Here is a 72,089-nt window from a genome sequence, read left to right on the forward strand (position 1 = left end):
AGTCACCTTTGACTGGACTTAACCATCCAGAGGTCCTTTACCTTTTACCTTACCTGCACACCAAGTAATAGGAACACCAATGGTCCATCTAGCACAGTACTGTCCACACTGGTTGGCAGTAGTTCTCCAGGGTTTGAGACAGGAGTCTCTCCCAGCCGTAACTGGGATCTTCTCCATGCATCCTTCCCCAATCCTTCTGTGGCTTTTCTCTTCTTCTGAGTAGACCCTCTGCTAGTGAATAAGGCCTTTAGAGCTGATGAACAGACTTGAAAATGATCTGCTGTTGTGTTGCTGATCATCTTCCGTTTAAGTTTTTTGGATTGTGATTTTGTTATTAATAGCTTGGATGTTTCCTTGTGGCTTCGTTCAACTTTGCTCTTGTTTTATTGCTGTTTTTAATGTTTTATTTTAAGTTGTCTTGAGAGCCACATGGCTGGAATTAATGGAATTAAAACAAAATGGAAATAACGGAAATAGCAGAATTAAAATAAACAGTATAAAGCATTAATTTATTACAACTTTAACAAAGGGGGAGTTTGTTTTTTTATATGAAACAATGAACTATTGCAATTAATTACTTATATCTAAGAAAGTTCTACATATATAAATCATGTAATGTTCAATATTGAAGAGAATGGACCGTTCTTGCTTTTGCCCTGGGACCCCAGGACAGAGCAAACAATGAAGTAGCCAAACTATTTTTAAAATAAAATTAAGCCAATAAAACATATTGATGATTAATGCTCAGAAGAAGCTGCAGCTGCTGTCACTGTGTGTCAGCTCGTGTGTGTCTGCATGCCAGTGGTATTTAGGGAAGCTAGATTAGATTTTAACACTTGCTGGATCCAGGGATTAGTTAGAGGGGTCTGGCACCAACAAACACATAACAATATGTAATGTACAAGTCAGGGCCTGGCAGGACACTGACAAGTGTGTATTGGGGAAGCGGAGCTGGAGTCTGACTCGGGAGAGGGAGCCAGTGATTTGTGGAGAACTGTACCACCCAGTCAATGACAAACCTAGACAGCAACTCAAAAAGCAGAGACATCACCTTGCCAACAAAGGTCCGTATAGTTAAAGCTATGGTTTCCCCAGTAGTGATGTATGGAAGTGAGAGCTGGAGCATAAAGAAGGCTGATCGCCGAAGAATTGATGCTTTTGAATTATGGTGCTGGAGGAGACTCTTGAGAGTCCCATGGACTGCAAGAAGATCAAACCGATCCGTTCTTAAGGAAATCAGCCCGGAGTGCACACTGGAAGGACAGATCCTGAAGATGAGGCTCCAATACTTTGGCCACCTCATGAGAAGAGAAGACTCCCTGGAAAAGACCCTGATGTTGGGAAAGATGGCACAAGGAGAAGGGGACGACAGAGGATGAGATGGTTGGACAATGTTCTTGAAGCTACCAGCATGAGTTTGACCAAACTGCGGGAGGCAGTGGAAGACAGGAGTGCCTGGAGTGCTCTGGTCCATGGGGTCACGAAGAGTCGGACATGACTAAATGACTAAACAACAACAACAACAGTACCAGCCAGGAGGCAAGAATCAGAAGCAGGAGAAACTTCAGAGCTGGGGGGGGGGGGAGCACAGAACAGACTGGAAGGAGAGGAAGAAGTAGGTCAGGCAAGCGAAGGGCCAGGTGCTTCCTCACCCTCTTCTGCACAACTGTCTCCCAGGACCAAGAGGGGATTGAAATGGGATGAGTAGCTCTGAGTAGATTTATAAGACTGAATCAACTAAGTGCTGGAGATACAAAGAGGCTGAGGGTACGTTCTATCACATGTGGTGGACTTGTAAAAGGGTAAAAGAGCATTGGGAAATAATTTATAATGAATTGTAAAAAATGTTTAAAAGTACTTTCCCAAAAAAATCCAGACTCCTTTTTGTTGGGGATAATTCAGATGGAAATTCCCAGGTGCCAAAAAAGGCTATTTATGTATGACATTACTGCGACCCGTGTTTCGTTAGCCCCAAAATAGAAAATGAGTAAGGTCCCAACTAAAGAAGAATGACAATTTAAACCGATGGAATATGTGCAGCTTGCAGACTTAACTTATAGAATAAGAGAACAAGAAGAGTGTACATTTAAAGAAGTTTGAAAAATGTTTACTGAATATATGGATGAAAATTGTGTACATTTGAAAACATTGGCAGCTTTAAGATAAATTCAATCATGGAATGGATGTAAAAATGGAATACTGAATGGTTTAGTTTATGTAAAATTTGCAGGGATCTATGGCATGCAAACTGAACCATGGAAAGAGAAGAAGGGAAGTCATTGATATTTTAAGGCTGTTTAAATGAATATTCTAAAATGTAAAATAAAAATTATACAAGAAACGGGATGAGCAGATAAAACTTCCATGCAGGTGTAGTCTAGTCTTTGGTTGCATGCATGCAGCCCATTGGGAAAACGTACATAAATTTGTGGAGGGGGAATAGCCCTCTGTTGCTGCAAGTGCTCCATAGAGCACAGACCTGGAAATAGCTGCGTAGAAGCTAGACTGGTGTGCCTTGGGAGCTGTAGAAAAGACAGTAAGTGTTAGCTTTGACAATGAAGAGTTAACCATCTGCTGTGTGCATTCCTTTGGCTGTGGAGTGCCCTTGACAGCATATGTGCATTATATCTAAAATGACAACAACAGAGGTAAGAGGGTCATTGGTCATCAATTCCCCTTCAACCCAACCCTGAACTGAATTCTACTGAACAGCCTGTCTGAAGGAAGAACTTAAATTATGGTGGGTGTTCCCTGACTGTTGTGTGGCCTGCATATACTTAATTTCTCACAATGCTTTTTAAAGCAAAGGTCCCCATCTCGCAAGAGCAAAGTCAGTCTGAAATCAGTGACTGGAGAAACACAAACCTTGCTGTGATCTGAAAATTTCACTGACATGCTTAACAAAGCCTATTGGAACAACACATCACAGATCCTTGTTCTTGAGCAAACAGTTTTCTCTTCAGCATTAATGGTTAGGTTCTCATATTAGGAAGCTTGATTAAAGTTTTTAAAAATATTTTTCAGAGCATGAATTCAATTTTATTGCATTTTTTGTTGGGCCAAGGACTCCTGTTCTCACAGTGGGACTCTAGTTTTTCGGTACATGTCCTTGACAAATAGCCCTCTCTTATTACACCACGTAGATGAGATTTCATTCTGGTTTTTTGATAACTTGCCACAGTCTGTAAGTTTGTGCTGGATTCGAAAGGCCTGTCCCTGAGCAGCAAATCAAGAGTGAGGGGGGAATATTGAGTGTTGGTTTCCATATTTTTATGACCTGCCAAGCTCAAGTGTTTAGGTTGTAGAAGAGACATGACTGGTAGCAACGCTTCATCTTTTTTTCTTTTTCTTTTTTTGTATCAACAAACACAGCTGCCTTGCACGATGCTGTGGGAACATTGATTCAAGGATAGTTGTGCACATTCCATGAAGTTGGACAGGGAAAGAAGCCAAGAAGCTGCATCACAGTGCAAAGCATGGAGATATACAGTAAAGGGTGTAGCCTGCAAAGGTATACATTAAATTGCCTTATAGTGAGCTCAGTCTTTGTTCTAGTACAGTGGTACCTCAGGTTACATACGCTTCAGGTTACAGATGCTTCAGGTTACAGACTCCGCTAACCCAGAAATAATGCTTCAGGTTAAGAACTTTGCTTCAGGATGAGAACAGAAATCGTGCGCCGGCAGCGGGAGGCCCCATTAGCTAAAGTGGTGCTTCAGGTTAAGAACAGTTTCAGGTTAAGAACGGACCTCCGGAATGAATTAAGTACTTAACCCGAGGTACCACTGTATTCTCTACTCCAGGAATGGGGCACCTGGTGTCCTCCAAAAGTTGCTGGATGCCAGGGGCCATTCTAGCTGGGGCTGATGGGAGTTGGTATGCAACAATAGCTGGAGGGTCACAGGTTTCCCATCCCCAAACTGCTTTGACTTGGATAGACTTTCCAGGAACCTTTCAGCAGTGCCAGGTAAGCCAGTAGAGGAATTAGTACAGGAGTGATGGCAGAGAATGGGGAGAGCTTTCATGGGATATTGCAACATTAGGACAAAGTGTTAGGAAATGGGCCAACAAAGAGAATGTTGGGAACGACCTATTTGGATGGATGGATGGATAGATAGATGGACAGATAGATGGATAGATAGATGGACAGATACATGGATAGATAGATGGACAGATACATGGATAGATAGATAGATGATGATGATAGATAGATAGATAGATAGATAGATAGATAGATAGATAGATAGATAGATAGATAGATATAGATAGATAGATAGATAGATATAGTAAAGTCTTCTCTATGTCACAACTAGAAAGTCAGTGCTCTATTTCCTTCTGCCAGACAGTGTCACTGAATCTGAAAACTATCAGGGAACTTGGGCTCTTCTGCACATGAATTGTGCATGTTACCGCCAAACTCTGGGACCTACCAGAAAAAGCAATTTCAGGACCCACATCCATTTCATATCATATGACACAGAACACCTTGGAAGGAAGGTACATATCCGTATCATCTATATCTGTATCATACACAAACAGATATAACCAGCCACTGTACCTGGGATCTTCGGCTGCTGTGATCTTTGTACTGTTTTTATTTATTTACAAATTTATAATTCACACTTTTTCAATTTTAATTTTTAATATTCTGGCCTTTGATCTTTGGATTTTCTAACAAACTGTTTTACAAACATGGTAACTTCTTTGGTATTAATATTTTGTTGAAAAGGTTTCAATTATAATGAAATAAAGTGATTCAAAGAAAAAAAAAAAAAATAGATATAGATATAGTAGGGGGGACACAACACGTAAGAATAACAGCAACAAAAGTATCCATAAAAACAGCAATAAAACATAGTGGTGATGGTATTATATTTTCTATTATACTTTTGATATTTTATATGAGGAGATGGTGTTAAAATTTTAATTTTTGGAATACGGCAACTAGCCATATTTCAAAAAGAAAAGTTCCTGACGGCCGCAAAATTGTTGAGCTTATTTAGAAGCCCACCAAAATTGCTGAGCTTTTTTGGGGGAACAAACCCAAATTGTTGAGCTTTTGGAGCTGTTTCCACTGCTTTTTCTATCGCATTGCCACATATCCGGGTTTCCCCTGACATTTTCCTGCTTTGGCAAAATTCCCTCATGGCGCCATTTTTACACTCGAAAAACAGGATATGTCAGGAATTTTTCCGACCTATGGCAAGCCTCGTTCTGACCCTCTGACGGTTTAGCTTAGCGCAACATTTAAATTCAAAATTGCAAAATGAAATGGCAAAACAGAAAATTCTGCTGGACAGACTTCAATGCCTCCCCCCAAATAAAATCTTAAGTTATACTATGCGTGTAATATTATAAGAAAATAAGAAGAGCCTGCTCATAGCTGCCAACTTTCCCCTTTTCTTGTGAGGAATCCTATTCGGAATAAGGGAATTTCCCTTATAAAAAAGGAAACGTTGACAGCTATGAGCCTGTTGTATCAGGCCAATGGCCCACCTAGGCTAGCATCCTGCTTTCACAGTGGCCAACCAGATGTCTGTGGGAAACCCACAAGTATGATGTGAGCACAACAGCACTTCCTCTGCCGCCCCCTGCCCAGCCGTGTTTTCCAGAAACTGGCATTATACCAAGCTATTTAGCTTCGCAGTACGGAGAACACTTTGAAATCCCAGAATCCAAGCTTCTCACATAAATCACAGCATCCAGATTTCCTACTTACAACGTTCTCAGTATCCAACAGAGGACACCTGTCTGTTATCACATTTCTGCTTGGCATTCCAGTACTGCGCAGTGCTGGTGCTGAGTCCAAGGTGAGAATATGGCGCTGCGTTTTCTGGAAAAAAAGGACTGAAAGCACATAGGTAGCCCATGCAAAAGAAGACTCGGGTTTTCAACCAGCTTTCATTTTGGGGAGGGTTGGGTGGCAGCCAGCCCTCTCCATCCTGTCAGTATGCATCTGTAATTAGCACTGCTTCCGCAGCCGTCCACATTCTTTGCATATATCCGTCATAAGGGACTTGTGTTGGTTTTTACCTTTGGCTGAATGCATAAGAAAAGTAATCTGCAAGAGATCAAAAGGAAAGTTCAAAGCCAAATACTTTCTGGGCAATGCTTTCAAGGGAGACTCCCTTGGGAAGATACAAATATGCCAGGGAAGACCCCACAGAAAGAAATCTGGAGAGGTCAGTGCTGTCTATTGCTATTCAGGAATTCCATTCAAAGGTTTCATTTTAACAAACTTTCTGACCACCCCCCCCCCATTCTGAGCAAATGTCTTTCCTTATCCATGAAAGCCATTATTTTATTTTATAAACTTCGAAAAATTGTACTCCCCTGCAAATGCTTCAATGGGCAGTAGGCCTCTGTATGCCCAAAACACAGTCTGAAGGACTTGTAATTCCTCAAACCTATCACAACTCATCAGCCATAGATGGAGGGCTTGATAAAAACTCTGGGTGTTATCCAGCATTTTTGCTCCATGAGGGAGCTTCCATTCATGGAAGAAGAGTTGAGCTTATGAAGGGACTCATTATAGATGCAGCTCTCATGACACAAATAGAGGCTCCTTCTGTTAACAGAGAAAAAATGTTGGATACCACCCCCTATTTTTGCTACCTGCCTGGGACTGCAAAATGTTTGTGAGAGTGCACTCACTCCTGATGGGCTGATATAATTCTTGCCTCTGATTGTTACGTTTGGCTTGGTGGTGCAGGTATGGGTTGCAATAGATCGAAATCTATCCTATTTGTTGCGTTTCAGAGCATACTTCAAGCTGCCATGGAAGTGATTCCTTGACATTTGGAATACCCCTTCCTTAAGGTGTAACCTCCGTATTCACTTTCTTGTGAGATATGAGTCAAAAGTAGAAGAAACAGCTCCTCGCATGGTGACTTTTACATCCAGATGAGCAAGTCTATCATTGGTTCATGCAACAATTGCATGTTTTGTACCCAAAACTCCATTTAAATCTGTTTCTGCATGAATCTGCAATTTTCAAAATCCCCACAAGTTACATATGTAAATGTGAACTTTAATGAATATTTTATATGCACGCTCTCTCAAATGCATTCAAATGTGCATTTTGTTACAGTGGAACCTTGGTTGTTGAACGCTTTGGAAGGCGAACAATTCGGAACCCAAACGCCGACAACCCAGAAGTGAATGCTTCCGTTTTTGAATAATTTTTGGAAGCTGAATGGCTTCCTAGGTGTGTTTTTCATCCCCCCCCCATTGACTTTGCAACTAGCCTATTGATCTGCGGTTTTTGAACTTTTTGGAAGCCGAATGGTCTTCCGGAATGAATTAAGTTCAAAAACCGAGGTTCTACTGTATGTTTAAACTTCTGACAACTGTGTTGCAACATTTGGAGAAGTGCAGGATCAGATGGATGGCGAATTCACACCTGCATATTAGCCCAACAGCTTCTGATCGCATAAATTCAGAAAGGATCACATTCTTGAAGCATCACTACTTTGACCATCTTTGGCAAAGAGAAAAGCATCCTCATGTGGAAAGATCACAAGCTACCCTGCCCTGGGAAACACTGGCTTGCTGCTATTTTTAGGGTGCCCTTAGACAAGGTAAGCGTATCATGCAAACGCTGCAGGGATAAACTCACTCAGGGTGGCTTCCGTGCTAAGGACCCTGTGCATTGATTCTGCCTGTAGTTGCTTTCTACAAATTGAAGTTGTAACATTAGAACACCCACTAGACTTTTAAAAGTGATAACATCAGAAGCGTTCTGCAGGTAGCCCTTATCAAAGTAGGGTTGCCAAGTCAGAAACATCTCAGACCCTTAGATTTAAGGGTCCAAATCTGAGAAGTTGGGGTGATGTAATGCCCTGGTGATATGGAAGACCCTGATGAGTCTTCTGAGCTCCCTCCCACCACTGTGTCCTGGAAACGGAGGTTAACTGGAAGAGAGGAAGTGGGAGCAGATTAGGGCACCCCATGTCAATAAACTATACAGTAATTTGCAGCCACTTCCTGCCAGACTGAAGCTGCCAAGCTGCCTACATGGTCTTCTTAATAATTTTAACTTTTGCCCACCTCGCGAGCCCTCTCCCTGCTACCTGGAGGGGGCCAGGCAAACCTAATAATAATAATAAGAAGATTTTTTAAAAATTTACACCCTGCCCTCCCCAGCCAAGACCGGGCTCAGGGTGGCTAACAACTAATAATAAAAACAAGTTGATTAAAATACAACTTAAGAACAAGATTAAAATACAACATTACAACATTAAGATGCAGCCTCTTCACAGGAGGAGAAAGGAAAAAAGAAAGAGGGGGAGGGAATCAAATTGATTCTAAGCCAAAGGCCAGGTGGAACAACTCTGTCTTACAGGCCCTGCGGAAAGAAATCAGATCCCGCAGGGCCCTGGTCTCATGAGACAGAGCGTTCCACCAGGCCAGTGTTGAAAAGGCCTTGGCTCTGGTTGAGGCTAATCTAATTTCCTTAGGGCCTGGGACCTCTAGGGTGTTGCTTTTTATGGACCTTAAGGAGAGGTGGTCCCGTAGGTACGAGGGTCCTAGAAACTCCAGGTTAGTCCCGGAGGTCTGGCAACCCTAGGACCCTCATACCGATGGGACCGCCTCTCCTGGTATGTCCCACTGAGGACCTTACGATCTTCAAATAAAAACATCTTGGAGATCCTGGGCCACAGGGAGGTTGGGCTGGCCTCAACCAGAGCCAGGGCTTTTTTGGCCGTGGCCCCGATCTGGTGGTATGCTCTGTCATGAGAGACTAGGGCCCTGCGGGACTTGACATCTTTCTTCAGGGCCTGCAAGACAGAGCTGTTCCACCAGGCCTTTGGCCAAGGCACAGTCTGACCCCCTCTCTCCTTCTATAATCCTCATAGAACTCTAACCCAATGGTTGCCATTAATTTGATTCTGAATTGATTTTAGAATTAATTGGCTGAGATTTTATGTAAACTGTGATATTTTTACTGTTGTTAGCCGCTCTGAGCCTGGCTTTGGCTGGGGAGGGTGGGATATAAATACAAATTTATTATTATTATTATTATTATTATTATTATTATTATTATTATTTGTCATCATCATCATCAAAGTTGTCAATTAACGGTGCTGAACAAGTAGCAATTGGTTACTTATTGCTGTAAATCTGAAAAGCATTACATCTGACATGTAATGGGACGCGGCAAGTAAGTTATGCTAACAAACTAATAGTGTGTTCAGCCTTTGTGCTTCCTTAAAATCATGTGTCTTGTTTTTAAATGCCAACACTTACACTCAAAGCATTGGCTTGGAACATGAACTAGTGGGAGCTGTCTGGGAGTTTCTGGATGAAGACTGAAATGTCTGAGCATGAGTAATCCCGTGACTGAAATATTGCAGTATGGACTATGTTTATAAGAAGTGCGATGGCAGAGAGTCTCTGATTCAAAGTCCACTTAAATCAAATTCTTTCGATTCTGAGAAGAAGAGGCTATAAATGTTTGTAACAGCCCTGATTCTCCAGGGAGCTGTAATGGTGGCGGGGAAGAGAAAGACACCCACCCACCAATGTGAGGTAATAAAGATAATTCAGAAACTGAGAGAAATTCCTCAGAAGGACAACTTCATATCTCTGAGAGGAACATTAATTAGAGCGGCAGGACGATAATGAATCAAGTGAGAAAATGGTTCGTGTCCAGCAAAAACAAAACAAAAATGTCCTGGATTATTTTAGAGCTGAAAATGGAGTCAAATACCAATGAGATATCAGACTGAATGAGATTAATTTGGATGAGGTGGCTGAACTAAGTACCTAATCACTTGAGAGTGAGGGGGGGGGGGGGAATGTGCCAGGTGAGGCCTGTCAGTAATGGAGACTGTCTCAGACTGAAATGCTGGACACATTCAGTTGCAGTTAATGCAGTTATTCCTTCTCATACCGCAAACTAAATGGTTCTGCTTTTCAGTCTAACTTGGACAGTAATACGACATCGAGGCCATTTCTTCTCTGAGATTGCTCAGAGGTGTGTATTTTCCTAAATGTCTGTTCGGCCAAATGTTAACTCCGATCATTCTGATGCCCTGAAATGGATTCTTGCTTCTGGGAATGGTAGAGTAAGAACAGTGAGTTTAGAATAATATCTCTAATTTTACATATTCCGGAGAGTGGCTGAGGGAAAGTATGTCCCCTCAAAGCACCTAGTAGCTCTGTGGTTGAAGCAATATTAAAAATATTAGGGCTGCCTTGTGGAGTAAGGCCAAAGAACTATTTAGCCCACTTTTTTATTTCCAACAGATGGAGAAGGCACGATTAACTGATTGAAGATTTTGATACTTGGAGGCATTCCCCAGCAACCTAGGACTAAAGTCTTCAGCTGATGCCAAGAAGAATACAGATATCAGGAGAGCCTCTTTGGTATGGGCATTCCATTATCAGAATGCTATTCTTGAGAGATTCCTCAACTTGCTTGTCAGGGGCACTGAAAGAAGGACTTCTGAAGACAACCTTAAGGTCCGAGTGGATATACATTTTCTGAACATGGGAGCTTTCTCTTTTTTAATAGACCTAATCTCTCATGAAGAAGATCATCATCAGCAGCAGCAACAACAAAATTAAACCACCAATGCTAGTGGCTATCTTCACTTCCTGAGGTAATAAAATATCATAATTTAATTGTGTTCTACTTGAAGGACTTCCTTTCTGCTGTCCTGAACCTACTGCCAATCAACTTCACTGGGTGACACCAAATTCTAGTATTGTGGGAAAGGCAGAATATTCTTTCTCGAGCCACTCAACTTTTGGTTTAAATCAGGGGCCTTCTGAGCTCGCAACTCATGCTGCACTCTCCCTTCCATAGAACGTGAGGAATCTCCATGCAAAGACCACAACAATCAAGTTATAAGCCTCTCTCCAATGTTTGTGATTCTGTGATTCTAAGTTATAAAATGGCTTACGATGACCGGAGAAAGGGTCATTGCAGAGTCACCAGAGTATATCATGCCTCGCGACTATCTTCTAAGGCTGCGCGTGGGGAAAAAATCCATTTATTTCTTCCTGAGCCAATACCGTGGGAGCGTATGTTATTCATGGGACTTAACTTCAGACACCAGACAGCTGTAGCGTGGACAGAGAGTGCTCTGTCTCTGTGTACTCCACATTGGATGGCCAAGCTGACAGAGCCGGACTTGAAACCTGGAATGTGTTTATTCTGGGGACTGCTCTTCGCATGTCTTCCTCCCCCCCCCACTGGTCCTCCCTACTGTGTGTATGAACATGCACTTTGTTCTTGCCAGACACCCAACTGTAAATTATAGCCTCCCAAAGCCAAGATTGTAACAAATTTATATGGCAACGGTTTCTACGAAGAATGCCCGTGATTAACAGTTGACGTTTTCCCTTTTGAATGGCTGAATAACTTCAAATGTTGGGTAGACTTCATGTGTGTCCAACAGATAATGGTGTCCCGAGACAAAAGTGGAAGATAACGTGGCATCGCAAGCAATTTCTTCACTTCTAAACTATGCATGAGAGACATTGCCTCAAGAAATGGACTCAATACAACATGCAATATGGATGGCCTCACTTCAGCACCATGTTTAGTCGCACACTTCCTTGAAGTGTCTTTGTGCTTTTTAAAACTAACTTGCTTACACTGCAACCCTAGGCAGGTCTACTCAGAAGTAAGACATGTTGTTTCACACTCACGTAAGTGTCTATAGGACTGTGGCCTTAATCATGAGATAGGTGTTACAATTTTAACAGAAAGGTTAAAAGAGTCGTGGAATGAACTCTTGCTTTGATTGCTTTTCACCTTAGTTCTCTACACCGAAGGTTTCTATTAGCATTTGCACATTCTACATAACTAGACAGGAAACTTGCTTTGAAATATGTATTGTCAGGGATGGGGCTTAAGGTATACACATATAGAAAATCTCCTGCCTCTCTTTCTGGCCCCTGGAGTGTGGGAATGCTGGACTTTGTTTCCTGGGCAATGCCTGCTTTTGTAAGCAGCTGTTCCAGTAACGCTTGCTTGTTCCTCCCAGCATGCTCTTCACTTTTGACAGCCTCTTCCTGAAGAGGCTGCACCCTGATAAGCTAATTCTAATTAAGTTCAAAACCAGAAGGGAGGAAAGATACGCAAACAACCTAGTAGCTGGCTTTTTAATATGTCCCGCTGATATAGTTCAAACTCAGCAACACAGTGTTCCTTCAAGAAGCCAGATTGTTATTAAATGCTACTCTGTTTATTGGCCAATGCTGGCAGTGTTTTGGTGAATGTTTGAATCTAGGAATCTAGTGTAAATGCAGTAACTGTCAAGGATATGAGCTGTAGAGCAACAAAAGCCACCTGCTGTTGGGCTCATGATGGCCTGAACCAAAGTACCGGAAAAAGGAGGTTGGATGCCAAGAAGAGAGAGAGGGAGGGGGAATTGAGTGTGTGTGTGTGTGTGTGTGTGTGTGTGTGTGTGTGTGTGTGTGTTGTACATATGGACCAAGCCACAAGGCCTTGGGGGATGAAAAGCTGTTGCTAATTTTAGTGGGATGTTCTTTGACTAATGGGGCATGTCAGTTATAGGTTCTCTGGATGTGTCCCAGTGCCTGCTTGGAACAAGACAAGAAAATTTTGTCTCCGCAGATGGACACGTTGCAAAACTCTGTCACGCCAGTCAACAGCTGTTCTGCTTTGTAGATAACGCCACGGGAGCAGAGATGAAAATGCACGCTGCTTTCCGAGCCCCTCAAAAAGACGGTAATTGCAGGGCCATCATGTTTGCCAGAGCTGACTTCACTGGCACCTTGGCAGGTCTGCAGCCAAACTCGAAATCCAGGTATTATTAGCTGCAGTCAAAATTCCATTAGCTGACATCTCTTGCTACTTTTCAAGCAGCCCCTTGGGGCAGCTGGCGCTCGAGGGCTGTGCCATAGTTGCGGGAGCTGAGCCACCAATAATAATATTCAGGCATGTGCCTACAAGATGTCTTAGTCTGTACGGGGGTTATAAAACACAAGGTGGATGTGTGGTTCGCTTTGCTACCACTCCCCCCTCCTCTCCCCCTCCCTCTAAGTTGCAAACAGCAGGCTGCCAAAAACCAGAAACCGTTTGCTGATTCCTTCAGAGCTGGGAGCCTGAAACTGGTTTTTCTGTTCTTAATTTATGTCACGGAGCCTCAACAGCAATTTAATTTGAAGCTTTGGAGTATAGGAAAGCCAGCTACTGATGCCTGCTGACTGGTCTGAATGGGGGCTTCTGGCACAGGCCTAAGGTAAGAAGCTGCAATTCAAATGGCTTCAAAGACGTGACCTGTCATTACAAAGGCAGCCTGATTGTTTTCTTCCAACAGGTGACATGAGAGCTGGACCAGAAATGAGTAAAAGGGAACATGTGGCTGGTGCAGCCGAGAACGAAATAGTGATGGGCGTCGATTCTGTTCTCTTTCACTTCCATCATGACCAAAGTGTGTGTTTGTGTGTGTTTGTGTGTGTGTGTGTGTGTGTGTGTGTGTGTAGAAAAGGGATCTAAAGCTCCAGCCAGCCAGACTATAAAATATTACCTCAACACCTTAAAGATAAAAGCACCGGTTAAGTTATTTATCCGGTTTCCAATATAAAAAGAAAATACCAAAGTGATTATTGTTAATAACAACCTTTCTCATATGCTGTAGGATAGCTAAAAGACACAGCCATACCTAAGGTAAAGAGGTTTTTTGGGTTTTTTAAGGGGACAATGGATACAAAGAAATCAGAAGATTCAAAAATTAAACCAGAAAACAGAGGAGAGAGAATGTATGCCTTCCCTTTGGGTTCTAAAAAGGGCCCCTAAAGCAGCTTCCAAATTAAAAGAGCAAACCTAAATCTGTCCTCTCCTGGCAAATAGAAGGGGAAGAAATGGAGGCAGTGAGAGATTTTACTTTCTTGGGCTCCATGATCACTGCAGATGGTGACACCAGTCACAAAATTAAAAGGCACATGCTTCTTGGAAGAAAAGCAATGACAAACCTAGATAGCATCTTAAAAAGCAGAGACATCACCTTGCCGACAAAGGTCCGTATAGTTAAAGCTATGGTTTTCCCAGTAGTGATGTATGGAAGTGAGAGCTGAACCATAAAGAAGGCGGATCGCTGAAGAATTAATGCTTTGAATTATGGTGCTGGAGGAGACTCTTGAGAGTCCCATGGACTGCAAGAAGATCAAACCTCTCCACTCTTAAAGAAATCAGCCCTGAGTGCTCACTGGAAGGACAGATTTTGAAGCTGAGGCTCCAATACTTTGGCCACCTCATGAGAAGAGAAGACTCCCTGGAAAAGACCCTGATGTTGGGAAAGATGGAGGGCACAAGGAGAAGGGAACAACAGAGGACGAGATGATTGGATAGTGTTCTCGAAGCTACCAGCATGAGCTTGACCAAACTGCTGGAGGCAGTGGAAGACAGGAGTGCCTGGCATGCTCTGGTCCATGGGGTCACGAAGAGTCGGACACGACTAAACGACTAAACAACAACAAATGTGTCCTCTTAGATGTAAGTCGCATTGTGTTCAGTAGTGCTTACTCCTAGGTAAATGGGCGCATGTTACAGGTTGATAAGTTCCTAGGTCTTTTTTAACTAGGACTTACAGGCAGGGTGCGCGTTTTGGTGGGTAATAAGTAGCATGTTTGTGGTGCAGCCAAAGAAACAACACTAAAAATGAGATACAGGAGGACAATGAGATGCTCTTTCTGTTTTTATAAAGGTGCCCATGGAATGAAAATGGCTGTTGCCCATACCAAGCATCAAGGGGGGCAGGGATAGTCCCATAAGTTCTTATAGGTCCAAAGGGTGCACATCACATCTTACTGCTTGAGGTGAAATCCTGCACTGCCTGCATTGGTCGCTTTATGTATTTGAAACCCATAGCTCCACATATCTGAACAGTACTTAACAGTGCATAAGATTGTACTCTGAAATTGGGAAAAGTAATGGATTTCCTTCTTTCCTGGATATACCCGCAAGCCATCGTATTACTTTTGTTTCTGGCTAAAATAATTTACTTTCGTTTCTGGCTAAGAATTCATCCAGGATGGCTAGAGGTCTTCTAATTGTGGCACGGTCAGGGGTCGCCAGCCTTTTGTGGACCAGTGGGCACATTTGGAATTTTGAGGAAGTGCCGTGGGTTCCAGTCACAAAATGGCTGCCATGAGGGGAGCATGCCATAAAAAAATGGCTGCCATGAGGGGAGCATGCCATAAAAAAATGGCTGCCATGGATGGCTGCCATGGGAATGTGGCATAATGCAAACTAACTTGTGGGAATGTGCATAGTGTTACAGTTGTTCCCTATGTTGCAGGGTCCCAACTGGCCTCAATTAGAAGTCAGACATTTAGTGTCACCAGCTCCATAGTGTGGAACACTCTTCTGGCAGAGATTTGGAGTCACCCTAAATTCTGACTTTCAAGTGGCTCTTGAGTACCTTTTTGAGATATTCTCTCTCTCTATTTTTGTAAAAATCTTTTATTCGTATTTACATTTAACATTTACATTCAAACATCAAATATAATCATAAAAATATAGGATTTTCTGAATCTTTAGACTTCCCTCCACCCTTCCATTTGTTCCATTATTAATCTTTTCCCACCTGCATCCTATAAAGTTCTCTATTTATCTTTAATATTCAATTTATACCATAGTTCTTGTTACATCACAAGTGTTGTTAAAATCCTGCCAATGTTTTTAATCGTTTACAGTGTTCTGCACCTTTTTGAGGTAATCAGTACCTATGGAGATGTTTAAAACTTTGATTAGCGAGTCATTTTAATTATTATTTTCTACTTTTTAAAAATGGTGCTTTATGTTGTATTGTGCACACATATTGCTGTGAACCACTCTAATTTTTATGAGTTAAAGGTAAAGCTAAAAGTACCCCTGACCGTTAGGTCCAGTTGCGGACGACTCTGGGGTTGCGCGCTCATCTCACTCTATAGGCCAAGGGAATTGACATTTGTCCACAGACAGTTTTTCCGGGTCATGTGGCCAGCATGACTAAGCCACTTCTGGCGAACCAGAGCAGCACAAGAAAATTCCTTTTACATTCCTGCCAGAGCGGTACCTATTTATCTACTTGCATGTGACATGCTTTTGAACTGCTAGGTGGGCAGGAGCAGGGACTGAACAACGGGCGTTCACCCCGTCGTGGGGATTCAAACTGCAGACCTTCCGATCGGCAAGCCCTAGGCTCAGTGGTTTAGACCACAGCGCCTAAAGTTAACAGTACCTAAATGTTATATATATATATATATATATATATATATATATATAATGGTCACTGCATTGAAAAGAGCAGGTGAAAAACAACAGAACCACAAAATAGTGCAGGCATTGCTGACTAACACCAACCATATCATCAATGGGGGTGCGGGGAGGCAACTACATTATCCACCACCATGTTTGCTTGCAGAGAGAAGCTCTGCCCATCTCTCCGTTGTTCAGAATGTAGGAGGCGATGAGCATCAAATCCTGACTATGGGTAGAGATATGGGTATCTCATACAACAAAAGAAGGAAATAACTTTTGGCGAGGACTGCTTCAGACACTTTGTGTTCTGATTTTGTGTTGTAAAATGGTTGGGTTTCCCCCCTTTCTTTTGTATTAGGGGATGTTGTGTCCAACCTACAAATATAATGCTTAAGGGGGAGGGGAAAGGAAGAAACTGAGGACTCATGAAGCAAAAACAAACGGTAGTAAGGGTAGCTTGGATGTCAGGAATCTTTCTTAGGCATTGCAGGAGAAATTCTGGATAATTTCAAACTTTGTTTTGAAAGGCAGGTAGGAGGCGCCATTTGACCACACGTGAAGTAAACAAGAGCACACTTGGGAGAAGAATTGGTGAGCGGCACCCCCCTCTCAAAAAACTCCCCCAACCACCTTGCTTAGCTACCAAATTCTGCAGCATTGGTGAGTTAAAATCTAGATCCCTGAGCTACAAAATAAAAAATGGTCAGGCAGAATGTGTTTCTGTGTTTCAGCAGTCCATCTGCTGAAGTTTTAAAGGCACACAGGCAGCAATGCTAAACATATGAGAGCTCAGCTGCAAGCTATCCATATACCAGTGACAGAAATGTAAAGATGTTGCTGAATTGCATGTTTCTGCTGGACTTTTCTTCTAACCAACTTGTTAATTATTTTTTTTAATAGAAAAAGCGATATTCCTGTCATTATTTCTGTCTTTGGTTATTTGTAATATTAACAGATCACTTCTCTGCCCCCTGAGATCACTCACAATATTAAACAACCACCACATTCCAATATGATGATGATGACGACGACGACAACAACAACAACAACAACAACAACATGCCACCCATCTGACTAGGATGTCCCAGCCACTCCAGACGGCTCCCAACAAAATATTAAAAACACAATACAACATCAACCATTAAAAACTTCCCTGATGTGCTACTTCATATTTACGGAAGCAGACAGTTAAATATTTTAACATTAGAGCTAAGACTGCAATCCTAAGCATACTTCCTAGAGCAGGGGCCCTCAAACTTTTTAAACAGGGGGCCGGTTCACTGTTCCTCAGACACTGTTGGGGGCCAGACTGTTGGTGGGGTCTGCGAGTTGTGCTGGAAAGCACCCAAAGGACCCCCAGAAGGGGAGCCCAGGGGGAGGTTTTATTCCCCCTGCTTTGAATAGCTGCCCTCCATGCCAAACCACTCCCCCTTAAGACCCTACCTGCCCACAAACTGCCTTACCAGAGTGGTGCAAGCTCTAGTTATCTCCCGCTTGGACTACTGCAATGCGCTCTATGTGGGGCTACCTTTGAAGGTGACCCGGAAACTGCAATTAATCCAGAATGCGGCAGCTAGACTGGTGACTGTGAGTGGCTGCCGGGACCACATAACACCGGTCCTGAGAGATCTGCATTGGCTCCCAGTAAGTTTCTGAGCACAATTCAAAGTGTTGGTGCTGACCTTTAAAGCCCTAAATGGCCTCAGTCCTGTATACCTGAAAGAGCATCTCCACCCCCATCGTTCAGCCCGGACACTGAGATCCAGCTCTGAGGGCCTTCTGGCAGTTCCCTCATTGTGAGAAGTGAGGTTACAGGGAACCAGACAGAGGGCCTTCTCAGTAGTGGTGCCCGCCATGTGGAACGCCCTCCCTTCAGATGTGAAGGAAATAAGCAGCTATCTTATCTTTAAAAGACATCAGAAAGCAGCCCTGTTTAGGGAAGTTTTTAATATTTAATGCTTTATTGTTTTTAACACTCAATTGGAAGCCACCCAGAGTGGCTAGGGAAACTCAGCCAGATGGGCGGGGTATAAATAATAAATTATTATTATAATATTATTATATACCCAAAGCACTTGTGCCTTGGCATGGCTTGGAGATGACCGCCCAATGCTCTGGGACCCCTGGGGTGACTTTCTTGGCTGTTGGTATCCTGCACTATAGACTTCAGGCCCTGTTACCCTCAGCCCAGAAGATTATCAGTCAACAGAAAGAAGATGTTGTTTTGGCCCGCGGAGCTTAGTTTGAGGACCCCTGTCCTAGAGTAAGACCCATGGAGCTTACAGGAACTTGTTTCCCAACAAACCAGCATAGGATTGTTCTGTTCATCAATAAGCAAAACATTAAGGTAGTGCTTACCAACTGTCTCACATCCAAGGCACACTTTAAAACAACATGCACACGCACACCTGCCGTCTGGCCAAAAGATTTAGGCTAGGAAGCAGGGAAATAGGATGGCAAAATGAGGGGAAGGGAGCTGGTTTGAGAAACTTCCAAACAAGCTTTGCCTGAGCAAGAGAGGTGGGATTTTTATTTAAATGGTGCCTTGGCAACTGCTTCAGGGTTCACTGCATTAAGGGAATATGTTAATTAAGGTTTTGTGATCCAGAGAATACATTCTAATATTCCCAATGTTTTTGGGATTTTCTTAGGAACAACCGATAACCAATTCAACAACTGGAAAAAAACACACACCAGTCCTCCAGTTCTTTAAAGAAGAAAAAGGTAGTTATAGGAATTTGTAAATGGGCAAAACTGTTGGTTAAGATTAAGATTGTATGATACAGATGATCCACAAGTGCCATTTTTTTTATCGGTTGTGACTGGCATGATTTGATTTCTGCAGTTTAGAGAACTGCTAAATCTTACAGAAGCTCGACCTGGAATTTCACAACATGGTAATTTCTTTTAGTTTGCAAACCTGTTTTAGCTGTCACATGCCTGGTATATTTAGTGCTATGATGAGGAAAATAACATATAACATTTAGGGAAAATTGCTGCATATGTATATATTCAATGCACTTTGGTTGGTTTTCTGTAATTGATGTACAAGGTTTTGTGAGGTTTAGTGCCCATAGCATTAGTTTCAGACTTCAGAATTTTAAGATATTGTTAAATACAATATCCCCCCCCCAAAAAATGGAAATGAACTAAAGGGGGAGCTCCAAGCCATTGCAATATTTCAATATATCTCATAATTTAATAGTCAAACATGGACGGAAATGGTAAATTGAATTGTCAGAGTTTTTATTTTTAACTGAGAAGACATTTCTTGAAATAAATGATAGGTAGCAAAGATAGCGGACTTCTTCCCTCCTTAACAGAGCAATTCTGTGAACGTTTAACTTTGAGATTCACACTTCATATATACTCCATAGGAAATAATCAGATTGGAAATGTCAAATTAATTTTGCATGACTCACCCATGGTCTGGAAAACAGGATTTCAGCTCATAGTATAACTTGGTTCGCATGTCATGCTGAGCCAAACCATGGCTTTAGTACAAAGGTAAGTGTCACTTCAGGGTATCGCAACACTGTTTTCAAAAGCTGTCTCAAGTAAAACATTGTGCTATGAAGAGTAACAGCTTTCACTAATGTTCAGGTCAATTTTTAGACAGATTAAAGGATGTGTGCTTGGTATTATTACAGTTATATCCTGTACTAACCCATTTGTAGAGAAATTCTAAAACTTGAAATAAATCTCATTTTCAGAGAGTTCTCCACTTCTGGTTCCTGTGAATTGATGTATCAAGTCATGAGACAACATGAACCACCAGAGCTTGTTTGCTGTTTTGTCTCCCTACCTATGGTTAATCTATGTATTACAACACAACCCTGTACACCTATACCTGCTATGCATCCCTTCCATATACACACTTAACACTGAAGTCAATTTAACTCGGAAAGAAGTCCAACTAAGTGGAATGATAAATGTGTATAGGTAAGTATAGAATGCAAAGGAAACTATCACTTTGAAGTCTTAATTGCCTTAGTATAATATCCCTTATTTCTTATGCAACAAAATTGCTGGATTTTATTTTACTTACTGTTTCTGATATCCCACTTGGGGGAAAAAGCCCTTCCTAGTAATTTGTTTCATGCTGGATGGACAAGGACAAAACATGTTTCATAATCTGTGGGTAGGGTTGGGGGACTAGTTTACGTACTGAAAGAAGATATTACATTTTTGACCACTGCTTAATCATCATTAATATGTTTTTTATTAGCTAGAAGCCTATAAGAAATGCTGAGCAAAATCTCCTTGGCAAAGCCTTAAAAATGACCTGATGAGCTGGAACTTCAAACGCCTGGATGGAATAAATACTTGACTTTTAACATTTTATTCTTGGAGATAACTTTCTGTTCTGAGAAGAATACACAGAATGTTACAGAGAGGAAAAAAATGTTACTGTCAAAATAATACAGAAAGCCTAAAAGGAAATCTTATAAAATGTGAGATTGCAGTTCAGAAACCAAAGGAGAGGTGAAATTAAACATTTTATTGGGCCAACTAGTCATTTAGAATATTTAATGCTCCCATTTTTAGATACAGATAGGAGAGGGGGAAAAACAATATTCAAAGCCTACTATCATTGGAGAGTACCTGGAGGTGTTTTGGAAAATGCAACACTTTTTAAAGATCTGGGTTGACCTTTTTGTGTGGGAGCAATTAAATAGCAAATATTCTAAACTTGTTTTGGTCTATAATTGAAAACATTTTCTAAAACAAAGCAAACATGAATTATTCATGTGAGGCGTAACATATTAAAATGATGGCAGAATATTTTGCAAATGTTGGGGTAGAAATGTGTGTTCTTTTAGGAATTGTATGAGAAGGCTTAACAGCCCAATCCCAATAATGTTTACTTGGATGAAAGTCCCACTGACTTCAGTGGGATTTACTCTGCAGTAAGTGTGTTTCCAAAAGCAGCCTGAAAATTTGACTCTTTCTTTTTTGCGTTTTATTTTCACCAGTGCTTTGAAGCGGAATGGCTAAGAACGCCATTCGACTTGACTAAATGTTAGTTCTCTGCACTTACTTATATGAAACACAATATCCAAAAGATGGGGGTGGGGACAACTAAACTGTGAAGCGTTAAGCAGTGCCTGAAATAATACGGCAAAACGAGTGCTAACCCTAAACCTTTTAAACGTTAAAGAAAAAGTGAAGGTAAACTGCTGTTTAACAGCTTCCCACTGTTATATAAACTTTCAAACAACCATGAAATGTAGGTCTCTGGACATCACTTAAAAGAACCACAAATAAATAAAAGGACGGACCACACTTCTGTTCCCTGATGTTTAACTAAGATTTTGCAGAGACAGAAAGTGAGCCCGACTTCCCTTTGTTTATGTGCCGCCCTGTGTACTGTAAACACAAACAAACAAAGCTGGACCAGAGCTCCGACGCAGAAGCACTTCCTGATGGAACAAATGTGCCGAAAGACAGCCGTGAGGTAAATGGAATCAGCTTAATGGGCCTCCAGGGTCCCCTTGCCTTTGTGTGTCTAGTATCCTGGGACACTGAGGTAACAAAGAGTTGCCTACTTAAATGAAATGTGCAGCAGTTAATGGTGCTTTGCCAATAAAATCCCCAGGGGCCTTGCATAAATCTGATGAAAATCAGCTTGGGCAACAACAACTGGACTTCGCGTAAGAGTGTCCACTTGAAATTCAAAAGACAAGCACGACTCCTTCAGCTGGAAGGAATCTGAGCAAAGCTAGCCACTCCTGCAGCTGAAATAAGGCTGTGATCCTGCTCATCAGACCTTTCTCAATGTCTCCAAATGTCCCTATTTTCCAGGAACAGTCCCAGATATACAGAAGCTGTCTTGATTTCTGGTTTGATCCCAGAATGCCCTGATTTTCCTTAGGACACCCCTATTTTTCATCAGAGAAATGTTGGAGAGTATGGAGTTATTTGACCCCCAAACCGTCTGAAGGCAGCCCAGTATAGGGAAAGTATTTTTTTTAAAAAAAAAGTTTAATGTTTTATTACATTTTTATATATGTTGGCAGCTGCCCAGAGTGGCTGGGGCAACCTAGTCAGATTAGTAGGGTATAAATGATAACAACAACAACAACAACAACAACAGAACAGGACATCCCTATTTACATTGGAGAAATGTATGCACTCCAATATCCAGTAGGATAAAAGGTAAAGGGACCTCTGACCATTAGGTCCAGTCGTGACTGACTCTTGGGTTGCGGTGCTCATCTCGCTTTATTGGCCAAGGGAGCTGGCATACGGCTTCCGGGTCATGTGGCCGGCATGACTAAGCCGCTTCTGGCAAACCAGAGCAGTGCACGGAAATGCTGCTTACCTTCCCGCCGGAGCGGTACCTATTTATCTACGTCCACTTTGACGTGCTTTCAAACTGCTAGGTTGGCAGTAGCAGGGACCGAGCAACAGGAGCTCACCCCATCGTGGGGATTCAAACCACCGACCTTCTGATCGGCAAGTCCTAGGCTCTGTGGTTAATCCCACAGCGCCACCAGCGTCCCTTATCCAGTAGGATAACAAGGTGGAAAATAGCACAAGGCTCCTGCTCCTTTAATAAGTGCATAGAATAAAGAATTTCAGCTTGCATGACAATTACACTTGTTGAAATTCCTTCTTTTGCATGACTATTAAAGGTGCAGGAACCATTTCCTCTTTTGCTTCTGGCTGCCCTAATATCCAGGTATAATACATACTCGGGAGCTGGTTTTCCTTATGAAGCAAGAGCAGGCAAGTCCTGGGAGTGATTCTATAGCAGAAGTAGCTAACCTGGTGCTATTCAGATGTTGTTGGACTACAACTCTTTTTGGACCTGATGGCTGGAGTCACAATGGGACTCCATGCCTCCCACCTCCCTAGATTGCTCTGTAGTGTTGGGGGAAGCAACTGAAAAGGTTTAGAAACACCAGAAAAAGTTTCGAAGTCAGCTTCCTCGCTACTAGACAGGCTAGGGACTCAGCTCTACAGGGGCAAACATAATATTTTAAGTGCGTTTTAAATGCATGATACAAATGTGTCACCAGATGGCGATGATGAGCTTATGGCAAATTCCATGTATTTTTCAATTTTTTTTAAAGGCATTTTCACAGTGGTGTGTGAGTGTGTGTGTGTCTGTGTCTGGATTCCACCTAGGTCTGTTATTTCAAATTCCACAAAGGCTGGTGGAAGAGCATGGCTAACGCTGCAATCCTATGCATGCTTTCCTAAGAATAAACCCCACTGAACCCAATGCTAGGGTTGCACTGAAGGACTTTTTAACCCCTTGCTCTTCAAACACATCATGAAAATGTTTATTATATAACAGAATAACTACTAGGCATGCACAGACATTCATTTCTGCATGTCGCTCTCGGCTTGCAGTTTCTTTCAACTCCAAATCCCCCATTTTTTTTAAAGTTACGCTTCTGTTGCACATTACTTTTAAAACACCACACACACAGCCATTTAAATAGAAACCATGGGCCTCCTGCCCTCAGCAACCATTTGTAACGATTTGCAACAGCCTAAAATGTGCATGTAAACCATCCAAAGATCAGAACAGCAGTGCCGGAGAGGTGCTTTGCACACATTTCAAATAGTTTCACATGGCAATGTGGGCATGATGTCAAGGATATTCTAATTTAGAACATTTTCTTTAAAGCACTAAAAAGGCCACCAAGGGTGTCAACTGTAACAAACCTATCACCTCCAGCACCAGGCATTTTGTTGGCCATAGTTATCTTGGCGGCATCAGTCAACAGATTTCCAATTTTGACAGTTTGGAGAAACAGTGGTAAGATTTTAATAAGAGCAGACACTTACCACCCCCAAGTAGCTAAATAGACTTAAAACATATTCCTTGTTTTAATATTTCTAAGTTCCCTGGTTACTGATATGTTTAAATTGCTGTCTGTTTGAATACAGGAACTCCCTTGACAGCTTTTTGACAGTGGAGAGTTTTGTTAACAGAAAGGTTCAAATCGAGTAACAGATCCAATCTGCACTCTTATTTTAGCTGTCCTTAAAAAGATGCTGCCCTCTGTATTCTCTCGTAATCACAGAAATGTGGAGTTTAAAGGCTGATTTGATCTGACAGGTTATCTAACTCGGTGCATTTCCAAAAACAGATTTACTTTTCATCTTTCCTTGGTTTGGAGCCTGTCTGTTTCTAAAAAGACTCACACCATGTGCCTTTTCCTCCGTGGTTGATATGACTGATATTATTATTATTATTATTATTATTATTATTATTATTATTTCCTATTTTTGGAAAATATTTCCTGGCTGTCTAAATATATTCTTTTGCTGGTTTTATGTCTATTTTAAGGCGCATTGTGTATGCATTATGAGAGGTTGTTAAGCAGAACGAACCTTCATAAACTCAAAGCACTCACTGTACTGTTGTTCCAATGCCACCTGCGAGATTACACCCAAGTAATGTCAGGCTTATTTTTTAGACAAGGTCAACTCCAGTTCAAGTTAACATAGTTACTAAAACAGGGAGCTTTCTGATAACCAGAAGTGTCTGCTATTGGCTCAGCAATAGTTTTGGAGCTTGCGATATGTGTATGACACTTGAAATTCAATAAGCCATCAGTCGGTGTTAATTTATTAGCAAGAGCTCTATGATGCTGAAAGAAGAAATGGATCACATTCCTCTGATGATATGATACATTTACTGAGCAATCCTGTGCATGTCCAGCTCTGACACTGAGGTCCAGCTCTGAGGGCCTTCTGGCAGTTCCCTTGCTGCAAAAAGTGAGGTTACAGGGAATCAGACAGAGGGCCTTCTTGGTAGTGACAGAGGAATATGATCCCTGTGGAGTGCCCTCCCATCAGATGTCAAGGAGATAAACAACTATCTGACTTTTAGAAGACATCTGAAGGCAGCCCTGTTTAGGGAAGTTTTTAATGTTTGATGTTTGATTGTGTTTTTAATATTCTGTTGGGAGCCACCCAGATTGGCTGGGGAAACCAGATGGGTGGGGTATAAATAATATATGATGATGATGATGGTGTCTGAGTTCAGTGTGATTTGCTCCCAGTTTCACCCTTACCTGGAATCCCTGTTCAAATCCATGGGATGGGACTTACTTTTTGAGTAAATATATGCATGGCATCAGGCTATAATGTGTTCCTATTGCTCCTGGTGCAGAGAAGTGTATACTCAGCTTTAACCTAATGTGTTGGGTTAATAGGGAACCTCTAGCCATTCATTATATCAGGGATGGAGAACATCTGATCCAGGGTTCTAATGCAACTTGCCATGCCCCTTAAATCACTGCAAAACACTCTCCTTTGGCTACAGCTTTCTCTAGTCCACACACTCTTCATCCAAATTGCTCCCAAATACAACCCCACTTCACCCTACACTCCTACCACAACACCCTCCACAAGATCTGAAGCAGAGTAGGAGCCACAGTCTCCTTGCTCTTGTCATGCTGATTCCCCACATGCAGTGGGGTCCGCACAGGACTGCCACCATGCTGAGAGTGTAGGGAAGAGGCAGAGAAGGTGCTAGGGCTCCACAGAATTTCAGAATTGGGAACTGGCTGGCAAGTGAAGACACTGATGGCTTGCTCACCAATCTCGTTCTTGCTGAGCCCCTTTCTCAGCATGCAACAGGAAATTGCAGCAATACAGGAAGAGGCATGGGCAGTTCCCTGTTGTAAACCTAAGAGCAGGAACTGCCCTATCAGCGGTCTTTGTAAACTGCTCTGGCAGCCTTTCCAGCTAAAGAGTGGGGTAGAACTCCTACAAGTAAAAAACAAAAAACCAGTTCTGATCCACTGATTGCATTGCGATATCTCCACCCCCCATCTCAAAGACTGTCGTCTTGGTGAAATACAGGGAACTGTTATCTGCGGAGATAGTATTCATCAAATCATATTGTATACTTCTGTTATGTTTGTTTTTTGCTGCTTCCAGGAGGGAAGCAGTAGAAAAGTTATTGCTTGTGGTACCACAAGAATTCAGCGGACGATGAGAAGGAAAAGAGGATCCGCTTTCCATCACATTTTCTTGCAAGTCACCTATGAGCTTCTTGATACAGTTTTCTTTTTGAGCCCATTACTGATGGATGAAACCAACCATTTTGCTTTCCTTCAGTTTCTCGTTTTTTTCAATCTTAAGTTCTGACCTCCACATTTCTATACCAGTTTGTTTTCTTAAAGGCCCTTGTGAAAATTCACCAGCGTTAATTTCTGCTAATAGACACCTTTTTTTGGAAAGCAAATTCCTTTCATATAAAGCATTTATAAATGTGTATTTTCACTAATATGTACATATCTGTGTACACTTTGTGCTAGCTTATGTGTTTTCGTATATATTACTTGTCTGGGGAACTGCATTACAATATTCGAGCAAGTGCAAACTTCAGTTCATAGATTGTTTCAGAAAGTGCAAAGCTGGTTGGTTCAACTTTCAATGCTAACTGAATAGAATGCATTTTCTAGCTCTAGAGCCATGATTTAGCCATCAGTGTTCACCTTGAGAGCTGGAAGCCCAGTTGACGGTCAGTCCTCAATGAAGTGTTGACAAGAAGATTCATTAAGGTATCTCTTCTTTCATTCTCTGCATTTTATTGTCTGCGGAAATCTGATTGTAACATCTTTGCCCGACATTCAGAACATACCGCATGCAGGACTATGTTGGGGATTCGCTTTTCATTTATTCTTTTTAGTTCAGGTCACCTTAAGAAAACAAACACATCATTTGCATTCCCAAAACAAGAGAAGAAAGCAAAGGCATACAGCCTTGTGCAAATTAATTGATACAAACCATGTAATTTATTGTACAATACTCACATATACATGTACATATACATGTATTTTACTCTCAGCTGGATACTGTCCTATCAGAGACGCCCAAGGAAGATAAAATTATCATCCTGGGTGATTTTAATGCAAGAGTTGGGCAACATTTCAATCTGTGACCTGGGATTATTGGGAAAGAAGGAGTTGGCAACAGCAACCAAAACAGAATCTTACTTTTGACAATATGTGCAGCACACAACCTTGTTATTACCAACACCCTCTTTCAACAGAAAAATAAATTTAAAACTTCATGGAGGCATCCTCGGTCAAACCACTGGCACCTCTTAGACTATGTTATTGTCCGTGCTAAAGATTGCTGTGATGTGCTCCTTACCAGAGCTACGATGAGTGCTGACAACTGCTGGACAGATCACTGACTAATACGCTCCACAATGGCTATCAAGATTATACCTCAATGCAGGCTTCAAGGAAGGAAACCAAGGCGCAAAATGAACACTCAAGCCCTTCAAGATCCCATTAAGGGGGATTGCTTAAGGACTCTTAAGGACCATCTGCTTCCAGAATTCCCTGATAACATCAAGGAACACTGGACCAAGCTAAAAACATCCATTATTGCAGCGTGTGAACAAACTATTGGATACCAAACCAAGAAACACCAGGGCTGCTTTGATGAGAATGACAGTGAGATTGAATGCATGATTGACAAGAAAAGGAAGGCCTTTCAGATCTGGCAAAGAGATAGAAACTGGGCCACTAAGAAAATAACCTATGCCAATGCTAAGGCTGAGGTTCAAAGAAGAACCAGAGAACTAAAAACACCTGGTGGATAAAAAAAACTCAAGAGATCCAGCACTTAGCCAACACTCTTGTTGCACAGAGTTTCTTTAAAGCCACAAAGACCATATATGGGCCAATAAATAATCGCATATGCCCCCAACGCTCAGCAGATGGTACCACACTTCTAAAACCTCCTTAACCGCAACTCCCCTATAGCTGCTGAGGTCCTCTCACAAATTCCGCAAAAACATGTTAGAGATGAGCTTGCAGTATCTCCAAATCTGGGAGAGTTGTGTACAGCTATTAACCAAATGAAAAACAACAAAGCCAGTGGACCTGATGGGATACCTGTCGAAATCTTCAAAGTGGGCAGAATTGAACTTACACAACAACTTCACAAGCTCATTGAAAAAATCTGGGAAAGAGAAGAAATCCCAGCAGACTTTAGGGATGCCAAAATTATCAATCTCTTTAAAAAAGGTGACAAAACTGATTGTGGAAACTATCGAGGCATCTCTCTATTAGCTGCGGCCGGCAAAATTCTTGCAAGGATCTTAGCAAACAAACTGTCTTGTAACAACAACTGAGGTGACCATTCCTGAATCCCAAAATGGTTTTCGGCCTTCTAGGGGGACAGTGGACATGATTTTCACTGCTTGACAGCTTCAAGAAAAATGCAGAGAGCAAAACCAACCCCTGTATATTGCGTTTATTGACCTGACTAAGGCTTTCGACACTGTAAATCGTAATGCCCTGTGGACTGTCCTTCTGAAAATTGGCTGCCCAGATAAATTTGTAAACATCATTCGGCTCCTCCATGAGGCTCCTCCATCAGGTGTTAAACAGGGTTGTGTTATTGCCCTAACTCTATTCATTATTTTCATTGCCATGATTCTACACTTTGTTGAAGGGAAACTCCCCACTGGAGTAGAAATCATATATCAAACAGATGGAAAGCTCTTCAATCTGAGCAGGCTGAAAGCAAAGAGTAAGGTTACCGTAACTTCCGTCATAGAGCTTCAGTATGCTGATGACAACGTAGTGTGCGCATGCTCAGAGGATGAACCATCCTAAATATCTTTGCAGAAGCTTACAAAGAGCTTGGCCTATCACTCAACATCCAAAAAAACCAAAGTGCTGCACCAACAAGTACAAAATAACCCCTCTGCAGTGCCACAAACCAAACTCATATGGTTTAACGTTGGAAACTGTCGATAACCTCTCCTACCTAGGCAGTTATCTTTCCATAAGGGCCAACATTGATGCCGAAATCCAGCATCGCCTGAGCTCTGCGAGTGTGGCTTTCTCCCGATTGAAGTGCAGAGTGTTTGAGGACTGGGACATTCACAGGGAAAGCAAAATGCTTGTTTACCAAGCTATTGTACTACCAACCTTACTATATGCTCGTGAAACATGGACCACTTATAAATGCCATCTCCACCTCCTTGAAATATTCCATCAACGGTGTCTCCGAAAAATCTTACAAATCATTTGGGAAGACAGGCGAACTAATATCAGTGTACTGGAAGAAGCAAAGATCAGCAGTGTTGAAGCAATGATTCTTCAACGTCAACTTTGTTGGATTGGTCATGTTGTGCAGATGCCTTCCAAAGCAACTACTTTATTCCAAACTTAAAAATGGAAAGCGTAATGCTGGTAGTCAGCAAAAGAAGTTTAAAGACTGTCTCAAGGCAAATCTAAAAAAATGTAGTATAAACACTGACAACTGGGAAACACTGGCCTGCGAGTGCTCCAGTTGGAGAACAACCTTTACCAAAGGTGTCATGGGCCCTGAAGACACTCGAACTCAGGATCAAGGGAGAAACGTGCTAAGAGGAAGGCACACTTGGCAAATCCACACCGTGATCAACTCCCGCCCAGAAACTAATGTCCCCACTATGGAAGGATGTGTGGATCCAGAATTGGCTTCCACAGTCACTTACGGACTCATTGTTAAAACTGTGTTTATGGAAGGCAATCTTACTCAGCTATGAGTGATCCCCGAAGAAGAAGAAATGTACAAAACTCACGTTACAAACATTAGTAACGGATATGACCTTCGCTATGTTTAAGCAGCATTTGAACATGGTATGCCATGGAGTCTACTAGTTTCGAACAGTCACTGTTGATTTTTGGATCCCTGTACTCCACTTGAAAGGGACGCAGGTGGCGCTGTGGGTTAAAGCCTCAGCGCCTAGGACTTGCCGATCGAAAGGTCGGCGGTTCGAATCCCTGCGGCGGGGTGCGCTCCCGCTGCTCGGTCCCAGCGCCTGCCAACCTAGCAGTTCGAAAGCACCTCCGGGTGCAAGTAGATAAATAGGGACCGCTTACCAGCGGGAAGGTAAACGGCGTTTCCGTGTGCGGCTCTGGCTCGCCAGAGCAGCGATGTCACGCTGGCCACGTGACCCGGAAGTGTCTCCGGACAGCGCTGGCCCCTGGCCTCTTGAGTGAGATGGGCGCACAACCCCAGAGTCTGTCAAGACTGGCCCGTACGGGCAGGGGTACCTTTACCTTTTACCTTTACTCCACTTGAATCAGTGCCTGAATGAGCTTCTCCATAGTCGTACAGTCTACAGCACGGAGGCGACTTTTGCATATAGCCTACAAATTCTCAATGGGATTTACTTTTGGGGAATTCCCTGGCCAATCAAGTACCTGTATTTGCTGCTCTGTCATGAATTTCTTCACCACTTTCGATGTGTGACAGGGGGCTAGGTCCTGCTGCAATATCCCAGTACAGTCAGGATACCTCTTTTCCAGCTCTGGAATAACTCTCTTTCGTAGAACCTCAGTATATTGTGGCGAGCGCATCGTTCCTTCTATTGGCTGCAGGCTTCCAACAGCATAATGATCAACTGACTTTTCGTGTTTGTTTTGAGTAATGGATTACGAGTAGGATAGAAAACATACTTTGTTTCAATTAATTTGCACAAAGGTGTAGCTGCTTTTGTATGGCTTATTTCAGGCGAAAGCTGGAGATGCAGGTGCAAAACCACCATTAAAAAACCCCCTTCAAATCCATTCCCCTCCTCTGTCCTGGATTCTGCCATGGAATCATGCAGCTTGGGGTGCAAAACCCTTAATTGTTTATCCTCCCAGTACAGGATTTATGGCTGAAGGCATGGTAGGGTGCCAGAGCTTTGTCCAAATTGGTTTTGACTGAACAAACAGCCTGCATGGCAATACTCAGATTAAGTTTTCCATTTTTTAATTTCCTCTCTTTACTCTTTTAATATCCCAACAGGCTGAACTAGTAAGGTCTCGCCATTCTTGGTATTAACACTTCAAACATTTATAAAGGAGTTTTTTAACCACACACCCTCCCCTCTGACTCTCTTTCTGCAGTTGGTCTTTTAATGGGGATAGATTTCTTTTAGCTTCAGAATGCTGCTTGAGCCAGGAAACGGGCACTTCGCTCCACAAACCAAGCAGATCTGATCCTTACGTAACCTTTTAAAAATTATTTGTAAAAATATCTGTACATCAAGAAAATATCAAAGCGGTTCACAAGAGTTGCACATAAAGCCACTCAAAAAAGTTAAAATAAGAAATCAGACATCAGACATCTATTGCGGGAAAAATGTATATTTTTTGCCAATTATTTTAAATTAATTTTCAATTCTTAAAAACAAATTAACAACAAATTTATTCAAATTTAACACAAATTTAAAAGTTGATACTCTGCCCCCTTACAAGATGCTTCTTTTCTCTTGCTTCTTTGCTGCTAACAGTAAAATACAGAGGTACCTCGGGTTAAGTACTTAATTCATTCTGGAGGTCCATTCTTAACCTGAAACTGTTCTTAGCCTGAAGCACCACTTTAGCTAATGGGGCCTCCCGCTGCCACCACACGATTTCTATTCTCATCCTGAAGCAAAGTTCTTAACCCAAGGTACTATTTCTGGGTTGGCAGAGTCTGTAACCTGAAGCGTATGTAACCTAAAGCGTATGTAACCCGAGGTACCACTGTACTTTTTCTTAATTTCTAATATTTTTCTATCAATTCCTATTTCTACCTACTGTGCATGTTCAGTTCCTGCTTAGACTTTTATCTAGTTCCCCAGTTAATCAAATAGAGTTGATCTTCCTTTATCAATCCATATAAATCACAATTTTAATTCATATTTCCTCCAATACAACAATCATCCTGTCTTTATGCATTCACAGCCTGATGGAATAGACTTTGCAGTGTGGGCAACACCAAATGGTTCTCATCTAGGGTATCAGATACTGGCTGGATGAAAAGGAGTAGAAGTCACTGTCGGAATCTCTGTTCGACCAAGCTAATAAAGCTCATCTTCCAGAATCACCCACCAACGTGATTAATGATCTGAGCCTTTGATGAGGCTCAGGCACATTCCCATTCAGCATAGAATCAAAGCAGCACGCGGAAGTGATGAGATTTATGGCTACATCACTATGCTTTATTTCTTACTACACAGACAGAAAAGAAATACGCATCCTCTCTCTGTGAGAGCAGAGAGCAACTGAAAAAACAAAGGAACAGGAAACCAGTAACATCACATCTGTCTCTTGTCTTCCGTGAGACTTCCAATAATCTGGAATCCCTGGAATGTAAACAGAGTCTTGTGACTACAAAGCACTGCACAGTGGCAAACAGAAACTAACAGTCACCTGACCAAGAGCCTCCCAGGGAAAGCACAGAGAGAGATGATTTGGATCCTGGATCCTGCTGGTGGGAACCTGGTCACAACCCAGAGGAGGGGGAGAGCTGGGAAGTGCTGGAGGCTGGGAGCTTGGAGGAGGATGAAGAGGATGAAACAGGCAAGTGCCCCAGCCCACAGGAATCAGACTTGACAGCTCCACCACAGAGCCACCCGGACAGCTTCTCTGCTGACAGCCTGAAAGCCGCCCCCAACTCCCAAAATAGGGCATCTACTGCATGTCACCGAGCAGAGAGCCAGGCAGAAACAGAGAGGGTCTCTTGGGGCTCTCCATAGACAGAGGGAGGGGCCTGACACAGAGGGTTAGAGAATGAAGGGGGGAAGTCCAGGCAAGTGCTTCATCGAGACAGGAGCAACCCTTAGAAGTATCCATAGGTCCTCTGATCTTCTTCCTTAAAAAAGAAACTAACTGTAAGTCAGATGGCTTGTCACTGTCTTTCTCTGCTCTGTGAATGACCTGTTCTGCCTGTTGGCTCCCTGACATAAGGTGACATTGTAAACAGGAAGCATTTAATCCGTACTGATTGTATTTGTATCTCACTCTTTCCCAAGAATTTATTCTCATAACAACTCTGCAAGTCAAGACAGGTCTGAGCACGAGTGACATGTCCAAAGCCACTCTGTGACTTTTGTGGCAAAGCAACTCCAGGCTGTTACCGTATTTTTCACTCTATAGGACGCACCTTTTTGTTCGCCTGTTCTGCTTTTTGACTAGCTTCCACAGCAAGTTTATAATTTTCAGTCGTTGCCCCTTGTAATGAGAAACTGAGTGTGATGAGAAACTTGCTCGGATAATTTAGTAATAGAGGATGTAGCTTGGTCAATTTTTGATGATTGATTGTCCACTTTTTGGTTTAAAATTGCCAGTTGTTCCAAAATTTGTTTCAGGACTATTTCAGATCCTCCAGTTGCCATATCTTCTGCAGCAGGCTCTACAGCCGGCTCTTCAATTTCCACCTCCTGTGCTGTCAGCACAGTTGGGACGGATGATCTTCGTTGATGAGATAGGGTTGTTTGAACAAGTTGCCCTGGTTTCTTTTCTTTTTCTTTAGCTTTAGCTGCTCTTGTTCTCCCTGTGCCACTCATTCCACACCTGCCTCTGTTCAAGGTCAAATTTTCTTTTGTTTCATAAGTTAGACAAGACCAGAGTGTAAACAATTTAACCACAGAGAATCACAATAAAGTACAGTTCCCAGGCCTCTATATCTCCACAATCCTCTAGGTGGGGGTATTTCAAAGTTTCAAGGAAGGAGAGAGCTCTTGTCCGCCATTGAAGTTCTTATATTCCCTATGTTAAATCTTTAATAGTTCCAGAGCACAAAAGGAAGTTTCCCCAGGCTTTCTTTCTCCTGAAGAAAGGTCACAAGGTGTCAAGAAAGGTCCCAGCAACAATGTTTAAACTCTAGTGTCTCAGTCAATGTATCAGTTTAAGCTCCAATAACAGTATCAGCAGTTTGACAGTTCTCTTTTGCACACTGACAGCCCGATAGCTGGGTTGTCCTTTTTAACTCCACATAGCTCAAAATTAGGAAGAAGGTCCCAAAAATAAGGTCCACAACTTTTGCAAAGATTTCCAGCTTATCTTTTCACTTCTGTCAAATGCACCCTCGTTTTACTTTTACAGTCCCTTTTAAGCGCTTCAGCGCTCTTCTGCGCAATTGCTTTAATCTGGTTAGCAGGATCGGGAGGCGGACTTCCTGTTACTCGCCTCCCGTTTTCAGCCGAATTTCAACCAAATTCCCAAATTTTTCTGATGTTTAACTCCCCTTACTCACGGGTATGTAGCAGCCAATTTTGATGTTTTCAAGAAGAAAGGTCGGCGCTCATCAGCAGCAGCAGCGCGGCTTTGCGTCCACGAAAAGAGCGATGAACTCACAGCGCCGCTCCCCCTTTCGCGTTCCGGAGCCCCTTACGGAGCTCCTTCTTCGTTTCCGGGGGGGCTTTGGGCGCCCGCCGAGTCCCACGGCCGCAGGCTCGCTCTGCCTGCGGTTTTTCTTGATGGGTCTCCGCTTTGCCTTAGCGGACGACCCTTTTTCGCGGAGCCCCTCTTCACTGAGTAAAGAGGACCGCCATTGCTGTTTTGCGCCGCCTCCGGAAGTCCCGCCTTAAGATGTCTTCTGAATGTCAGGTAATTCTTTATCTCTTTGACATCTGATGGGAGGGCGTTCCACAGGGCGGGTGCTGGCTCCTTGGCTTCAGCAATAGCAACGCGAAGCCTCTGAAGTGCAGAGGGAGCGCTCCCTCCATGCTACAGAGGCTTTGCGTTGCTTTCACTGAAGCCAGGAGAGCGAGAGGGGTTGGTGCGCACCGACCCTTCTCGCTCTCCAGGCTTCAGGGATAGCCACCTGAAGCCTGCAGAGCGCAGCGCAAGTTCCCACTGCGCTCTGAAGGCTTCGGGTTCCTTTTGCTGAAGCCAGGAGAGCAAGACTCTCATGGCTTCATCAGAGAGGGAGAGCTGCGCAGTGCCCCTTCAGCCAAGCGGGAGGAGAAATGGAAGGGGCTCTGTTTCTCCTGCTGCTTCACTGAAGGGGTGCTGAGCAGAGAGGGGGAGATTCCCCCCCTTGATCTGCCCCTCTAAAGGTGCGTCCTATGGTCCGCTGAGTCATATAGAGTGAAAAATACGGTAACTGCATCACACACATAAACAGGCAGATCATGTGGTAGTTTACATTGCCACTGCAGCCAGCCCCAGGAAGTCGTGGTTGTGGCCTGCAAAATGACCATGTATCCCTACATCCCATGATTCTTTGTTTCAAACATTAGAAGCGTAACTTAGCTATGACCATATGGAAATGGCAACCACGCTGTAAAGATAATATAGCAATCGGTCATTTCATTGACAGCGGCTTTGATCTGAAGCAAGTTCCATCTGGTTGAATAGTCCTCAAAAAGAATGATGATATATGGTTTTTGAGAATAACCCAGAAATGTTTTTGGCAAGATACTTAAGGTATGCTAAGCATCCTTCTATTGCAGTTCTGAACTTTTCCCTACTCACCTCTTTAAGGTACTTTTTTTTTTTTTGCACTTAAGTACCAGGAAGTGACCCAAGACCGTAGCAAATACTTGTGTAGCATTTCTACGTCAACTCAACTAAAAATGGGCATTCAGTATAGTATTGAAAATCTTGCTTCACATCAGGGTTGGTGAACCTTTGGTCTTCCAGATGTTTTTGGATTTCAGCTTCCGTCATCCCTGACCATTGGCCATGTTGGTTTAGGGCTGAAGGGAGTTGGAAGCCAACATCTAGATTATAGAGGGTCACCTTTTATTGAGAGAGAAAACTTAAATTCTTCCTAAATTTTCATCAGATTTGGAGTCCCAAGTTCTTGGAGAGGAATGGTTGTTTTTTAAAAAAGTATTCTCATGGATACCACTAGTTTTCAAAAGGACAAATTTATGTATTTCTATTGATATAAATAGGGACGCGGGTGGCGCTGTGGGTTAAACCACAGAGACTAGGGCTTGCTGATCAGAAGGTTGGTGGTTCGAATCCCCACGACGGGGTGAGCTCCCATTGCTTGGTCCCAGCTCCTGCCCACATAGCAGTTCGAAAGCACATCAAAGTGCAAGTAGATAAATAGGTAAACGGCGGGAAGGTAAACGGCGTTTCCATGCGCTGCTCTGGTTCTCCAGAAGTGGCTTAGTTATGCTGGCCACATGACCCAGAAGCTGTACGCCAGCTCCCTCAGCCAATAAAGCAAGATGAGCGCCGCAACCCCAGAGTCGGCCACGACTGGACCTAATGGTCAGGGGTCCCTTTACCTTTATTGATATAACTGTGGCCAGTTCTTCACTGGACATAGACCTTTCAAGGCAACTTTCAGGATGCAATCTTATGCTCAGTGATCTGGAAGCAAGTCCCACTGAAGTCATTGGGTTTTCATAGAATCAACGAATAATCATCTAGTCCAATCCCCTGCAATGTAGGACTCTGTCGCCCAACGTAGAGCTGAAACCTATGACCCTGGGTTTAAGAGTCTCATGCTCTACCGACGGAGCTATACAATTTACTTCTGAGTAGATATGCTCAGGATTTTGCTGTAAATCTCCCTGTGCTTTAGGGCAGGGAGAGGTTGTGCATGCTTTAGCCAAGACATAAATTTACTTGATCTCAGGCCCCAGCTCTGATTCTCTCTTTGAACTTGCTCGCTAAGTGTGATGTGAGCTAGAGCTGTGTGCGTGCATGAAAAGCATTAAATAACATATTTAAGAATACAAAATGAGGCAGATATTTTATGTTTGAGAGGCAGCATTGACTAAAGATCTGATTTGAGCTTTTGGAGTCTCAAATGGGGCTGTTTGAGTGAAATGCTTTTTTTCTCGAGCCCACGTCTGACCTCCCACACTTTATCTTCAGAGAATCAGCTTTGTGGTGTTAATTATGGGGTAAGTAAGCAGTTACTTCCTAGCACAAATCAGCCAAAGTCCAGGTTTGCTGTAGAGGTCCTAGAGATCATAGTTCTGTGTTTCTTCAGGTTTCAATTTACCAGGCTCAAAACACTTAAAAGCACAAGGAGGAGCGGTTGGGGAATGATCAGTTTACAAATGACCTGGGATTTCACAGCCTCCATCTCTTATAATTACAGGCCATACACTCGGTCTTTCTGCAGGCAGCGAGTCTGCAAAACTAAACTTTAGCAACTTTGTAATTTCCATTGATATGCATAGAAGACCTTGAGTAAATGTGGCTAGATGCCATTCAGTGAGCTGAAACACACCGATTTGTGAGCAAGGAGAAATTCAATTCCGTTTGCATTTAAAGGTGAAGCTACTTAACGTGCAGCTTGTTTTGAAACAACACACATTCGTCCAGATTTTGCTTTGCAGTTCTCCAGTCAAGTAATGTGTACAAAAATGCATGCAGAGTGGGCACAAGAATCCATATATTAGTGAAGATAACGTACGGAAATTCAGGAAATTGTTTTATTAGGCAAAAATTGCATACAGAATGTATACAACAGGAAAATTTTGCTCTGAAATGCTAGTGAATTTTATTAGGACCAAATCACAAAGTGATATGGAAAAGTGGAGAACTGAAATTATGATTGGAATAAATGAAAAAAACAAGAAAAAACTGAAGTGGACAAATTTGTAGAATCACAAATTTGTAGAGCCAGAAGGGATCTAATGGGTCGTCTATTCCAAGCCTCCGCAATGCAACCATCTACTTGTGAATAATCACACTGAAACATGAGAAACTGGTGTGTGTTTGGCTTGAAAATGTTTTGACTCTTGTATACAGTGGTACCTCGGGTTACATACGCTTCAGGTTACATACGCTTCAGGTTACAGACTCCGCTAACCCAGAAATAGTACCTCGGGTTAAGAATTTTGCTTCTGGATGAGAACAGAAATCATGCTCCGGCGGCGCGACGGCAGCAGGAGGCCCCATTAGCTAAAGTGGTGCTTCAGTTTAAGAACAGTTTCAGGTTAAGAACAGACCTCCGGAACAAATTAGGTACTTAACCCGAGGTACCACTGTATATGTTATAGTTCCTTGCAGAATGCAGATTAAGGAAGGTGGATTTTAAAAGTGGTTATATTTTCATTTGACTAAAAAAAGGAAGAAGGAATAGACATACACACCATGCTAAGGCTGAACAGAATCATTTCATAGATATTGACTTGTAGTTGTTTGAACTACCAACTTTAAAACCAGGATAAATGGGCAAGAAAAGTCAGGGGGGGAGCAACTATCTGAGTGTTGCCTATCTGGCTAAATAAAAGATAATAAATTACACATGCAATTCAGAAAGTTGTCTTTAAAAACCTGTGAATTCAGATAGATAGATAGATAGATAGATGATAGTTTTTCATGCTCTGGTGAAGGAGAGGTCACAAACATTTCCTAATGGTAGTGGAACTGTAGCTTATGATTTAGTTAGCACCAACAAATTATTTATTTCCTATGCAGAGAGCTTAAAATCTGTATTAGTCAAACAAGCTAGAGATATAGGGGAAAATCGTAGACTGGCAATGAATAAAGAAGAGTTGAAGATGAAGAGGAAGATGAGATTCTGCTGCTTCAAGAAAATATTTGCTGGAGAAATGTGGACTTAAAAGAGAAGAGGCATCAACGTGTTTTTGAGAGATTTGCAGGTGGTGGGGGATCACTTTGAAAATGTTGCACTGTTTTCTTAATCCAAGTCTTATTTTGTGGGATTTGCATGTTTGGATACAAATTGTAAAATGAGAATATGTCAGGAAAGGGAGGATAGATATGTAGGTCAGCCTGCCTGGAGATATTTTCAACTCCTCCCTGTAATGTCTGCCTCAAGTTTGTCAAAAGGTGGCGAAGCCCTTATTCTTCACGGCAAAACAGTAATTAATTTGGCTAGGTGGATACAGTGATTGTGACAGACTTAAAGTGGTCTCCCTAGGGCAGGGAGAAAACTAAGCTGATTGACAAAATATGAAAGTGAGACCTAAGTAAGCAAGAGACAGCATTTTTAAAAGAGCTTTACACTTTTTTTGGTGTGTGTGTGTGTGTGTGTCTCTGTGTGTGTGTGTTTTCTTTCTTTCTTTCTAAAAAGCGAATAGATTCCAGGAGACTGGCCTTGGAGTCCTCCAGGCTTTTTTAAATTAAAAGCTCAATAAGATGCAGAAGTAGTAAGTACTCGCATGCTTTTCCCATTTGTCCCTTTTTATTGGCCGCAGAGATTGAATTTGTAATGACAATTATATATTAGGCCAAGAGAAGCTTCTTTCTCTTGCCAGTCGTGACCCAATCGTAGGCGAGCAAGTCACTTCAAACAAAGCCCTCTCTGCTTGCAGAGTTCCTTGATGTCTTGACAAAATATGGGCACAACATGTGGCTATGCCCGCTTGTATTTCGCTCTCCTCTAATCATGACTTGTTCCCGCCCACTTTTGTTTGATCTCATGTATTATATTCTGCTTTGGCTTTCCCTCAAGGGAAAAAAGATGCAACTCCCCTTCCCTTTTTTTAAACCCTCTTTTAACCCTGTGATGAGAATGCATCAGAAAGTTTTTATTTATGTTTTAATATGTGCTGGAAGCTGCCCAGAGTGGCTAGAGAAACCCAGCCAGATGGGTATGGGTATGATGATGATGATGATGATGATGATGTGCTGGACCAGTGTCTTGCCTTGGTAATGGACTGGATGAGAGCCAACAGACTGAAGTTCAATCCAGATAAGACTGAGGCACTGTTAGTGGATGGTTCCCTAGACCGGATGGGTGGGAGGTCACCTGCTTTTGATGGGGTTACACTGCCTCTGAAGGAGCAGGTTTGTAGCTTGGGGGTACTCCTGGATCCTTTGCTGTTGCTCAAGGTTTGGGTGGCCTCAGTGGCTCAGAGTGCCTTCCATCAGCTACCCCCCCCTATCTGAACAGGAATAGCCTAACTACTGTTGTCTATGCTCTCGTAAGCTCAAAGTTAGATTACTGCAATGCGTTATACATAGGGCTGCCTCTGAAGATGGTTCGGAAATGTCAGCTGGTGCAGAATTCAGCGGCTAGGTTGCTCACTGGAGCAAGACAGTTTGAGCATATTACACCGATCCTGGTCCAACTGGACAGGCTACCAATTAGTTTCTGGGCCCAATTCAAAGTGCTGGTTTTGACCTACAAAGCCTTAAACAGCTCAGCATCGCAATACCTCAATGACTGCCTCTTTCCATATGAACCTACTCGGACCTTGAGATCATCTTCTGAGGCCCTTCTTCATGTACCTCCTCCTCAAGAGGTTTGTAGGGTGGTAACATGAGAATGGGCCTTCTCTGCAGTGCCTCCCCATCTGTGGAAAGCTCTCCCCAGGAAAGTTCACCTGGTGCCTTCATTATACACCTTTAGGTTCCTTTTTAACCAGGCCTTTGGTTGATCTGATTGACATCCGATGCCCTTTTAAAATGTGTTGGGGCTGAACATGGATTAAAAGCCATATAAGGAAACTTAGTAGGGCCAGTTGAGAGGAGGGTCAGTTGAGTGCTGGTGGTTGCTAGTTTGCAGAGGTCCTTGTGACACGCCCTTCATTGTGACACCTCCCTCTGCTGGCTCCTTGGTCACTAGGGCTCTAGAGGCATAGCCATCTCCTTTGGTTTGATCATTCAGCGAGTGAGAAAGAAGTGGGTGGAGATGTAAGTAGACTTTCTCATCAGCATCTGCATTCTGTGCTGGTATTGGTCCACGACAGTCTTGGGGAACATTTAAAATAGGGAGGTCCTAAGGAAAAGCAGGACATTCCAGGATCACATCAGATACTGGGACAGCTTCTGTGAATCTGGGACAGTCCCTGGGAAATAGGGGCACTTAGGGGGTCTGGTACCTGGCCTTTGACACCAGAGAGTTCTGTTTTCAAGACTTGCCCTGTTGACATCTAATGCCCTTTTGTGTTGGAGGGGGGGGTTATTGGGCTGTTTTGTTTTTATTATGTATTTTGTATTTTTATATTGTGATCTTATCCTGTGAATTGCCCTGAAACCTGTGGGTATAGGGTGGTATACAAATTTAATTAACAATGTTGTGACGTGGGGTTTGTGATTTCAGCTCTCTTGACATAATATGCTGGAGACAGTTCTCTAGTAACACTTCTTTATTAAAGCAAACAAGACTGAGACTTGAGGAGGGGAGAGCTACATTTATAGGGACAGGGAACAAGCTAGAAAGGATACATTTTGGAGGGAACAATATCAGGCAATCACAGTCCTGCCTTTTGGAGGAAACCAATAAGACAGAGGATCCAAATACAGCAGCTTAAATGAACCAATAGTAGCTGTACCCTCTGGAACCAAAAGGCAGTTACTTTACCCTAATGCAATACAGACAATAATAATACAGATATAAAATCCTTTGACTCAATATACAACAAACAACAACAACAACAATTTTAGATGGTTGTAACTTGCCTTGGGACCTGCTATTGAAGGAGGAGAATAAAATGAATAAACACGCAAGGGGTGATTTCTGGTTTTCCACTGTTCAGCAATATAGGATGACACTGAAAAGAAGGAGAGGGCTGCTGTTGAGTTACAACGAATCACTTTGTGAATTGTTGAAGACACAGGACCCTTTCCATAGCCTTTTGGTGTGTGGCAGTTGCACCAGAGAGGCAGATAGGTAGATTAGATAGCTAATGCTCAGTAGGTGCAGGAACAATGGAAGCTTGAATATAAAGGGATGGATTTCATTTTACATATTTGTAAAAAGCTGAACGTGGATTAAAAGCCATATAAGAAACTTAGTAGTGTCAGTTGAGAGTAGTGTCAGTTGAGTGCTGGTGGTTGCTAGGTTGCGGAGGTCCTTGTGACACGCCCTTCATTGTGACACCTCCCTCTGCTGGCTCCTTGGTCACTAGGGCTCTAGAGGCATCGCAATCTCCTTTGGTTTGATCATTCAGCGAGAGAGGAGTGGATGGAGATGTAAGTAGACTTTCTCATCAGCATCTGCATTCTGTGCTGATAATGCTCCATGAGAGTCTAGGGAACATTTAAAAGATTTAGATCAGGAATAATTTAAATGCTTCAGGCAGTCCTTCTGGGCATCTTTATGACTCCACCCACTGTTTTGTATCAGGGAAGGGAAGTGAGTGTGGATCCTGCTTACACTTTAGGAAAAGGAAAACTAATAAGATATCACACCTTGTAAAAGGGCGTTCTTTTTGGGCTAGTGACAAAAGAGTGGCTTGATAACTTGCCATGGGAGCATTAAGCATGTCCTCTGGAGAGGGTAATATCTTGCATTGTCTTCCTCCCCTTCCTGCCTCCCAGGGCCCATCTTTCAAAGGACAGCAAAGGTACAAAACCCTTCAGCATGCTGATGTTTCTTCTATAGTAATATTAGTATGTGGTATTTGATGTTTCCCTTTTAAACATCCCTTCTCCACACTAAGCAAACCCACCTCTTTCAATGAAATGATGAGAATTGTCTTATAATATCCAGAGAGTGCTATTCTGGCTACTGTATTCATGCACTCTCTTCACAGGATACCCTAAATGATATGCCTAGGAAAGTGAATCCATCTTGAGCTTTGAGTCGTAAATGCCCAAACCAGTTTAGGGATGTAGATCAGGAGAGTACTGTGAGTCCCATTTCTCACATTTTAACAGGCCTTTTCTTCAGTGGCTCCCCATTTGTGGAATGCTCTCCCCAGGGAAGTTTGCCTGACGCCTTCATTATACACCTTTAGGCACCAGGCAAAAATGTTCCTTTTTAACCAGGCCTTTGGTTGATCTGTTTACATTCAAAGCCCTTTTTAAAAAATTCTGTGTGTGTATGTGGAAGAGCTGTTGGGTTGCTTTTATTTTTATTAGATATTTTGTGGTTTTATATCTTGATTTTATTATGTGAACCGCCTTGAGAGCGGTATATAAATTCAATAAATATTTATAATAATATTATATAATTGTCATATACTTTGTGCATTCTGCTCAGCCTTTGCTGTGCAATAGCAACACGCTAGCCACACCTGTCATCCCAGAAAACTGCCTTTACAACTCTTGACACCTCAACAGATAACTGTTAATAAAAACCTTTCATCAGAACCTAATCAGAGTAGAATGGCCATCTGTCAACCACTAATGGTCTTGATTTTATCAAAGCTGCAACAAATGTTGACACCTGCCTTTACCTATACCCCAGGCAGAAGGTGTGAGCTGACGTGAAAAGAAAAGGTGAAGATTATGGTGTAAGCCAGTGATTTTCAATCCACCCTACCATAAACAAACCTTTTCCATATTAATTTGTCTGCTAAGGAACTTGTGACTGACATCTTCTAGGACACGACTTCATTTTACAGCACAAATGGATCCTTTCTCGAAGGCAGGCAATACAGTGGTCCCTCGGGTTACAGACGCTTCAGGTTATAGACTCCGCTAACCCAGAAATAGTACCTCAGGTTAAGAACTTTGCTTCAGGATGAGAACAGAAATCGTGCTCCGGTGGCGTGGCAGCAGCAGGAGGCCTCAGTAACTAAAGTGGTACCTCAGGTTACGAACAGTTTCAGGTTAAGAACAGACCTCCAGAACGAATTGCCGTATTTTTCGCTCTATAAGACGCACCAGACCACAAGGCGCACCTAATTTTTGGAGGAGGAAAACAAGAATTTTTTTCCCCTGAATCTCAGAAGCCAGAGCAGCAATAGGGATCGCTGCGCAGTGAAAGCAGCAATCCCTCTTGCTGTTCTGGCTTCTGGGATAGCTGCGCAGCCTGCATTCGCTCCATAAGATGCACACACATTTCCCCTTACTTTTTAGGAGGGAAAAAGTGAGTCATAGAGCAAAAAATACGGTAAGTTCTTAGCCCGAGGTACCACAGTACTCTTTTGAGGCTGCCTATTTTAGGAAAAATCAGTATTAGTGAACAAACTGTCTTTCAGTTATATTCGATTCGAATGGGTGGTGGAAGGTTGTTCTTTTGCAGGTGGCTTAAAACATTTTGAGTTGGGGAGCTCATAGAATTGTAGATCGGAAAGGAACTCCCAGAGTATTCTAGTTAACCCTCTGCAATGCAGGAATCTCGGCTAAAGCATCCATGACAGGTGGCCCTCCAACCTCTGCTTAAAAACCTCCGAGGAAAGAGAAACCACACCTCCCAAGGAGACCGTTCCACTGTCAAACAGCTCTTAGTATCCGAAAGTTTTTGCTGGTGCTTAGTTGGAATCTCTTTTCTTGTAACTTGAATCCATTGGTTTGAGTCCTATTCTCCAGAGCAGGAGAAAACAAGCTTGTGCCATCTTCCATGTGACAGTCCTTAAGACATTTGAAGACGGCTTTCATATCTCCTCTCAGTCACTTCTTTTCCAGGCTATACATACCCAGCTCCTATCTTTCCTCATAAGGCTTGGTTTCCAGACCCTTGGCCATCTCCTCTGAGCACGTCTCAGCTTTTCAGTATTCTTCTTAAATTGTGGTGCCCTGAATTGGACACAGTATTCCAGCTGTGGTCTGACCAAGGCAGAATAAAGTGGTACTATTACTATACTTTTGTAGGTGCAGCCTAGACCAGGTCTTGGTTGGCAGATCTCTTCATTAGGAAGCATTCGTTTTTCCCCTCACTCTGGACTAGCCCCTTGAGAAACAGTTTCTATTTAAATGTGATTTTGGTTTTAAATGCAGTGTAAGGTAGTCTCTATGGGAGTATATTGTATTTAATTATGGGGTATCAGAGGTTTTTAGGGGGCTAACCAGGCTGGGATAGCAGGCTTGTTGGTTTCTGAATGTCTGATGTGGATTTTCAATTTCGTTGTTCTGTATGGGACAATGACAATAAAGATTATCGTATTGTATCGATTTGTGGTATTGCTGATTCTACCTGGTTACAGAATGAAATGACATCATCAAGTTGCCTGCCTGATCCCAGATTGATTGAGATTACAGTGATACCTCAGGTTACATACCTTTCAGGTAACATACGCTTCAGGTTACAGACTCTGCTAACCCAGAAATAGTACCTCAGCTTAAGAACTTTGCTTCAGGATGAGAACAGAAATCGTGCTCTGGTGGCGCGGCGGCAGCAGGAGGCCCCATTAGCTAAAGTGGTGCTTCAGGTTAAGAACAGTTTCAGGTTAAGTACGGACCTCTGGAACGAATTAAGTACTTAACCCGAGGTACCACTGTACAGCAAGAAGTCTTTTATTTTAAAAAATGAAGCTACAGTTAGAGGAAATAAGCCACTGGGAACAAGCAGGGAGTAGCATGCAAACAAGATATGTATAGGCTTGATTTTTTTAGAAGTGATTTCCCCCCCTCCCCCGGCCGATTTTTCTAGGTGAACATTCAGTGCAGCGCTAGTCATATTTCAAAAAATCTATCCAAACCTAATCCCCGAGGAGCAGTCTTAATCAAAATGAGATAAGGAGAAATTTCAATTTGTTTTTCAGGAAAAGATTTCTGGGAAAACCAACTACTCATAAGAGGAGGTGGTTTGACAGTGACCTCTGAGAAGACTGTAGGGAATTCTCCTGCAAGGCTGATTTTTGGCTGTTTCATACCCTTCCAGAAACATAAATTAGATCCAGTGGTGTCCAGCTAAAATACTGCTGAAATATCATTTTCTCACACAGTTTCCAGAATTGCAATGAAACTTAGGGCTGGACTTTGAAGCGCGATGGGAAAACAACACAGAAAAACTAATTGAATTTGAGGTGGGCTCCTTTTGTTGTCCACTCAATCGCGCCACCCACTCTGATGACAAACAGAATTGTCTATTTAGACAAGAATACATGGTGCCATAAAACTTATTAAAACATAGCTGATTCTGCCCCCCCCCCCCCCCGGCCGAATGAACGGTGGCCATAAAAGTTATTAAAATATAGCTGGATTTTCTCAGTGTCTTTGGATGCGGCATTTTGGCTGCAGAAAAGCTAAAGGAAGTGTACATAACTGAAGTGATCTCAGCCAAACCGAGATGAGCGTTGAGCAAATATATTCTAAGGTGTTTGCTGGCTCCAACCTCGTGTAAATGCTTCTGTAGGAATCTAAGGGGAAGGCTGTGCATTGTCCTCTTTGACTTTGTGAAGGGTTGAATATATATATGTGTGTGTGTGTGTGTGTGTGTGTTTTTATTCCCCAAGTAAACAATTGCCAAATTAAATAAGCTGCCAAAAGGAAATGAGGTGTCACTTAGATATAAACCAAGGTTATACTGCGTAATAAAAACGAGGGATCTCATTTTCTTTCATGACTTCTTGGCCAAAATACCTAACTGGTGTAAATTGGCACTGTTCCATTGCCTTCCATTGTGTTTCATCTGTGTATATTAAAAGAGAAATTAGCTAGCGACAGTCCAGAATGTTTGCCTTAAAACAATTTCATTTACATAAACGTTGTACTCGAAAGCAAGTGGGCCACACTGCTGCAAAGGAATAATAATACAAAATGGAGCTTGCTTTCACGGTGACCAAACAGGATAAAGGATAGAAAAAAGAAACCTTATATGACTATAGAAATCAGGGTACCTGGCAAATTTCAACGAGCCTTTACCTTATCTTTGGTACTGCCAAAGTACAACAGCAAGAGGCCACAAGGGGGAACGCGGGATGTGTAGCTGTCAAGATGCTATGGTAGTTTGATTCCCATTGGTCATAGATACCATGCCCAATGGTTGGGAAGATGTGAGTTTTAGTCCAAAACCAGCTGGAATTATGTGCCAAATGTTTTCCTCTTTAAAATACGGACGTCACCATCCTCGTCACCATAATCTTCTTCATCATCACATTGATTGAGATTCCTGCATTGCAGGGGGTTGGACTAAATGATCCTTGGGATCTTTTCCAACTCTATGATTCTATGGATCTAATTAATTTACATGCTGTTTAATTTCCAAAGGAACATGCACAAAAGGAACTAGTGTCTTCAGCTCAGGTGCTTGCATCCAATGGAGTGGATTCCAGCCTAAGAAAGCCGATGCCACACATAAAGAAGACAGCAAGAAAGGATTTAGTTAAACTAGATCTAGGTTTCAAATGGAAGTGATTGAAGGGAAAGTGAAACTACTGAAGGCCGCATACAGCATACTATTAGAATGGGAAAGGAAAGATGAAGAGGTAAAATCAGTTATGATTAAATGGGCACAAGATGTAGGGCACAACATTATGATGGAAGATTGAGTTAAATTATGGAAAACTGACTTAAAATTTACAGATTGTTCCCTATTGAAGCAGAATTACCTGAAGATGATGTACAGATGGTACACAACACCAGTGCAGTTAGGGAAAATGTACAAAACTAGTTCAAATATATGTTGGAAGTGTAAGGAAAAGGAGGGGACATTTTATCATATGTGGTGGGACTGTAAGGTAATTAAAAAAATTTGGGAAATGATTTACAACGAATTGAAGAAAATATTCCATTTAACATTTGTTAAAAAACCCAAGGCATTTTTGTTGGGGATTGTAGGGAAAGACCTGCCAAAAAAGTTGAAAACATCTTCATGTATGCGACAACAGCCATGAGAGTTCTGGTAGCACAAGGATGGAAGACTGAAGAAACCCCAACTAAAGAATCATGGCAAAAAAAATTGATGGACTATGCAGAACTGGCAAAACTATAAGCTATGGGACAAGGATAACTGTGACTTTAAGGATGAATGGGAACCCTTTACAAAGTATCTGAAGATGCAACAAAGCGAACTGGACTCCTTGGCAGGTTTTGAATAAACATTCACAAACTTTTTATTGATAATAATCAGCTAAATAGTTTGAGGATCTATACAACTTTGTAACATGCAGAAAACAGCATTCTTAGAGAAACCAAAGACTGGAACTGAGGGAAGTCGGGGGGGTGGGGGGGTGGGGTGGGGTTTGTGTGGGAGGGGGAAAATGGGGGGGAAACAAGGATGATACATTTTTGGATAATATGTCTTGTTATAATTTTGAATAATTTTTTTTTATCAAAAAAGGGGAAAAAAGAAAGCCGATGCCACAATAAATTTATTAAACTTATTATTATTAAAGGTACTGTATAACTCCTTGCAATGCACTCAACACCATTTATGGTTTGAAACATGTAATCTACACAGTCTATGCAACAAAACTTAAAAGTGTATCACGTTTCACTATTTTTCTAGTTCCCTGGCTGTCCCCTGGCTGTGCAGATTTGGAAGCTTGTAAGAAGGCAACCTAATTCCTGTATAAATCATAGCGTTCCACATATTTTCAGAGATAGCATGGTAAACGCACCATAACCTGCAGTTTTTGCCATTTGCCTCGCTTATTCATTAATTCCATATTATCCAAAATGGGATCAGTTTGAGACAGTCAACTAAAGCTGAAAATCAGAACACAAACAGTTATTTTCTGCTATCACTTGGCAGGTTGTTGTGTGTCAATTTGAAACAGCTGGTCCCAGTGAGTTAAACTGACTTTAATATCCGGAATATATCACCAAGGGGATCACTTATTAAATAAGAGATGTGATCTTAGATTTCAGTCATGGGTTATTATTCAAAATTGTTTTGTCTTGACAACAAATTGCAGCTTTTGACATCCAGGTTTTTATCTAGCATTTTAATATTGTGGTAGTTTATTAGAATCATAAATATTAAGATATATCAGAGTTTTTTATTTCAAAATTTCAACAGAGACTCACTGGAAACTAATATTTCCCGTTCTCCCCCCCAACCCACTTTTTGATGACAGTGAAGATATAATATAACTTGATAGAAATTTCTAAGCAGTGCTTTATCTAAATACTTATTTTCTTTCTGCTAGAAAAAAACACACCACTCAACGTTAGTATAATTAAGTATTTTTTCAATCATGCATATAAATTTGCTTTGTGTATATAGACACTCATTTCATGCTAGCATATTATTATGCCTCATATTGCATTCATGTTTAATAGTTCAGTGGTAACTTTAAAAAAATAGTATTAATATGTTCAGTTCTCAGTTTATTAATTTAGCTTCTCCTACAGTGATGTATATGTCCCTGTTTTCAACACTAATATGTTTTCATCACATTAGATAGTCTGTGGGTTAGAAAATAATAATGATAATCATAATGATAATTACTTTTACCCTGCCCATCTGGCCGGGTCTCCCCAGCCACTCTGGGTGGCTCCCAACAGAATATTAAAAACACAATAAAACATCAAATATTAAAAACTTCCCTAAACAGGGCTGCCTTCAGATGTCTTCTAAAAGTCAGATAGTTGTTTTCCTTGACATCTGATGGGAGGGCGTTCCACAGGGCGGGTGCCACTACCGAGAAGGCCCTCTGTCTGGTTCCCTGTAACCTCACTTCTCACAGTGAGGGAGCTGCCAGAAGGCCCTTGGAGCTGGACATCAGTGTCTGGGCTGAACGATGGGGGTGGAGATGCTCCTTCAGGTATACTGGGCCGAGGCCATTTAGGGCTTTAAAGGTTAGCACCAACACTTTGAATTGTGCTTGGAAATGCACTGGGAGCCAATGTAGGTCTTTCAGGACTGGTGTTATATGGTCTGGGCGGCCACTCTCAGTCACCTGTGTAGCTGCCTCATTCTGGATTACTTGTAGTCACCTTCAAAGGTAGCCCCACATAGAGTGCATTGCAGTAGTCCAAGCGGGAGATAAGCAGAGCATGCACCACTCTGGCAAGACAGTCCGTGGGCAGGTAGGATCTCAGTCTGCATACCAGGTGAAGCTGATAAGCAGCTGCCCTAGACACAGAATTGACCAGTGCCTCCATGGACAGCTGTGAGTCCAAAATGACACCCAGGCTGTGCACCTGGTCCTTCAGGGGCACAGTTAGCCCATTCAGGACCAAGGAGTCCTCCACACCTACCTGCCTCCTGTTCCCCCAAAACAGTACTTCTGTCTTGTCAGGATTCAGCCTCAATCTGTTAGCCGCCATTCATCCTCCAATCTTGCAATTAAGTGAGCCCATTAGTTTTAACAGCCATTCAAGGTCCTTCTATTAATTTTCAAGACCCTTAACAATTTGGGTGCAGGATACCTGAAGGACCACATAGACCCTTAAGGTACACAAGCTTCTGATAGAGTTCAGTTGTACAGTCATGCCTTGGAAGTCAAACGGATTCCAAAACGTTCAAAAACCAAAGGTTGGGTTCTGATTGGCTTCGGGGAGCTTGTGCAGCCAATCAGAAGCCACGGAAGCCCCCTTGGACGTTCAGCTTCCAAAAGAACAGTCAAAAACCAGAACGCTCACTTCTGGGTTTCGATTGCTCGGGAGCCAAAGCGTTCAGGAACTAGGCTGTTCGAAAACCAAGATATGGCTGTATAATGCAGCTGCAGCATTGCTCAGGAACTATTTTCAGAACAGTCAGAGTTGCACATCAGGCAACTAGCTTTCATTTCAAACATCCACTGTTGCGTTCAGTCCACGTTATCCTGCGTCAAGATGAAATAAATCAACCCATTTTCCACATGGGCATCTCCTACACATTCTTTTAAAATGTATCTTTATCCACCTTCACTTCAAATTACTCTGAGGCTTCTGAGTCAGCTGTCCTCCTTGCCTTCCTAAACCAGGATATTCCTACTGCTGGATTTCTGATTACCACATGTTGTAAATTGCACCTGCTGCAGATTCCATCATTCCTTTGATTGTTCTTTGAACTGATCTTAACTAATTCCATCCTCTAAGGAGGAGGCAGCCTGGAAACTGTTTCTTTGATGTTGTTAAATAGTATCACTGCTGATTTTCTTAAGGGTGAGTTGGCAAACAGTTTCGGTAGGCATAAATCTTTAAAATATCCTGTCGAAATAGCTCTGCTAAACCACTTTTTACATATGACTGTACAGGGAGAGGACTTTTTTAAAGCATAAAAAAATTGCAGAAATGGAATGGAACAGAAAAAGAAATATGTGAAAGTGACCAGGCCTGAATATCAATAGATTCATCCATCCCTTGCCTCCAGAGGACACAGACAAACTGACGCTAGACCCCAGGGATGTGGGAGCTTTTTGTCAGTCCACTATTAATTTACTTACATGCCATAAGACCATGCCTCCCTATGAATACAAGAAACATAGGAGCTTAAATAAAGGGAGCTGTAGGAAGATAAAGAACACCAATCAACTCTCCAATTTTGTGAAATAGAAAAGTCTTTCATTGGGGAGACGGCCTAGGTCCAGAGAAATGATGTTTGAGCATGGAGCATTAGTGTTTGCATATATCTAATCCTGTAAATATCTGACCCGGGGTGTGTGGGGTGTTAGGGGAGGGGTAGTATCTCTGGTAAGTTATTACAACGATCCTGCCAATGTTCCTATCTGTTTACAGTTTGTTTGTAAATATTCAATAGACCATTTCCATTCTTTTATAAAAAGTTTCTTACCTTAATTTCTTATTTTTCCCCTAAGTTTCGCCATTTCTGCATATTCCACAAGTTTTTGTATCCATTCTTCTTTCGCTGGGACTTTTTCTTCTTTCCATTTTTGGGCAAGTAGCATTCTTGCTGATGTAGTTGCATACATGAATAAATTTCTATACAGTTTGGGTAGTTTTGTCCCTATAATTCCCCAAAGGAAAGCTTCCTGGCTGTTGTTGTTGTTTTTTTAACAAAAGTTATTTTAAACATCTTTTTCAATTCATTATATATCATTTCCCAGTAAGCTTTAACCTTACTACAAGACCACTGCACATGATAAAAAGAACCTTCTTTGTCTTTACATTTCCAACACTTATTTGATTTTGATTTATACATTTCAACACATGCTGTAGTGCGGAGTAGATGCAGCTCATGACCTAGGAAGGTAGCCCAGGTAGGACACAACAACAACAACAACAACAACAACAACAACAACAACAACAACAACAACAACAGATAGTAGGCTTACAATATTCACCTGCTGGATCACCACCCCAGTGTAAGAAAAGGCAAGAATGTCATTACTAGCTTTCAGCATTGAAATGCCTGTCCAAAACTTACATCCAACCTAGAATTAGGAATTCCCTTTGCCGAAGTAACTCTAGGAGTATAGCATCTAGATCAAGGGAAGTAATAGTGCCACTGTATTCTGCTCTGGTCAGACCTCACCTGGAGTACTGTGTCCAGTTCTGGGCACCACAGTTCAAAAAGGACACTGACAAACTGGAACGTGTCCAGAGGAGGGCAACCAAAATGGTCAAAGGCCTGGAAACGATGCCCTATGAGGAACGGCTAAGGGAGCTGGGCATGTTTAGCCTGGAGAAGAGGAGGTTAAGGGGTGATATGATAGCCATGTTCAAATATATAAAAGGATGTCACATAGAGGAGGGAGAAAGGTTGTTTTCTGCTGCTCCAGAGAAGCGGACACGGAGCAATGGATCCAAACTACAAGAAAGAAGATTCCACCTAAACATTAGGAAGAACTTCCTGACAGTAAGAGCTGTTCGACAATGGAATTTGCTGCCAAGGAGTGTGGTGGAGTCTCCTTCTTTGGAGGTCTTTAAGCAGAGTCTTGACAGCCATATGTCAGGAGTGCTCTGATGGTGCTTCCTGCTTGGCAGGGGGTTGGACTCGATGGCCCTTGTGGTCTCTTCCAACTCTATGATTCTATGATTCTATGTTTCCTAACACAGTGCAAAAATGGGGAGGCATTAGTCCCTAAACATAGCTTCATTTATCCAAAAGTTGTGCGGAAGGGGTTCAAATCCGAAACAACCAGGATCTCATATGGCTTTTTCCATAGATGTCATGCCGATTGGTCTTGTATTTGGATAGGAAGGAGTGTGGATAAGTAGAGTGAAAAACAAGCACGCACCCTGATTATTTTTATTATTTATTGTGGATTTTATTGTTAAATTCATATCTTGCCCTCCTTCTTATAGGAGTTCAGTGCGGCTTGGTGGTTCTGATGTGCATGAACGGATATACAAACATATACCTGCAGAAATTGAATGGGCTTTCAGCGGGTGAAGTGGGGTGTTGCTGGCACATGGTTCCTGCTATAAGAAAGCTCCCGGTTGCATAGAACCGGCCCTGCAATGCTGCTTAAATACATCCTTTGCATTCTGCAATCTTCACTCGTGCGCATGAACGCACATAATCTGACAGCTCCAAAAAGGCAAAGCAGTGCAGGGTCTGGAGTTTCTCTGTCCTCTCCAGGTTTCCTCCAACAATACTTGGCTCGAGTTCAGCGACTGACAAAGCTCCTGAACCTCCTCCCCTTATATATCTGTCTTGTCTCTCAGGGTAGGAGAAGTCTATTTCTGGCTCTCTGTCAAGCTCCCCACAACATCCTTTTACCACACAACAATACTGAAGGAAGGAATGCATAGTTTTGCTTTGATTTCCACAGAGAATAATAACTCTTCCCATTTCCCCCCCTAGTAGGTGACAGACGACTCGCCAGAAGTCACCCATTCCTTTATTTTGACCTCTTTTTCACCCTCTCTTTCCCCACCCACCTCCAGCTAATATTCTAGCCTATTGCAGCTTAGGCAATTATTCTGTTTACAGCTCGTGAGAAACCCTCTGTTTTTCAACTTATTTTCAGCTGCAATCCTAAAGGTTTTCATGAATAGAAAGCTGTTTCGTGTAGAGTTGAATCACTGGTCCATGTTCCATCTATACCAGGGGATCATAGCCTGTAGGCCTCCTGATGTTGTTGGGCTGGAATTCTCATCAGCCCCCAAAAGCATGACCTTTAGTCAGGGATGCTGGGAGTCATAGGCCATCTGTTGAGCACCACGTTGGTGACCTCTCTTTTCACTGATGCATATTTTTGTTGTTATAAATAACTAAACCAGATGATGTAGGGAAGTGAGAGCTGGACCATAAAGAAGGCTGATCGCCGAAGAATTGATGCTTCTGAATTATGGTGCTGGAGGAGACTCTTGAGAGTCCCATGGACTGCAAGATCAAACCTATCCATTCTGAAGGAAATAAGCCCTGGGTGCTCACTGGAAGGACAAATCGTGAAGTTGAGGCTCCAATACTTTGGCCACCTCATGAGATGAGAAGACTCCCTGGAAAAGACCCTGATGTTGGGAAAGATGGAGGGCACAAGGAGAAGGGGATGACAGAGGACGAGATGGTTGGACAGTGTTCTTGAAGCTACCAGCATGAGTTTGACCAAACTGTGGGAGGCAGTGGAAGACAGGAGTGCCTGGCGTGTTCTGGTCCATGGGGTCACGAAGAGTCGGACACGACTAAATGACTAAACAACAAAAAACCAGGTGAAGACTGCCATTGGGCCTCAAAGCCATGGTGAGTTAGGGACTTTCCCTGCATGCAAAGACAGGCTCTAGTAGATTGAGTGGATGAGACCCATAGAGGGTCCGATGGTCAAAAAGGCGTTTTCTGCAAATGCTGTAGAGGGAAGTGAGGGGCAGATGGGGCTCATCAATCTGGGAAGGTAGTTATCTAGGAGAAGGAAAGTCCTACCCTCTGCTAACTTGTGGGATATCTTTGGGAGAAGCAAAGGTTCATGCGTAAAACCCTACACACATCCAGAGTGGAGTCCTTAAGACAGTTGGATGGCGCCTTGTATACCTTTCTCCAGCAACTCCTGCAGCTAAGCTGGTGCCAAACGTATTGCTCTGCTTTCCATTGGACCACACTGGCGAGACAGAGAGTGGAGTCTTGTCTTCTGCACAGTCCAGGACCTCCATACACACTACCCAGGCTTAGAATCATAGAATCATAGAGTTGGAAGAGACCACAAGGGCCATCGGGTCCAACCCCCTGCCAAGCAGGAAACACCATCAGAGCACTCCTGACATATGGTTGTCAAGCCTCTGCTTAAAGACCTCCATCTTGCATCTTGAGGAATTGATTTTGGTGCTGCTAATGGAGCAGTTTGACCAGAAGGTGTTGAATTTCTGTACATTACAGTGGTACCTCGGGTTAAGAACTTAATTCTTTCCGGAGGTCCGTTCTTAACCTGAAACTGTTCTTAACCTGAAGCACCACTTTAGCTAATGGGGCCTCCCGCTGCCGCCACGCCACAGCTGCGCAATTTCTGTTCTCATCCTGAAGCAAAGTTCTTAACCCGAGGTACTATTTCTAGGTTAGCAGAGTCTGTAACCTGAAGCTTCTGTAACCTGAAGCGTCTGTAACCTGCGGTACCACTGTACTGTTAATGAATTTCTGTAAACCACATACAGATTTATTTAGTTTGTGATTCACCCCCCAGAGCTGCAGTCCATTGTCTCCCGAGACAGACGGATGCCAACAATATATCTAGAAACCACACTTAGATTTCATCCTAAGTAATGAAGGATGGTCTACAGGCAAGCCAGCATACAAACAAACAAACAAACAAACAAACAAACAAACAAACAAACAAAGGAATCCTGTTACACCACGTAGAGCTGATTTTCTTGAAATTATGCTTTGGGTGAGAAAGTCCCTGTTTCAAAAGTTACTTCAGCTAGGCACTCTCTCTGTCTCAGCCCTACATCAGCATAATGAAAGTACAAAGGATAAAACTCAGTTATCTTATAGATTAGCTGTAAGCAGGGCTTTTTTCCAGCCAGAACTCACCAGAACTCAGTTCCAACACCTCTCAGGTGGGTGCCGTTGCCATTCTAAGAAAACAAGGGAGGTGTTCATGGTGAATTCTGGCACCAGTTTTTCTAAAAATAAGTATCTCTGGCTATATCAGTTGTTTCAACACTATGAAGTCCTCTGTTTAAAATGTATTTATCTAAAATATTTCCACCCCAACTTTCTACACCAAAATCTCATTTTTCTTCTTCAGCATCTTTTTAATTTTTATATAGACATACAAACACACAATATATATATATACTGAAACATACCAACATTTACTATATACACAGCCAGCACCCTATAGTCCATAAATATCAAAAATCAATACTATATAGTATCTTTTATTACTATTTCATGGGGGGGGGGGAATGAGCATATTAGGAGTCTCAGTTATTCATTTAATTTCATTCTCCATATGGATGGACAAAATTACTATACAGACCCTTCTATATAAGCTAATCTTTTAGGACTGCAATCCTAATGATGTTTACCTGGAGTAAGCCCCACTGAATTCAGCAGGACCTACTTCTGAGAAAACAAGGTTAGGCCGCAGATCATTTCATTCAAAAAGTCTTAATGCTGCTAAACTCTCTGTGATATGGTGTCCTAGGGAGTTTGGATGGTAAAGCGGAGGTCTCCCAAACAACTTTCCTCTCATTGCTTGGGAGTACTGACCCTTGCCACATCTCATTGTGCTTCTCTCAACAGAAAGTGCCTGCCTTTTTTGCCCTTGCTGACCTCTGTGATCTTTAAGCCACTCCGCTCCATGCAACTATTCCAAAGTTCCCTTATGACTAACCTATATAATCCTCTAGCCGGTGATTTAACCTGTGTAGGCTAAGTTCAGAAGGAAAGCAAATCGAATTAAGGAGGGCATCAAGTGGGAGCTATTAGAAAAAAAACGGTTAACTGTCCCAACGAAGGCAATTTCAAGGAACTGACAAGATGACTCATTAGTGTTTTTAAAAAAGCATGTGATTGGCTCTCATTAAAGCTCAGCAAAAAACAAGTTGCTTTTTGTTAAGATGTATAGAAACAAAGACTGGCAAGCTAGAGAAAAATACCTTTATTTCCCTTTTAAAACTAATAATATTTTATTCTTTTTTCCATGTAGAAAGTTACATTTGTTACTCAACAATTACAATCCGATTCAACAAAACTAGTGATTTTCCACTCACCCAACATCGATGTTTAAAGCCTAAATTCCACACAATTGCATTTTAAGGTTTTGTCTTCTCTAATTCCATCCTCTCTAATGTGTTTCTTAATATATTGTTCTATTTTCTTACACTTCAAACCCCACTGTGGTCTTCTCATATGGGAAATAACTTTTTTGTAAAGACTAGGAAAAGTTTCAAGTCTTCTTTAAAAGATTCTAAATTTGTACCTTTTATCAGTGTCATCAGTTTTGCCATCTCTGAGTATTCCAGAGTATTCTTCCTCTGAGGGTGCTCTTTCCTCCTTCCATTTCTGTGCACAGAAAATCCTTGCCACTGTAGTCACATACATAAATACCACTGAGACTTTTGGGGGGATTTCGCTGTCCAGTATCCCCAGCAGGAAGGATTCTGACCTGTTTATTTATTTTTTCTTAATTTCATTATAGCTCTTGTCCCAAAGACCTTTGCCTTCCTGCGGGCACACCACATATGATGCAACGACTGCTCACAGTCCTTACATTTTCAACACTTGTTTGATACGTTTTTGTACATTTGAGCTAGCTTCTTTTGGGTTAAACACCATCTTGGAATAATTTTCCTTTTCAGCCATTTTTTAAAATTCCTTCTGTAGTTCTGCTTTCTGTTGTTCTGCAGTGAGGACACCAAACATAATGCCAAGGCTATAGAAGTCAGTCTGTTTACCTTCTTTTAACAGTATGCTGAGATCTATAGATGATTGCCGATGTACTAGGAACCTGAGACCTTTCTAGTCAATTATTTGCTGTACAGACTGATTTCACAACTGGTGAAACAAGGCAACTTGCATGACACACAAAGTTATTTTGAAATATATATCACAATGAGCCTTTTTCATTATCTGAAGGCTTGTATGGAAGCAAGCATAGAGCTGGCAAACTGCCTAATGGGTCACACAAAGGTGAGATTCCAAATCTAAAGGTTAGATTTACGTGTCTCTGTGGATCTCAGAAACACTAACCTAGCTATTCTGAAAAAGCAGGCGACTCTCCACTTACGTGGGGGTTATGTTCGGGGGTTGTGAAATCGCGTAAAGTGGGGAGAATCCTTTAAACACCCTTTAAGCTCTCTCTCTTCAATCCAACCCAATAATTATGTATCCAAAAATATCCACAACTAGAACCGAAGTTCTGTGTCTAGAAGGAGGCTGGAGGATGCTCAAGAGAGTGGCTATTGTTGCTGTGCTACCCCGCACATCAGCTGTTAGGTGGAGAGGCTGAGCAGCATAAACAGAGCCCTGCTGCACCTCTGGTCTCTTCGGGGCTTTCTCCACTCTCACACCGATGTCCCCTTTGACCTCCGAGAGGGTCTGCTTGTGAGACATGAGGGTTCTCTAGCTCTCTCCCATGTGCACACATTGTGTGGTGCCAGCCCCCCCCCCAATCATGGGGGCAAGCTGGCATGCCTGGGAGAAGCCATGATAATAATAATCAAAATTTATTACTTATACCCCGCCCATCTGGCCAGGTCTCCCCAGCCACTCTGGGCAACTCCCAACAGAATATTAAAAACACAATAAAACATCAAACATTAAAAACTTCCCTAAACAGGGCTGCCTTCAGATGTCTTCTAAAAAGTCAGGTAGTTGTTTATTTCCTTGACATCTGATGGAAGGGTGTTCCACAGGGTGGATGCCTCTACTGAGAAGGCCCTCTGCCTGGTTCCCTGTAACCTCTCTTCTCACAGTGAGGGAACCACCAGAAGACCCTTGGATCTGGACCTCGGTGTCTAGACTGAACGATGGGGGTGGTGACGCTCCTTTGGGTATACTGGGCCGAGGCCATTTAGGGCTTTCAAGGTCAGCCCCTACACTTTGAATTGTGCTCGGAAACGTACTGGGAGCCAATGAAGGTGTTTCAGGACTGGTGTTATATGGCCTTGGTTTATATGACTGCATAAAGTGGTATCATAGCACATTAAATGTATGGCAGTGGTGTCCAAACTTTTTTCAAAGAGGGCCAGATTTGATGAAGTGAACATGTGTGAGGGCCAGACTTTGGACATGTCTGATGTATAGTACGCATGTGGCCCTAGGCCTCATTTGAAAGCTGAAAGTAGGATCCTCATTATGTGGGGCAGGTCCAGTATTGCTGTCTTGTTTTATTCATGGAAGCTCATACTCTGTGGGGAGGACGGTGAATCATTGTAAACAGGAGCTCAGAGGCAAACTGATTTTAACTTTAATTTGAAAGCTCACACACTGCTCCCGGACAGTCCTTTGTAGCAGCAGCCGCCGCTGTGACAGTGCCGAGACTCTGGTTCTAGCATTACCCCATTTCCTCCCCTTGGTCAGGAATTCTTCTGCAGAAAGTAAAACTTTTGTGTATTTTGAAAAGTCAAAACATAGCTTTAAAATTTCGTATTCTCTGAGAGAAAGCATATTGCTTTTCTATTGACTCATGCTATGGGAATAGAACCCAGACTGCTCTATTATGAGTCTCCTACGAGAACACATAAGAACTTGCATGGGCTGAATAGCGGAGAACCAGGGGACTCAGCTGCAGTTAATTTTCATTTGCTGTTTGTATATAAATGCTTTTAATACTTAAACTAAATTCAGTTCAATTAAACTAATGTTGTTTGACATAATATTCCTTGTTCCAAAATCAATATTCCTTCATTTGACAGGCTTTTTTTCTTGAATGCAGGATGTTTATTATTCTTAAAGCTTACCTATAGACCTGTTTTTTGTCTTGGATGATGTAAAACAGTTCTTCCTTGCACAGCCTAAGCCAGAATATAATGGGGTTCACATTTCTCTGGTAAATATCTTTAATTGTAAGATCATGTCTCCATTATAGCACCAATTTCCTATCCGATTCGCTCTCTCTCTTTTTCCTCCCCACCCCCAAGTTCTTTCAAAGATATCAACAACAGAAGTCATGTTCCTTCAAGTGGAAGGCGATTAATACCATTCTGGAATCTTCTTTATGGTAAACGTTTTCCCTGGATCTCTCGGCTGCTTTCAACACCATTGACCATGATGCACTTTTAGAAGGACTCTGGGGTTGGGAATTGGAGGTACTGTTCTACAGTGGTTGTGCTTCTACCTGCAGAGTGTCCACCTGAAAGTAGCACTAGGGGGTGGTTCCTTGGTCCTACGGCTTTGGGGCTGTGGGATCCCACAGATATCAATTCTATTTCATATGTTATTCAACATCTGTATAAAACTGTTAGGAGCTGTTACCCATATGCTTATGAAACACCACTCTGTCTCCCCATGTGGGATGTAATCTACTGGAGCAGTCAAATGCAACATTCCTTGTTTCCCTAGAGTGGACACAGACAGGGGGATGTTGATCCAGCCAGTATAACTTCCTATTACACCTGGTCTGGAGCATCCTCCCCTGCGTGTGACCAGGTAGGAGGGCGTGACCCTGGTGGACCTAGCAAAGGCATGCAACCATCTTCCTCTTTTGACTCTTTTTGACTCCTTCTTCTCCTGGACTGCACTGCTGGCTCTCATGGGGTAAGTCCCCATATGGGATGAATCCACACCTTTTTCTTTAACTGTAACCACAAACTAAATCCTGCCTTCAGGGATCATACTCTGAATGTAAGTAAACTTCTTGTTACTTTTAAGGAAAGACTGTTGTGTCTTTATTCTTTTGAGAGGTATCAAAAGGGGACTAACCAGGAGTAATCCAATCTGGGCATGCCAGACTGGATTGCTTAACTAAAGAGATTCAAATGAATCTGCAAACTAGCTTCCTGCTGTATACGGGGAATGTGCTCTGCTACTTGACTCACTAGTGTGAGTGAGGAAGGATAATATTTAATCAATATATCCTCTCCTACTAGCCACAACATCCCCACACTTCATTCCATCTGGATCTGGAGAGGAGTTTGATCAGTGCCTGGAAAAAGTGATGGGCTGGATGGGTTCCAATAAACTGAAGCTGAATTCCGACCAGGTGGAGGTGCTGTGGGAGGGCAGTTCCCATGTCCAGGAATTAGATGGACAGCTTGTTGTGAGGAGGACTGTTCTTCCCCCCGAAGGAACAACTTCAAAGTCTGTTAGTAGTATTGGATTCCAGTCTGCTAGGAGACTCCCAAATGGCCTCTGTGGCTGAGAGCGCTTACACCCAGCTTAGACTGGTCCATCAGCTATGGCCATTCCTTGACCAATATATCTTTTATATATATATATATAATTTTTTATTGGTTTTTTCAACACAGATTTAAAGACAAAACAAGACACCATACATAAACAAACAAAACATATAAACATGTATAATTTCAAACCTCATTTTCATAAACCTTACTTCCCAGACTTCCCCTTACCTCCCCTTTTCTGCATCCCTATTTTGAGATTTTTTCAACAACTCCTTACACCAATTGTCTAATTACTTATTTTCTTTTTTAGCTTCTTCTCATACTTAATCAATTGTAGGTATAATTCAATATTTTCTTTTCCCTTGACATTTTAGCACTCTTCAATTTTACAACAGTTCTTAAGATATACTTTAAATTTCTTCCAATCTTCTTCCACCGTCTCTTTTTCTTGGTCACGGATTCTGCCGGTCATCTCCGCAAGTCCCATATAGTCAATCACCTTCGTCTGCCATTCTTCCAATGTGGGTAGTTCTTGCTGCTGTAGTGGCATACATAAAAAACGTCCTGTCCTTCTTAGGCACCAGTTGGCCGACTATGCCCAGGAGAAATGCCTCTGGTTTCTTATGAAAAGTACATTTAAGCACCTTCTTAATTTCATTATAAATCATTTCCCAGAAGGCCTTAATCCTCGGGCAAGTCCACCAAAGATGGTAGAAGGTACCTTCAGTCTCTCTTTTTTTTAAAAAAAATAATATTTATTAAAAGTTTCCAATTACAACCAAATAAAAAACAAAACATCCAAATTTAAAATCTTGTTTTCCATAACATCTTTCCGGGACTTCCCCTCCCCTCCCCCTCTTGTATTCCAATTCTTACTTATAAATTCAGCAATTTCTTATCCCAAATTTTGAACTTATTGTCATTGACCCAATTTAAAAATATTTTCCCATCTCCTAAAATCGACCTGTTCCCTTCCACGCGTTCCCCCCTTTAGCATACATTACAGATTAAAATATAATGAAATAAAATGTAGTTTAACACGCTTTGGATTCCAAATTTCCCTCCCCCTTTTCCCGGTTGCGTTCCCAAAATTTATCAACATCTGATGTTTTCCTGGAGCTCCCACAATTTATTTAAGCCATAGTCCTTTACCAGTCATCTTTAATTTTGAATGTCCAATCTTGGAAGGAGTCTGTCTCAAAAAGGCCCATTTTTTCCATCCAGATTTTTATACATTAGGAGTAAAAACTCCAATTTTATTTCTTTAAACCTTTCAGGTCTGGATGTCCCAAATGTTCCCTCTTTCAACTTTATCCAATTCTTGTTATTCTTGTTATTCTTGTTGTTCTTGTTGATCTCTCTCCTCCCCCCCCCCCCTGTTTTCCTGCACAAATGTTCTAATTCCAAAAGCTTCAAATTCAGCTACAGAGGCTCTGTTATTCAGGAACGAAACATAATGCCAAGTCCCTTCCATTTTTCAATAGATAAGTCTATTGTCTTCTTTAGTATGTCAGCCTCTGTAGTCAAAATAGTGTTCCATTTCTGCAGTTTCCCAGGAGATAGAAAGTTCTAATCAAATTCCATGTCAACAACTTGTAATATCCCTCGGCTCCTCTAGGTGGGTTGCAATAACTCAGTTCCCTTCCAGATCACCCCAATCAGTCCAAATAGCTTGTTATTCCTTGTTTTAAACAATTTGTATCCAATTTATAACAAATGTAACCAGCAAAGTCCTTGTAACAAAGTTCTCATCTTGTTCTTCTGGTTTGACAGCTCTTTGACAGCTGTCAAAACCTCTCTATGTCTTCTCCCGGCGCTCTCACAAAACGCTCCCAGGGTTCCGGGGGGGGGGGGGGTTACTTTTAAATCAATTCCACTTTTCTCCTCCAGCTCTGTCTTATAGTTTTCCGTCACGAAATTAATATCCTTGTAAAAATAGGGTTGCACTCGATCTTAGATGTCAAATCCTTTGCTTTAACTCCTCTACAACAGGGGGGGGGGCTGACTTCCTTTTTGCGCCTCCCCCGCTCACTCCAAATTTTTTTAAAATTTGTCCCCCTTTTTAGTCCAGGTTCCAATTACTCACGGGTTATTCTTTTAGGTCCAGATTTTCAATAGAAGAAGTCAGCGCTCTCCGTCGAATGGCATGCGGCTTCGCTCGGCAGGGGAAGCGGAGGACTCAAAGCACCACCACCCCCTGTCACCCGTTCCGTAGCCTTTAAAAAGGCTCCTTCGCGGGCCGGAGGGGAGCGCAAAAGGTGCCAGCCGAGTCACCATGTCCATGGGTTTCAGCGCCCATGGTTTTTGAGGGTCCCCGCGTCGCCGGCGCGGTAGGACCCAGCCCCTGCCGAGCAGGCTCCCTCCGGAGCTCGGAGGGAGTCCGCCATTCGGCGATGGCGCCAACCCGGAAGTCGAAGGTACCTTCAGTCTCATTACATTTCCAACATTTATTATTGGGCAGATGATAAATTTTTGCAAGCTTGACTGGGGTCATGTACCACCTGTAAATCATTTTCATAATATTTTCTCTTAAGGCATTACATGCCGTAAATTTTATACCGGTGGTCCATAACTGTTCCCAGTCAGCAAACATAATATCATGACCAATGTCTTGTGCCCACTTAATCATAGCTGGTTTAACTGTCTCATCTAGTGTATTCCATTTCAACAGCAGGTTATACATTCTTGACAAATTCTTAGTATTGGGTTCTAACAGTTCTGTTTCTAATTTTGATCTCTCCACCTGGAAGCCAATTTTCCTGTCTTGTTTGAACACTTCCATTATTTGATAGTAATGAAGCCAATCTCGTACCTTGGACTTCATTTTCTCAAAATTCTGTAATTTGATTTTTCCACTCTCTTGCGCCAATATTTCACAATATTTTGGCCATTTTGATTCCATATTAAGTTTTTTCACCTCCTTAGCTTCCATTGGTGACAACCACCTAGGGGTTTTATTTTCCAACAAATCTTTATATTGAATCCAAACATTATATAGTGCTTTCCTGACAATATGGTTTTTAAATCCTTTATGAGTTTTTACCTTGTCATACCATATATATGCATGCCAACCGAATCTGTTATCAAAGCCTTCCAAATCCAAAATGTCTGTATTCTCAAGAAGTAGCCAGTCTTTCAACCAGCAGAAAGCTGCCGATTCATAGTACAGTTTTAAGTCCGGCAGGGAAAACTCCCTCTATCTTTTGCATCAGTTAGTATCTTAAATTTTATTCTGGGCTTTTTGCCCTGCCAGACAAATTTAGATATATATTTCTGCCACTTCTTGAAACAGTCCATTCTATCAACAATCTGTAATGTTTGGAACAAGAATAACATTCTAGGCAATACATTCATCTTAATTACAGCAATTCGGCCTAACAAGGAAAGTCTCAAACTTGACCATATTTCTAGATCCTTCTTTATCTCTGTCCAACATTTATCATAGTTATCTTTAAATAAGTTCACATTCTTAGATGTCATGTTAATCCCTAAATATTTCACTTTCTTTGCCACCATTAATCCAGTTTCACTTTGAAATCTCTCTTTTTCAGCATTTGTTAAGTTTTTCTCCAAAACTTTAGTCTTTTGCTTATTCAACTTAAATCCTGCTACATGACCAAAAGCTTGAATTAGTTCTAAAACTCTTTTCGTACTAGTGTCTGGCTGTTGTAAAGTTAAAACTAAGTCATCTGCAAAGGCCCTCAATTTGTATTGTTTAGCTCCGACCTGAATTCCGTTAACCAGCTGGTCCCCCCTGATCATATTTAACAAAACCTCCAGGACAGATATAAAAAGTAGTGGGGATATTGGGTACCCCTGACGTGTCCCTTTTTCTATAGGAAGTTCTTCAGTAACCACATTGTTCACAATTAATTTCGCTTTTTGTTCAGAATATATTGCACCTATACCATTTTCAAAACTTTGGCCTACCCCCATCCCATGGAGATTCTTCTTCATAAAATTCCAGGAAATGTTATCAAAAGCTTTCTCCGCATCCACAAATATTAATACCGCCTTCGTATTAATGTTGACTTCTAGCAATTCCATAATGTCAATTATATTTCTCACATTATCTGACAAATGTCTCCCTGGGAGAAAGCCAGCCTGGTCCTTATGAATCTCTTCCACCAACACCTTCTTTAATCTTTTTGCCAAAATGTCAGCAAATATTTTGTAATCCACATTAAGTAATGATATAGGGCGGTAGTTCTTTATCTGGTTCTTTTCAGTCTCAGTTTTTGGTATAAGTGTAATAAATGCTTCTTTCCACGATTCCGGTGCCTTTTTCCCCTCTAAAATTTCATTGCAGACCTCCTTCAACGGTTGTACTAACCATTCCTTCAAAGCCTTGTAATATCTGGAGGTCAACCCATTTCCTTGACCAATATATCAAGGTCTCTAGAGTCCATGCTCTAATGACCTCCCACCTGGACCACTGCAATCCACTCTACATGGGGCTAACCTTGATGATGGTATGGAGGCTGCAGTGCAGAATGAGTCTGCCAAGTTGGCAAATGGGCAGCTTAATGGACCACGTGTCTCCAGTCCCTAAAAGCACTGGACTGACTGCTACTGAGCTTCTGGACTCAATTCAATGTGTTTGTACTAGCTGTCAAAGTCCTGAGCAGCTGGTACCTGTGTGCTGGCATCCATCTGTCTTGGGAGACAATGGAGGAGTGCACCTTTGAGGGTGAGGTCAGGCTGTTGGAAAGCTGCAGCACCTGCTGCAACAGTAGAGACTGATGTGGGAGAGACATGTTTTCTTGCAGCTGGAGTAGATAAAGGCATCCCGTTGTGCTGCTGCGGATACATCACGGTGTTTCTTCTCTCTGATCTCCTGCCAGCAGTCATTTCTCCTCTGGTCACTGCTAAGGATACATGACTTGACTGCCTGTCTCAGAACAGCTGGTAAGTAAAGGTATAGGGACCCCTGACCATTAGGTCTAGTCGTGACTGACTCTAGGCTTGCGGCGCTCATCTCGCTTTACTGGCTGAGGGAGCTGGCATACAGCTTCCGGCTCATGTGGCCAACATGACTAAGCTGCTTCTGAAGAACGAGAGCGGTGCACGGAAACGCCGTTTACTTTCCTGCCGGAGCAGTACCTATTTATCTACCTGCACTTTGATGTGCTTTCAAACTGCTAGGTTGGCAGGAGCAGGGACCGAGAAATGGGAGCTCACCTCGTCGCGGGGAACCACCAACCTTCTGATTGGCAAGTTCTAGGCTCTGTGGTTTAACCCAGAGCTCCACTCGCATCCCAGAACAGCTGGTGTTGTTGTTGTTTAGTCGTTTAGTCATGTACGACTCTTCGTGACCCCGTGGACCAGAGCACGCCAGGCACTCCTGTCTTCCACTGCCTCCCGCAGTTTGGTCAAACTCATGTTTGTAGCTTCGAGAACACTGTCCAACCATCTCGTCCTCTGTCATCTCCTTCTCCTTGTGCCCTCCATCTTTCCCAACATCAGGGTCTTTTCCAGGGAGTCTTCTCTTCTCATGAGGTGGCCAAAGTATTGGAGCCTCAGCTTCAGGATCTGCCCTTCCAGTGAGCACTCAGGGCTAATTTACTTAAGAATGGATGCGTTTGATCTTCTTGCAGTCCATGGGACTCTCAAGAGTCTCCTCCAGCACCATAATTCAAAAGCATCAATTCTTCGGCGATCAGCCTTCTTTATGGTCCAGCTCTCACTTCCATACATCACTACTGGGAAAGCTGGTTCCATGTACTTACAAAACTCCACTGCCCCCAATACCAACCATCTTGAGCAAGGGTCAGCAAGGCTTACTGGGCATGGGCCGGATCACTCCTGTGGAGATCTTCCCTGGGCCTGACTGGCACAGCACAATGCCAGAAATTGTGCAGATGCAATTTCTGGTGTCTGGGCATGCGCAGAAGCAATTTCCGGAGCCTCAGAAGAGAGTCCCATGCTGCGCTGCACCAGTGGCTCAGTTCAGGGGCAGCTCATGGGCCAGTTAAGCGACCCTCATGGGCCCGCTCATGAGCCTTAGGTTGCCAACCTCTGATCTTGAGCCTTGTAGTCAGCAGGGGAGGCCCTGTTGGTGGTTCCACTGTTAGAAGCTGCCCAAATGGTGCTGATCTGAGAGAGTACCTTCTCAGTAATGGTTCCCCACTTACAGAATGCCTTCTCTGATGAGGTGTGTCTGTCTTCCTCATGATTAACCTTTCATGGATTTTTTTTATTGTAAAAACAAAACAACATGCTTGTTCATCCAGGCATTTGATAGAAAGTGCCTTAAAGGTCTATTGTATTCACAAGCACAGAATCGTTCTTGGAGAGCTAGGTAGCAGTGGTGGCTGAGAGCACTTTTCACCAGCTTCAGAAAAGTACCAATTGTACTGTTTCCTTGGAAAATTTGCCTTAGTCTTGGGCTGCATTCATATAGCTATTTATTCTGTTTGCTCAATGTTTCCCTAGTTTCCACATTATATGTGAGCTTTCATTATAGGTGAGTGGACTATACTGGAAGTTTAGTGCTAATTTCCTTGTTGATTGCTTCCACAAAAATTCCATTTGCAATCCCCATTAACTCAGAAAATTTTGGGAGTTATGTGGCATCTGTAACAGTGTCAGTCCCACAATATCAAAGCCATTGAGTGAGCCCTTATGGGGTAAGGGAATCTTGCTGGTAAACTGGTCCCAAGGTATTAAGGGCCTGATAGGTAAAAGACCCCTGGACAACCATCAACTATGGGGTTGTGGCACTCATCTTGCTTTCAGGTCGAGGGAGCCGGCGTTTGTCTACAGACACTTTCTGGGTCATGTGGCCAGCATGACTAAACTGCCACTGGTGCAAAAGGACATCATGATGGAAACCAGAGTGCACAGAAACGCTGTTTACCATCCCATCACAGCAGTACCTATTTATCTATTTTCACTGGTGTGCTTTTGAACTGCTAGGTTGGCAGGAGCTGGGACAGAGCAACGAGAGCTCACCCCATTGCGGGGATTTGAACCGCTGACCTTCTGATCGGCAAGCCCAATAGTAACAGCTTGAATATTGCCTTGCAGTTAAATTGTTACTGAAAGGCAACTCACGTCCAACCTCAATCACTTTCTTCAGACTCCTGTGCTCTATTCTGGTTCTAACACATTTACTTGGGAATAAGGTGCCTTGAATTCAGCGAGATGAAAGCAAGTGTGCTTGGCATCGCCAGCCTTCGACATAGTTTCATTGACTCCAATGAGATGTTGCCTGAGCAAAGCTTTAAATTTGTTAAGACTCTCGGATTTGGCCTGGCAGGATTGTATTTTCTGCACCTTTGTTCAATTCCCAATTTAAACAAAATGACGGGTCAGGCCTCCAGCTCTTCTTCGTCTTTCCACTGCGGCGCTTATAAATCTTTCGGGTCTGTTGTGCCTGGCCCTTGTCCAGAAATAAACCTGCCGAATGAAAAGTCGATGTTGGAATAATTTATCAATGTTAACAGTGGGAATCGCAGGCTGAACAGTAGTTTTGTGCTGTTCCTGAGCAAAAACCACTGTGAGCACTTACCTAATTGAAATAATATGGCACATGCTCCCCATAATTGCTCTCCTTTGATAACTTTGCTTAGGTCATGTTTTCTCAGTTAATTGTAATAAAATGTATACATATATATATATATATGAGTAATAAGGACAAGGGGCTCAGGAAAATGGGAACAGAAAGTGTGTCTTGTTTTCAGACACAAATGTTTTCTTTAAATTAATTACAATGGGAATGACAGGACTTGGCATGCATTGGGAATGTAATCAACAGCTATGATTACTGGATAGTATGTTCAGAATGGAAGAAGCATTAGTGAAACCCAAGACGGGCTGTCTCTGTTGAGCTGCCGGGTGGGGTGGGGTGGAGTGGGATGGGGGGAAAGCACTGAATTCTAGCCAATTCTTCATTTGCAACATGCATGAACTCTGAAGCAGGTTTGAGTTCTGTAAGGCACACAGAGGAGGAATCCGACAGATCCCCCTCGGAAGCCATGAAGTTTCTCTTACATTAGGGGTGGGGAAACAAGTCCTCTCTAGATGTTGTAGGACCGTAGCTCCCATCTGCCCCAACCATTATGGCCACTGATCAGGAGGAGGATGGGAGCTGTAGTGTGACAATATTTGAAGGGCCAAAGGTTCCCCACTGATGCCTCTTAAATAATGACCTGTATCCACTTCCCGGCTGGAAGGCAAAAAGAAGAGTTTGGATTTGATATCCCGCCTTTCACTCCCTTTAAGGAGTCTCAAAGCGGCTAACATTCTCCTTTCCCTTCCTCCCCCACAACAAACACTCTGCGAGGTGAGTGGGGCTGAGAGCCTTCAGAGAAGTGTGACCAGCCCAAGGTCACCCAGCAGCTGCATGTGGAGGAGCGGAGACGCGAACCCGGTTCCCCAGATTATGAGACTACTGCTCTTAACCACTACACCACACTGGCAAGTGAGTTAGGAGGACTGGAGTTCCAATTTATAGCTACTTTGTTCATGGTTTCATGGGGATTGCACTATGTGACTGCCTAATATATATATATATATATATATATATATATATATATATATTCAGATTTGCTTTCTTCATCCAACTGCACTGGCTACCAGTTAGTTTCCGGGCCCAATTCAAAGGGCTGGTTTTGACATATAAAGCTTTAAATGGCTCAGGACTGCAATACCTCAAGGACTGCCTCTTTCCATATGAACCTTACCCATATGAACCTTTAACTGAGGCCCTTCTTCATGTGCCTTCTCCTCGAGAGGTCCAGAGGGTGGCAACACGAGAACGGGCCTTCTCTGCAGTGGCTCCCCGTCTGTGGAATGCTCTCCCCTGGGAGGTTTGCCTGGCGCCTTCATTATAAGCCTTTAGGCGCCAGGCAAAAATGTTCCTTTTTAACCAAGCCTTTGGTTGATCTGATTTACATCCTATGCCCTTAAAAAATAATAATGGGGGGGGGGGGCTATTGGGTTGTTTTTTTTATTTTTATTATGTATTTTGTAGTTTTATGCAGTGGTACCTCGGGTTTAGAACTTAATTCGTTCGAGAGGTCCGTTCTTAACCTGAAACTGTTCTTAACCTGAGGTACCACTTTAGCTAATGGGGCTTCCCACTGGAGCACGATTTCTGTTCTCATCCTGAGGTAAAGTTAGTAACCCGAGGTACTATTTCTGGGTTAGCAGAGTCTGTAACCTGAAGTGTCTGTAACCTGAAGCGTCTGTAACCCGAGGTACCACTGTATCTTAATTTTGTTCTGTGAACTGCCGTGAGACCCCCGGGTATAGGGCGGTATATAAATTCAATAAATCATCATCATCATCACCATCCTAGCAACAGTGAGATCACCATGTAACCACGTTTGGTTGGCTACACCCACAGTCTCCTACTGCCCTGAAAGTGCCGGGACTGTCACAAAACCGTTAATCCACCACAGCATCTTTGTCATGACCCAAATTCTGCAAGTGGGGAAAGGGAGTGGGGTGGGGCAGGGGCAGCAGGAAGGGGAGGAAGAGGAGGCGATCCGGCCCCTCACAGTGGCACAAAGGACTCACAGGGAGGTGAGAGGCACCAGCCGGTAACACTCAATGCATCTGACTATAGCGATTGTGGTGGCAGGAACAGCCTAAGGGGGCCTGACTCCTGCAGGCGCACAGGGGCCTCTCAGCAGTCATTGCCACCAACCATAGAGACTACGTTCTTGGTGCGGAAGTGCCCCCTTGTAAACATCTGCCACAGGTGCCTCCCCTGACCCCCAAGGCAGGCTGATGGAAGCCTCACAATTTTACTATAATTTATCAAAGGCTCCAACATATAGCCAAGACATTTGCCAGTATGGAATTGTTACTTCTCTTGGTAACAGCCATTGGGGCAGCTCGGCCAGCCCTACCCTTTCTCCGTATTCTATCAACCGTGCATGTATATAGGGGGCTCCATGGGACAACCACAATGATGCAGAATCCCTGACAATTAGGTCCAGTTGCAGACGACTCTGGGGTTGCGTTGCTCATCTCGTTTTACTGGCTGAGGGAGCCAGCATACAGCTTCTGGGTCATGTGGCTGGCATGACTTAGCCGCTTCTGGCAAACCAGAGCAGCGCACAGAAACGTCATTTACCTTACTGCCGGAGTGGTACCTATTTATCTACTTGCACTTTGATGTGCTTTTGAACTGCTAGGTGGGCAGGAGGAGGGACCGAGCAACGGGAGCTCACCCATCACAGGGATTTGAACCGCCAACCTTCTGATCGGCAAGCCCTAGGCTCTGTGGTTTAACTCACAGCGCCACCCGCGTCCCAATGATGTAGAATAGAATGTCCCTATTTTCATCTGGGGAATGTTGTGGGTATGCAACATCAGGGATCATTGACCCTTTTTTGGCCAATGGCCACATTTGGAATCTTGAGACAGTCTATGAGCACCACCAGTCACAAAAGGGATGCTATGAGGACATGACAAAACACAAAATGGCTCGAGCAGGAAGGTGGCATAATGTCTGCCACACCTAAAAGAGCAGAAAAGGACACAGGGCCACCCAATGGCTGCCTCACCAATGAGAAAAAGGACACCAGACATCGTTACAGCCACAGAGAGAAGCTCTTTGCACTTTTCCTCTGTTCAGAAAATATGAGAGGTGCCTCTGTTTAAGGGGTGGTGGTGGTCAATATAGGAGACCCTGAGACAGTGCCAACAGGAAAGGGTTGGGAAGTCCTGACTCTCTTCCAACCCCATCTAGATTATCTCTAAGAAGCATAAAAGGAAAGTGGCAACGGCCTCCCTGTGACTGCAAAGAGCAAGAGAAGCACATCTGCAAATGTCTGTAACGAAAATCTGATGCTCCCTTGCCCTAAATGAAAAAAGAAATGAAAAATCTGGTATACTTAAATGGTCTTGAATCAAGACTCTGAAGGTTGATGCTTTTCACTTGGAATGATAATAGCCAGAAGCCGAGCTATTTTTATGCTTTATGATAAACAATGAATAAAACACTGTTTCTCTTTGGACATTCTGGATAAAAGACTCTCTCTCTCTCTCTTTCTGTCTGAGTTATTTATTTATTTGTTTTTGTTTAAAAGTGTTTTTTTGCAGCAAATTGTCCCCCGCTCCCCTCCCTGTGGCTGGGAATCCTTCAAAGAGCCCCGAATCTGGACAGTAAACGAAAGAGAAAAGTCGAGTTACTTAAAACGTCTTCCTTTGCTTTTTCCCTTAGAATTTGGGCATGCTGTGTTGTCCGTGTATATTTTGCTAGTGGGAAACGTCCCAGCTGCTTTCTTGAAAATGACGTTTCTCCCTCCAATCAACTTTCTTTTTATGTGTCGCATCTGAGTTTGAAAAGAAACCTAAGCTACAATTAAGACTGAATGGAAAGTTCTTTTAAATGAACTTCTTTGGCTGAAATTAGGGGACTTAGGAGGGGAAGCGTGAACTAGTTTCTGAAACTGAGCTTCCCCTTCCATGGCAAACTCCCAGAAACCTCCGACAACTGCCATGTATTTCTTGTGCACCTGCGTTGTGTTCTACTGCATGTGCAGGCACAGGAAGGG

The 72,089-nt window shown here is 42.6% G+C and overlaps 1 long non-coding RNA gene across 3 annotated transcripts; it reads left to right on the forward strand.

Annotated features, from left to right (window-relative positions):
• The first annotated feature begins 12,970 nt into the window (after window positions 1-12,970).
• LOC310840777 lies at window positions 12,971-40,257 on the forward strand. 3 transcript variants are annotated; one of them, XR_014562121.1, is made up of 5 exons: window positions 12,971-13,220; window positions 16,750-16,882; window positions 19,936-20,164; window positions 26,665-26,757; window positions 38,359-40,257. It is a non-coding gene; the product is annotated as an uncharacterized lncRNA (long non-coding RNA). The 3 variants fall into 3 exon arrangements; XR_014562122.1 differs by lacking the exon at window positions 38,359-40,257 and adding an exon at window positions 31,924-33,091; XR_014562123.1 differs by lacking the exons at window positions 16,750-16,882; window positions 38,359-40,257 and adding an exon at window positions 31,924-33,091.
• Window positions 40,258-72,089: the final 31,832 nt, after the last annotated feature.

Source organism: Podarcis gaigeae, assembly GCF_964106915.1.
Source record: "Podarcis gaigeae genome assembly, chromosome: 3".
Lineage (NCBI taxonomy): Eukaryota > Metazoa > Chordata > Lepidosauria > Squamata > Lacertidae > Podarcis > Podarcis gaigeae.